This window comes from Sodiomyces alcalophilus (assembly GCF_042370955.1).
Source record: "Sodiomyces alcalophilus JCM 7366 unplaced genomic scaffold ACRALscaffold_6, whole genome shotgun sequence".
NCBI classification, from domain to species: Eukaryota; Fungi; Ascomycota; class Sordariomycetes; order Glomerellales; family Plectosphaerellaceae; genus Sodiomyces; species Sodiomyces alcalophilus.
This window is the reverse complement of record NW_027263537.1, coordinates 3,892,906-3,964,994: the sequence shown is the minus strand read 5'-3', so window position 1 is coordinate 3,964,994 and position 72,089 is coordinate 3,892,906. Positions and strand designations below refer to the sequence as shown.

At 38.0% G+C, this 72,089-nt stretch overlaps 4 protein-coding genes and 1 non-coding gene across 5 annotated transcripts; 1 reads left to right on the top strand and 4 right to left on the bottom strand.

Moving 5' to 3' along the window:
* Nucleotides 1–20,056: 20,056 nt before the first annotated feature.
* On the bottom strand, nt 20,057–22,083 carry ACRALDRAFT_1032924 (uncharacterized protein; the record flags this gene model as incomplete). The annotated part of the gene is made up of 4 exons (XM_071014931.1): nt 20,057–20,482; nt 20,546–20,807; nt 20,864–21,953; nt 22,008–22,083. The coding sequence occupies 4 exons, from the start codon at nt 22,081–22,083 to the stop codon at nt 20,057–20,059; spliced, it is 1,854 nt and encodes a 617-aa protein (XP_070873754.1).
* Nucleotides 22,084–22,621: 538 nt separating this feature from the next.
* Nucleotides 22,622–23,022, bottom strand: ACRALDRAFT_210134 (uncharacterized protein; the record flags this gene model as incomplete). The annotated part of the gene is made up of 3 exons (XM_071023057.1): nt 22,622–22,811; nt 22,845–22,884; nt 23,001–23,022. 3 exons carry the CDS (start codon nt 23,020–23,022, stop codon nt 22,622–22,624), a joined length of 252 nt encoding a protein of 83 aa, XP_070873753.1.
* Nucleotides 23,023–24,685: 1,663 nt separating this feature from the next.
* On the bottom strand, nt 24,686–24,883 carry ACRALDRAFT_2108004 (uncharacterized protein; the record flags this gene model as incomplete). The annotated part of the gene is made up of 1 exon (XM_071023357.1): nt 24,686–24,883. A coding segment is annotated over one exon (198 nt), but the record flags the coding sequence as incomplete, so codon positions are not given.
* A 7,868-nt stretch (nt 24,884–32,751) lies between these two features.
* ACRALDRAFT_2021526 (uncharacterized protein) lies at nt 32,752–40,531 on the bottom strand (the record flags this gene model as incomplete). Its single annotated transcript, XM_071020061.1, has 4 exons — nt 32,752–32,768; nt 40,194–40,238; nt 40,303–40,310; nt 40,383–40,531. The coding sequence occupies 4 exons, from the start codon at nt 40,529–40,531 to the stop codon at nt 32,752–32,754; spliced, it is 219 nt and encodes a 72-aa protein (XP_070873751.1).
* A 17,123-nt stretch (nt 40,532–57,654) lies between these two features.
* Nucleotides 57,655–57,729, top strand: ACRALDRAFT_t218. The gene has a single exon. It is a non-coding gene; the product is annotated as a tRNA-OTHER (tRNA).
* The last annotated feature ends 14,360 nt before the right edge of the window (nt 57,730–72,089 follow it).

The window sequence follows — 72,089 nt, the reverse complement described above, 5'->3', positions numbered from 1 at the left end:
TGAAGATCTATGGGTCCACCTGAAGGTCCGTGGGCCTACCTGAAGGTCCGTGGGCCTACCTGGAGGTCCGTGGGTCTACCTAAAAGTCCGTGGGTCTACCTGGGGTTCCGGGGGACTCGGGAGGACCCTGGAGGACTTAGGAAGTCCCTGGGGACTCGGGAGGACCCTGGAGGACTTAGGAAGTCCCTGGGGGACTCGGGAGGACTTAGTAAGTCCCTGGGGGACTCGGGAGTTCCCTGGGGGACTTAGAAAGTCCCTCACTTATAGGAGGTTTTGTATATCGTATTATACCGTATATAGATATATTTATTTTCTGGGTATAGTACTAACACCCCCCTGTAAGCTGACTCCTATATAATAGGTGCAGCTTAGCTAGTTATTTTATAGTCTGTATATTTTTAAGGCGAGGAAAAGAAAAGAAAAACTCTATCTTTATTATAGTATAGGGAAAAGTTGAAAACCCCTTTTTAGTTCTATTCCAGGAAAACCTGTTTATAGGTAAAAAACCTAGTATTTGAGTTCTTTTATTTCTTTATAAGGTGGTAGGTTATATTCGGGTAGTGTATCGTCTTTATAACCTAGGTTTATATAGCTGTAGAGTGTATTATAAGTCTTTTTTAGTAACCCTTTAGTTATTATATCGGATATATTATATTTAGTGTTTATATATACTACCTTTATATTATTTTCCTGTAGTTATTATCTATAGAAGTGAAACTGTCTATTGATATGCTTTACTCTTTTATGAAATTCCGGGTTTTTAGCGACCTTTTTAGTACTCTCGCTGTCTATAAGAATACTAGGAATCCTTGGTTTATTATTACTGAATTTTATATAAAGGTTATGTGTTAGTTTAGTATATAGATTATATATATAGATTCCTTCTTTTATAGCCTCGGTCAGAGCTATATATTCGGCTTCTATTGTTAATAAAGCAACGACTTTCTGCTTCGATAAGGTCCAGCTAATAGGATTATTTATTCCTATATAGTATATATATCCTAAAGTAGACGTTCTATCTTTAAGAATATCTGAAAAGCTGGTATCTGAGTATCCGTATATATATAGGTTATCTCTTTTATAGTTATATAGAAGACCTATATTAGGATATACGTTTATATAGGCCTAAACTCTATTTAATACTATAAATTATTCCTTCGAGGGATTACTTATTGTTGATATTATACTTATAACAAGTAATAATCATAATAATAATAAGTATAATATCTAAGTCAAAATAAACAGTATATGGTTATAGCTATATAACTAGACATCTACTTTATAACCAGCTTAGCCTATACTATAATACTATACGTATTATACGTGTATATATACTTGGCTTACGATATATATTATATAAATACACTAGGTATCCTAAATACGATATCTTAGTTATTACTTAAGCTAATAACGTGGCGTGATAACCGTCGCGTAGGCTGTTAACGTAATAGTCGCCACCCAATCTTCCAGGGTCTTTTGCTAGCCCCTGATCCAGGAAGAAACCCCAGAAGTCAGTTCTTTACACACGTTTCTACACGTTCGCGCAATAAGCAGTAATCCTACGGATCTACGAATTCAATAGCTATTTGCTTAATTTTCCTCTCTTCCGCGGGTACAGCCTACTACTCGTAGCCCAATTTATCAAAACTTATATATCGGGTATACTTATTAATAGCGTAGGTTATATCGGGCCTAGAGTGAAGAGCTATATATAGTAAAGCTCCTACTTCTTATTGATATTTCTTTATATCTTCTTTTAACGCCTGTTTAGGGTTTGGTATTAGGACCTGTTTATGAATATATAGGGTATCTACCTTTTTAAGAGCTTGTGTATTATACCTTTCTAGTATTTTATTTGTATATGGTACTTAACTTATAGAGAGTGTCTATTTAGTTGTATTTATATTCATTTCGTTGCCTAGAAAGGTATATACTTTACCTAAGTTTTTTAGTGAAATATCTTTAGATATCTCTTTATAAAAGTGATCTATTATAGTATCTAAAGGACTTATAACCACGATATTATCTATATAGCAGAGGAATATAGCTCGGCCTCCTTTATTATAATACATAAAGAGTCCTTTATTAAACTCGGAGCCTATATAGCCTAGTTTAGTTAAGATTTTAACTAGAACGTTATACTAGAGTCTAGGGCTCTGTTTCAGGCCGTATAAAGCTTTATTTAGCGTATAGATAGTTATACTATGTTCTTTTTTTTTTAAAAACCCGTTGGTTAAATGGTGTATATTAGAGTGTCTATATTAGTATGTACGAAGGCGTTCGTTACGTCGAGCTATCTGAATTTCCAGCCTAAGGAAACGCCTAAAAGGAAGGCAAGTCTATATATTTCGGGTCTGCAGGTTATAGAAAAGGTTTCTAGGTAATCGATTCCGAGTACTCAGTTTAAGCCTTGTATAACCTATCTTGTTTTATATTTTATTAGTTCTTCTTTATTATTTAGTTTTATTTTATAGACCTATCGTCCGCCTAGGAAATTGTATTTTTCCTTTATTTTATTAAGGCGCGTATCTTTTATAGTTATTAAATCCCAGGTCTTTCCTTTTTTCTAGTTCTGTTATTTCTGCTACCATAGCGTCTATCCATTATGATTTATCTAAGCTTTATATAGCCTTTTTATAGGTAGCTGGTTCTAATAGAGAGTTTATAGTTAAGAGATAGTAAGGCTCTATTTGAAACTATAGGTTTCCAAGAGTGGTATCTTCTATTAAATATAATAAGCGCTTATTATTTTTATTATTAACTGATATATAGTCTTTAAAAGCTGACTTCGGTTTCGAAGGTATTTTAACTTACATACTAGAGTGGCCGGTGTTTTCAGGTCTATAACGAGTGTTTATATCTGGGTTATCGTAGCCTGATACTGCTTGTAGACTCCTTAGTCTATTTTATGGGTTATTATTAGTTTCTTTTTCAGTTTGGATAGACTTAAAAGGTCGTTTTAAGACCTATTATTATATAGTTTTTTCTAGGAGCTAATAAGGCTCTAGGTTAGAAACCTGTTCTTCTTAGAGAGAGATATTACTAGTATTTAGGTCTAAAGAAGAGTATATAAACTGATTTTTTAAGCATGTAAACGTCTCTAAACCAACCGATTCTTCTTAAGACTGGGTTATATATCTTATAGTTATAATCGTTAAAGCCGATAAGGACACCACGAATAGCTCTACTATCTAGTTTCTTCTAGTTCGGGTCGTTGTTCTTATAGTAGGCTATAAAGCCCTAGACCCGAATATAGTTCATATTCGGTTTCTTCTTTTTAACTATCTCGAAAGGGGTCTTAAAACCTATAGCTGAATTCGGGGTCCTGTTATATATATATACTGCTGAATATAGAGTATCTCCCTAAAGGTATCTAGGTAGTCCTAAGTAGAAAGGCAGGCTATAAACCTTTTCTATTATAGTTCTAATAGCTTATTCGATCGAGCCTTAAGTCTTATAGGTATATAGTGGTTTTATATTATATTTTACGCCTTGAAAGAGGCGCTTAAAGGAGGCGTTTATAAACTCCTTTCCACCGTCCATATCTATTTCTTTTATTTTTATATTGTAGCTATTATTTTTTACTGGTATTTTCCACTCTTTTATAGCTAGAACGACGGTTACTTCTGATTTATTAGGTAGTAATTTTGCCGAGAGGAACCGGGTAGACCGGTCTATAATTAGTAGAATTCAGCGCTTCTTATTATAAGTTGTTAGTTCTATTAGGCCGTAGAGGTCTATATATACCTTTTCGAGGTAGGAGAAGTCTTTATATTTATTCACTAAGTCTTTATTAGCTAGTATAATAGCCTTACTACGGCGGCAGGTACTAGAGCTATTTATATCTGTGATTTCTTATTCTAATACTTTAAAGTCCTTAAAAAGGGAGGTATTATTATATAGGTTTTTTAGGGCTATAGGATTAATATAGCCTATTCTGTTATACTATAGTTATATAGTCTCCTTTATTTTTGCGGTTCTTTTCTTATTATTTTAGTCTCTTTGTTTCTAAAGGTCTAGACTTTTCTGGCTTCTTGGTTTTAAGCTTTTTAGGATTTCCTTTGTTATATTTATTTCTTTATTCCCACTTTTTAGGATAACTAGCCTGGCTATAGCCTAGTAGAGTCCTCTAAAGAGTCTAGCTCTTATATATATATAAAGGGACTTTTTACTATTTCATTTTTAAAAAGACTAAGCTGTTTATTACTAGATAGACCTCTGACTTTGCTATCGAGGTTTAGGAGACTTATTATATTATTTCCTAGTTTAGGAGTATAAAGGCATTCTTTTAGAAACAGTATTTTTCTAGTATCTTTAAACTTTATAATACAGTTTCCTATACCTATTATTTTTATTATATTTGGTTTTCCCTAACTAGCGACTCTAGTAGTAGTTTTATATATAGAGAAAAGAGATTTATTTGTTATTATATAGGATGTAGCTCCGCTATCTATATAAAAATTTAAGTCTAAACTAAACCTATTCTCTGCCTAAATCCTAAAAATCCTTTTAACTATCCTACCTATATTCAGGTTAGTATTCAGAGTATTCTAGGGATTTTAGGTTATTATGTTTACTTCTTTAACGTCTATTATATCCTTAGCTTCCGGGTTTAGGAGGACGTCTTCGAATATAATCGATTTATCTTCTTCTTCTTCTTCGAGTTCTTTAGGTTACTTTTTAAGGATTATATTCACGGAATCCTTATTATTTATAAGCGTCTAAAGCAGGTAGTTCTTTAAGAGAGCCATAATAGCGTCCTCCCTTTGCTTATACTAGGGATTTAGGGACCTGGATCTGCCCCTGGAAGAGGAGGAGGACTTAATGCTCTTAGAGACCCGATTCTACTCCTTTTTTCCGGTATTTTCCTTTACTACCCAGCCCTTAGGAGCCTTATCTAGGTAGAGGAAATAGCAGTTAGAGGAGACGTGGCCGGGTTTCTTATAGTTCTCGTAGAATAGTCCCTTAGTCTTTTTCTAGGGTTTTTTAGACCCTTTAACGAGGAGAATATTATTTACTAGGGAACGCTCTATTTTCCGGGAAGCGTCTATTAATTTAGTAAAGATTTTATCTAGCGTATAGCTCTGGATATCGTGATAAAGGGACTAGGTGATCTGGTTAGGAATAGAGTCGTATCTCTTATCCAGGGCGTTAAGAATCCACGTATAAATCACCTTATAAGGAAAGGAAATCTCCCTTCCTTCTAGAGCTATTAGAGTTTCTTTAACTTTGTATAGGAAGGATTCGAGGGTTTTATAGTCTAAGGGGGAATTATTAAAAATGGTCCCTGGGGTATTAAAATTAGCTTAGAAGCCTTTCCTTTCGTATAGACTCTTTAGCTTTTCCTAGACTTCGTGGGCCGTATCTAGCCCTTAAACCTAGGCAAGACGTCCTTTAGAAAGGGTGGAGTATATTTTACTAGTAGCCTTAAGGGATTCTTCTTTCTGCTTCTAAGAGGGATTCTATAGAGGTTTGGTTATATCGTTTAGGAATTTCCCTTTATAGGCAAAATAAGCGTATATAGATATCCTCTAGTAAGGAAAATCGGCATTGCCTTATAGTTTCTTAACCGTGGGGATAAAACCCTTACTGGTTATCTTCCTAGCTTTAAAACGGTAGTCTTTTTGCTAGTATTAGAAGGGTAGAAGTGGAATTACCTGATTTCTGGTTCTAATTACCCGAGGGGTTAGATATAGAGGTGAAAAGTGGGTCTAAAGCGGGGAAAGGTGGGGCCACGCAATAGTATAGTTCACGGATATTAAAAAAGTCGACCCGTTTCTTATATATTATAAAAGAGAGATTAGCCTTTTTTAGAGACTAGGGTTTATAAGCCACGTAATATTATAGCCTTTATAGGGGTATAGTGGGGCGGTATAGCTAGTAAGCAGGGGGTATAGATACTAAGACTTAACTGTTCGGAACGGGGTCCCGTTATGATATTTTTCTGTTTTTTCGGAAAAAGGACAAGGAAAAAGGGAAAAGGGAGTGGCCTAGAGAGGGCTTTAGAGGTGGCCTAAAAAGGGCTTTAGAGGTGGAACTGGTTGCCGGCGGCCTAGAGAGGATCTTAGAGGTGGATTTTAGGGTAGAGATTACCTGAAAAGGACTTTAAAGGTGGAAGAAAGAGGGGATCTAGAAATTCCTTTATTTTCCCGGGCTTATAACCTTTATAACGGTCACAAAGAGATAGAACGGAAGAGTAAGATCTAAAGGAAAAGAGGCAGTTTGAATTATAGAAGACTATAAAGACTATAAAAGTAAGATATAGAGAGAGAGAAAGGAAAGGAAGAGGGAGGCGGGCAGCCTAGTATATATAACCCTTTCCTATGGTTTATTTAAGCTACTGATTTAGTATCCAGACCCTCGAAGTATAGGTGAGGGTCCGTGGGTTTCTCTAAAGGTCCTAAAGGTCCCTGGGTTACTCCGAAGGTCCTAAAGGTCCGTGAGTCCACCTAAAGGTCTATGGGTCCACCTAAAGGTCCGTGGGCCTACCTAAAGGTCCGTGGGTCTACCTAGGGTTCCGGGGGACTCGGGAGGACCCTGGAGGACTTAGGAAGTCCCTAGGGGACTTGGGAGGTCCCTAGGGGACTTAGGAAGTCCCTGACCTATAGGAGGTTTCGTATATCGTACTATACCCTATATAGATATATTTATTTTATGGGTATAGTACTAAGATCTTTATATCCCTGGATCGGCACCGTTATAATACCGGCGATTATAACGTTATTAGGGCGGGCCGGTCTATAATTCGTAAATCTACTTTTATTATTAAAAGCGTGGGAGGTACTACCCAAGTCTAATATAGCGGACTCCCGTAGAAGATATACGGCCCCTAAGAGGGTAGCCGCCGGGGCCTCTAGCCGGCGTAACTCCGTATCCGTATATATTCACGCCTCCTTTATAACTTTATTATTATTTTTATTATCGGTCCTTGTCTTCTTATTCCGGGACCTAATTTTATCCACGGCGTCTTATAGGTCCCGGTCTATCTTAAATCAGGGACTTCTTTATAAGCCTCTTAATAGAGTTATTAGCTTAAAAACCCGCTAGCGCTAACTCTAAGAATAGTATCTAATAGCCTTATGGATCGTGACCGCGCCAGTAGTATACGGGGCATTTATCCTTATTAAAAAGGGATAATCTACGCTTTAAGCTTCTATGGTTAGTTAACGATTTTCCTCTAGGGCAAGCGTTACGGCCTCGCTAGGCTTTATTACGGTTAGCCGTCCCAGCCCTTAATAGCCTATTATTATCGTTAGCTAAGTCTAAGGCCGGGAAGACTATAGCCCTGTGGCTTCGGGTGGGTAGCGCGTTAATCCATTCCGCCGCCTTTTTCCTTTCTATAATTCGGGTTATCGTCGTCACTGTTTTAAGGTCTAGTACGGCCTCCTTTATATCCACCTAGTTACATAGGGCAGGTCGTATAGCGTTAAAGAAATCGTTAATCTAGATCTCCCGGGGGTTATGATATATCCCGATATTATAATAGTTTCTAAAGCAGGTCCTGCTAGTCGTTTAGCTAGGAGGCCACCTTCCTTAGGTTAGTGGGCGGCTTATTCTTATACAGGTTATAGTTCATTTAGGAGTCCTTTATACGGGTCGCGATATAGGGCGCGGCGTCGGCTTACACTACTATAAATATCTTTTCCGGCGTTATACCCTTTATTAAGGCCTTCCGTCTCTTTACTATAATCGACTCTTTAATCCACTTAAGTATAGCGTTAATACCTTTCTAGTAGGTCTTATAGTCTTCACGGTCTTCTTCGTATTATCGGTATTCTTCGGTATAGGCGGCCTTACCTATAGCCGTTAGCTTAGATATATTAATAGGGTGCCTATTCACGTTAGCGATAAAGGCGTAGGAGGTAAATTCGAGATTGGTAGCTCGCTATAGGCGACGGATAGGATCGTTAGGGCGTAGGGAGTCCCAGACTCTATTACTACTGGCCCTGACTTTATAGAGGCGTCGCTATAGCTCCTAATCTTTATGGCTCGTGTAGATAGTTATATTAGTGGTTATAGTAGTTATAGCTATAGGCAGCTTGGCGTAGATAGGTTTAATAGGTTATTAAGCAAATAAGACTCTTAATTATTATAAATAGCGTATAACTTAATTACGAAAATTAGGCGATCGATCTGTAGATTTAATTAACTCTATGAAAATCCTAATCTAAGTGCTAAAATCCTGCCCTTGTTCCTGCGGCAGATCTAATCCCACTTTCGGGCCCGGAATAACTCGTTCCGGACCTGCTTTAGGCCCGCCTATACGACAGGATAATATACACTAACCGTATATATCTCTGGCCAGCCAGTACTATAGGACCTATAAGAGGATTTAAGTTAGGTAACCTTAGGGTGTAGTAAATAATATATAAATAGGATGGATTATCTAAAGGGGAGGGCGAGGTCCCGGTCGTGTATATTAACGGGGGAACCTCGGACTATCTAAGGCTAGGCGCTATACTAGGTATAATGCCGGGACGGTGCTAGCACCGGTCTAGCGCTATACTAGTTTAGTGCTAGTATAGGCCTAGCACTAATCCAGCGCTATACGGGTTTAGTGCCCGTATAGTGTTAGCACTAATCTAGAACTATATGGTTTTAGGTCCTGGTATAGTGCCGGATAATAGTGCGTAGCATATACCCCGGGAGAGATAAAGCCCTACGTCCCGCGGGCTTCCCCGTCTCTTAAGGTCTACGACGTCCGACTTAGACTCGGCGTGGCCGATTATTATACTAGTAATAAGTGGTAGACGTGGTCACGATCTTTATTCTTAGCCGGAGCCAAACTAATAAAAGGAAAAACTATAGTATATAATAGTGCTTTATAGCGTGACTCCTAAACTGTTAGGTTCCGTTTACGACGCTAGTAATTACGTCCGGCCGCCTATCCCCCCGTTACGTGTTTACTTACCTAGGACTTAATAAAAATAAAATAAATAAAAACAGCTAAAAGAAAACCTAAAGGACGGCGAGTCGTGCCTCCTTAGTCCTATCCTATTATAGGATCTTTACTTTAGGAGCCTCGGGATCTATACTAGGTAATCCCTATTCCTCTATAGGTATCTTAAGGATAACCTTAGTATCCTCTGGCTAGGTCCCCTCCTTACGGCGCTTAAGGTCGTTATTAACTAGGTCGTACGATACTAGTAGTCCTTTACGCTAGTTATTCTTATAATAGTCGTGGACGACTACGGTATAGTGAATAGCGTCTATAATTAAGCTTACGTCGCTGGTCAGCCTATTAGCTATAGCGGTACGCTTACCGTTATCTAAGCTACTATCGCTCTTTAATTTAGCTACCTGGATAAGGGTCTCTATACGCTATATCGCGACCAGGAAGGGTATATCCGCCGCCTACTATACTTTATTATTAGTGATATACTCCTTAATAAAGTCTATTACGAATTTCGCCGTGGGTAATAGCGCTATAATAGCGTGCTAACGCTAGGCTATAACGGCTAGCTTATAGCCCTTATACTCGAAGTACTATCTCGAGGCTTAAGTATTAGGGTCCTTAAGGCGCCTTACGAAGCTCTTAGTGGCCTGTACCTATATCTTGTCTTCGCCTTATATAGTAAAGAGTGGTCGCTTAGTAACCCGGTCAGATCCTATACTATTATAAGCTTATTTTCTGAGCGTGCTAGTGCTAGGCGTGGCGGCCTATATTCCTAATAGGGAAGGCTCTAGACTGGCTTAGGATAGTATCTCTATTACTAAACGAATAGCCGGTATGGGTCGCTCTTTAAGGCTTTATAATTAGGCTTTAATAGCGGTTACGTGGCGCTTGATATAGTCCCGGTGCTCTTTGGTTACCGTGATAAAGTTAGCGAGCTCGACTTCTCTATTACCGAGCTTATCCGCTGCGTTAGCGAGGGCTAGACTAACACTACTAGCTTTATCTACCCGTGTAAGTATATCCGCTATAATATTAGCGTTACGAAATCCGGGGCTCTATTAATTATTTAGCGTGTATACTACGCGTATTAGCGAACCTATCTTAGTCACTATAATTCGGCTAGCTCTACGTGCAGAGCCGTGTAAGAATTAACTGTTAGGTCCGCGAGGTGTATTATAATAAGCTATTACTAAGTATTACTCGAATAACTATTTATACTAGGGCTATTAAGCGATAGCTTGATTATTATCTAATAAGAATTAGGGCTATAGGTATTCTAGCGTGATCTGCTTTACCGTGGCTATAATAACGCACTTATTAGCGAGTTCTTCTAGGGCAAAGATAGTACGGTCTAATCGCTGATTCTAGGGATCGTCGTATCCCCGTTCTATAGCTTACTAACGGTAACGTTTCGCGATGGCCTTATACTTAGTAATCTAAAGCTTAAATACTAGGCCGGCCGTAGTAAGGTGGTAAGCTACTCCGTTCTTATCGCCGAATAGCGTGATAGCCCGGAAATATCCTTTGAACGTTAGGCCTGCGCCGTTATATCCGTTTCTAAACCACCGGTTAAACTTATCTCGTAGTTCTTAGTCCTTTAATCGATAGACGTGAGTTAGGTATATAACGATATAGAATATTACGTTAGGGGGTATAGGTTTACGTAAAAGGCGGCTACTAGTAGTGGACTTATATAATAGGATACGATAGGGGCAGTAGGACTTAATAGCTGGATAGTAATAGGTGATAGGGTTCGTGATGGGTATAATAGGGAATATTAAAGGAGAATTACTAAATAAGCTTATAATAGAGGTGATTATTATAATCGCTTAGCTATAAGTAAAGAATAAAAGGAAATAGTAAAGCTATAGGCGGTTAAGGAAATCTTTTATTTTCCGGCTAGCCGTGCTAATTTACGTGTACGCTAGGGCTATATAGCCGGTAAGGCTTCTATTCTTACTAGTTCGAGATCAGATAGTGTTATTCTTTCTATATCGGTTATGCCTTCTAAAGGAGTATTCGTTATTAAGGGGGGTGGTTCTTTAGTCCTAGCCTGGCTCCGCCACGAGGCTAAATAGGTCCCTTTAGTTCTTTAGAGCTCGCCGGGCTCTGGTCTTTTAACCTTTTTCGTTCCTTTTAATACTAAATAAAGCACTTCTAAAGCTCTTCGGCGTTCCTCGAATTCCTCCACTAAATCCGGAGCTTCTATTATATCTACGGGTATCCAGATATTCTACTAGTCCGGCTAGTCTCTCCACCGAATAAGGTACTCGGTATATAGCTTATCTCTTCCCCTACGGGTAATCCGTTTATCCAGGATGGCTTTAATCTTATAGTGCTTATATAGGTCCCGCTATTACTCTTAGTCCCCGTCTTATATATTAACGGGTCCTCTAGTCTCGGGTATCTCCGCGAATCTAACTATTTAGAGTTAAGTAATACTAATAACGGGGTATACGTTAAGAGTCTTAGGCAGATCTAATCCGTACGCTAGCGGCGCTACTTACTTAAGGACCTTAAAGGGGCCTATCCGTTAAGCGCTAAGCTTAAGGCTAGCCTTACCTAGGAGCGAGTATCCGCGGCTAAGGCGGACATATACGCGGTCGCCGGGCTAGAACCGAATATTACGCCGTTTCTTATCGTATAGGCGTTTTATATATATCTAAGCCATTATAATAATAAGTTTCGCGTCCTCCTAGAATATCTCGTGTATAAACTTAGGATTAATATTACTAATTAGATTAAGTAGGCTATTCGTTTTAGTGCCGTATAGTATCTTATTTAGTATATAGCCGAGCGTCTCCTTAAAGGCGTTATTTAGGTTAAACTAAAGAGGTATAATTACCTTCGGCTATAGGGCGTTTAGGTTATCCGCCAGGTATATACGTATCCTGATCTTAACGGTCTGGTTCTTCCTCTCGGAAATACTATCGGTTTAGGGATACTAGGCTATTAAGAACTTTAGCTTAGTTCCGGCTACCTTCTATAGAGTTATCTAGAAGTCTAATAAGAACTTAGGGTCACGATCCGAGATAATAGCGCGGGGGATACCCTAGTTACCTATCTAAAGGGTTTAAAAGAGCATTAACGCCTAGTCCTCTACGGTATATATGCTATAGCCAGGGATAAGCAGGGAGGCCTTTAAGAACTTATCCGTGACGGTTAGGAGGGTATCAAATAAAGGGAAGCCTTTACGCTGCCAGGGAGTTCCTGCGGAGGGCACTTTAGGTAGCCTAATAATAAAGTCTATGGCGATAGTATAGAAAGGGATTAGTGGCGTTAGGATAGGCTATATCTCGCTAAGGGGAGCCTGCCGATCCGTTTAGTAGGTACGATATATCTTATATTAAGCGATATATAAGTCGACCTCTTTACGGAGTCGTGGGATTATAAAGCGGCTAACTAAATTATACTATATCCGTTTAGCTCCGAAATAATACCGGTCGTTATAGGCGGCCTAGAGGAATTCCTTACGCAGGGAGAAGGGGATATAAAGGCGTTTTCTCCTATTTAAGTCTACCTAGTATAGGAGACTATTATCCACCTTAAAAGGGATCTTAACTAATAAGTTATAGTTAGTGGTTTAGGTAAGGATAGGTGCCTACTTTAAATCGTTAGCGTATCCTTTAATAATTATTTATTATATATCGTCCTTTATTTAGATTTCGCTAATATAGTGTATAGCCTAGTCTTCCTAAATCCGGTCTAATTCGCCTAGACCTTTGGCCGGGGGGCCGTTAGTGGTAGGTAGCTAAGATAAAGCGTTAGCTACTATATTTATCTTACCGGGGATATATCGATAATCTAACTAAAATTAGCTAAGAAACTCGGAGGAGAGGGTAAGCTTTATATTTAGCCTAGTCTTATTAGTGCTAGATAGGACTATCGACTTTATAATACTAATAGTAGCGGCGTGGTCTATAAGGACTATAGTCGGGTTATAATAAGCGGACTAAATAATAGTACGGGTCTTATAAACGGCCTATACCAGGCAGGCGACCTTAAGTTCTATAAGCTAGTACTTTTCTTTAGCGTCGTTAAGCCCCTTACTAATATAAAGTATTAGTTAAATATCGGTTTTCTTAAAGGTTCCTTTAGTAAGCTATTTAGTTTCGTTAACTAACTAAAAGAGTATAGCGGAGAACCTATACTCTTTAGAGGCGTCTAGCTAGATAAAGAGGATCTTAGTAGGGATATAATAGAATAGGTAAGTATCCGAGGTAAGAGCGCCGGTAATATTATAGAATATAGCTAACTCTTTAGTAATAGCCTTAAATATTATATATCTAGTATACGCCTTACGGGCCTATCCTTTATCTTTCCTGATTTAATAAGCCTCGGCAAGAAGGGTCGTTTTCTATTACTAAAAGGGAGCGATTCGATAAGAGAATCGGGGAATAAGATAGCGAAGCTACCCTATTATCCCGATCTAATATTCTAAGGACTAAAGAGAAGTCAGAGGGCGAATCTTTTATAGAGCCTCGGTACGTTCTTTAGTATTCGATAGCCCGAGGGCGTTAACCTTAAATTTTAGTAGTTAAACTAACGGATATCTAATAAAGGACTTATCAGGAAAGATACTAATCCTTTTCTTACTAAATTAGGAGAGTATTATATTTAGGTGCTTAGTATAGTTATCCTCGGTATCCGATATAATAACGATATTATTAATAAAGGCGGAGATAAAGTCTTAGTACGGGTAAAGGAGCTAGTCTATATAGCGTTAGACGTGCGCGGGCGAGTTACGGAAGCCTATTAGGGCGACCTTTAGTTATTCCTATCCTTATTAGGAAATAATAGTAAACCGCTTATAGTACGGTTTATATACTAGGAACTAGTAAAAGAATGCCTAGGCGTTAATAACGGAGATAAACTTCTTCCCTTAGAGTCGCTTAATAACCTTATCCTAAAGCGGTATCGGGTACGGATCTAGGATAGTAACCTTATTTAGGGCACGAAGGTTAACTACTATACGGCCTTTACGTTTACCTTTTACCTCTTACTATATAATAAAAACCGGGGTATTAAAAGGCGTTAGTATTAACGTCTATTCTATACGGTCCTAGTCATAGAGTCTATCCAGGGTCTAGTCTAGAAAGGCTCGGTCTTTACGGCTAAGCGGATATAGCTTCTAGCTAATCCTTTAGGTATACTATCCGTCGATTAGGGGAACGCGTATATAGTCCTTTTTATCTATATCGATAACGTCTTAGTCCGTCTAAACCTTAGGATAGTTACCGATAATCCTAGTAAAGCGCTATATAAAGCGGGGTCCGTGGTCGTAGATAGTTACGCCTTCTAGAATCGCTTTAGTCAGGGTATCTAGGCTCTTAGCGATTCCGAGCTTCCCGCTAATAGGTAAATACCCTTTAAAGATATCGCCTTATCCTTCCGGACTTAGGGACTTCTCGGCGGCCTCTAGTCGTTTTATTAGAATATCGCGGGCTTTATTTTACTTTATATTAAAATATCCGTTAGCGTAGAAAGGATCTATATACCCTAGCTTACTGCCCCGGGAAATAAATAACGGCTAGTCGCTAGCGTTATAGATTAGGATAGATATCCCTTTACTAAGGATATAGTTTAGTAAACCCTTAATATCCGGTTAGAATTCTATAGAGTCTAAGATTACGTTCCGTTCCTTAAATAGGATAAATCTATACTATTACGGCGGAATAATAACCTTCTTAGCAGCTTTTAATCGGCGCCTAACTAATAAACGTTTAGCGAAGATATATACCGGGACGATAAGACCTTCGTAGGACCTAATCTAGATAGCGTCCCGTAAGTTAAGGATATCGACCTTATTCGGATAGTTAAATTCCTGCCTAAGGAGCAGACCGGCTTCTAGCTTAGGAACCACCTAAGCCTTTATATATAGCCGTCCGACTTAGGGCTAGCCGTCCACTATACCTTATACTAATAGGGTAAACGATACCTATTTAATAGTATCCGAAGTACCTACGCCGCGAAGCGTAGATCTCTTAGACTTATCGACTTTTATATCGGGGAGGTAGGGGAGGAGGTGCTAGCTTATAACGTATCGCGAGGCACCTAAATTAATATAAACTTTAAAAGGAGCGCTATTTAGAGTTATATAAACTTAGACCCTTATATATATATAACCGTATAGGCCGGCTACGGGGTCCGTTACTTCCTAAAAAGCGCCTTTAATTAGCGGGGAGTCCTAACCGCCTTATTCTTTTATTAGGAATAAATAAGAATAGGATTTCTTATAACGGAGGGCCTTATTATTAAATCTTATTAGTTATCTATACCTAGTATATTATTATCGTACCTAATAAAGATTACGGTACTTAGGTACGAATCCGGGTTTATCGGCGACCTAGTATAGTTAATCACTACCTTTATCGGTCTTGGCTTTATTATTTATAAGGTCCTCGGAACTATTAGACTCCTTTTCGAAATAGTATAGGTCCTTTAGTTCCTTATCGTTCTTATATCTTTTATCGGAGACCTTATCGTCGACGGTAGTATTTACTAGATCCCTAGATCGTTCCCGGCGAAAGTTCCGGTTACCGCGCGCTGGTTAATCGGACGTATTATTAGCTAAGAGCCGTTAGCCGTGTTTATTCACGTAGCGGTTTAGCGTTCCTAGGGCTAGTAGGGCGCGGTCGTTCTAGCGGAATTATCCTAGTCCTGGTCCTAGCAAGCGACGTTCCGGGAATAGCGGATAACGATCCGGCGCTAGGGGACGCTATTCGGGCTATAGCGAGCAGCATAGAGCCGGGCTACCGTGTTAATCCGGGTACCGGGGAAAAGGCGAATATACCTAGGAAGATTAGTTTAATATCGATATCCGTTTAATTTATAATAGTATTTATCTAATAATAAGTACCTTCTAGGCTTTATTAGTATAATTCCGGTATTATCCTAGTATTATACTAGCTAGGCTATTTATAAAGTCGGTCGCTATAGTTTCCGGTCTAGGACGGGGAATAGTATTTACTAGGTTAGCGTCTAAGCGGTCCTATATAAAAGCTAAATACTTACCTTTAGGTTTATTAGCCGTCTTTACTAATTAGATTACCTTATCTACGAAGATATAGATATTATAGCGAGTAACTATATCGTCTAGGGTATATCGCTCGCGTCTTAGCTTATACTCGGCTTCCTCTCGAGGTAGTCGGAACCTTTCCTAAAAGGCGGTCTTTTATTCCGTAACGATAGCTATTATAATAAGGTACGAATATCGTCCCTTATTAAGGCTTATAAACTATATAAAAGCCTCGCCTAATAGATAGCGGGCTAGTCCGTGGGGGAGGGACTCGCGGTGCTAGGCACTTAGGCCGGTATACTAGTCTATTATATTAGTAAAGCGGAAAATATTTATATAAATTAGTTTAGTTCCTTCGGTTTCGAGATCCTAGTTAGTAGTAAAGTATAAAGGAGGCTTAAAATAGCCTAGGTTATCGGCCTTAAATCGGTATATCCGATTATCGCACTAGCCGAGGATAGTAAGTAAATCCGATTATCGTATATATAGGTATAGCTCCGGGTAGTTAACGTTTAGTGTGTTCCTTAGAGGAGGGCCTATGCTAGGAGGGCCGTGTCCGGGGGGGCTATTACCTAGAGGGGCTGCCCGGTGCTATTAGTGTTCCGGATTCCCACCGTTCCCGGATCCGATATCCTTTATCTTATCGCGAGGGTAGTATATAATATCGGAGGGCGTAGGGCTTATACGCTTATCGCGGTGGCTTATAGTATTAGCTAGATAACTTTCCTAGTCGGAGAATAGTATACGGTTATTAGGCGTTAGGGTATAGTCGGGCGTTCTTTTAGAAGGTTTAGTGTATTTTAGAGAAGGCCTTTCCGCTATATCTTCGGGGAAACTTCCGACCGGCTATTCGACTATACTTATAGCGGGGCGGATTAAAAGCGATTCCGATCCCTTAACCTTAATCTTTGGTTCTACTAGCAGAGAATTATAGCCGGTAGTAAAGGGGGCTAGCTCCTTTCCCTTTACTATGCTACTACGGGGCGTAACTATAGACTTATAAAGGTCGATATACTCGGGTTCCTTCTTTAGCTAATTATAGAATACCTTTATAAAAGAGTCGTGATAGGTAACCTATTTAGCTAGATAGGTTAGCTAAGGAGGCAGGATAGCTTTAAAGACTTTTCCTCTAAAGGTCGTGGTATAGCTAGCTCCACTAATACCAGGGAGGTTCCCTGCTTACTCGGCTATAAAGAGGAGTAACCGATATTCGGGTATAAGAACCTTTTAGGCTATATCCGGATAGGCGTTCGCTATTACGGCGAGGGGGTATACGCCTTTTAGATCCCTTAGCGTAGGGGGAGAGTCTAGGAGAACGGGGTAAGGAGCGTTAGTTATTATTAAGAGGGTTCTATAATAATACTATTTAGTATTTAATAGGTTATTTTAGATACGGGCCTATCGGATATCTAGTACTCGTGGACTCTTATACTTATCGCTTACTCGCCTAGTCCTAATAAAGGGGAGGCGCTTTACTTAGTGGACTATAGGTAACCGGTACCGCTTTAGCTACGTGTCCGCTTAGTACGCTATATACAGCTATTTAACTAAATAGGGGTTTAGTATATAGACCTTTATACTTTACGCTAGAGGGCTAGTAAGCGTAGTAAGGGGCGCGTGAGTAAGCAGTTCCTTATCGGTATTATTAGGCTATAGCTCGATAATCGCTACTCGTCGCCTTATCCTATTTAAGGGGAGGCACTTTATTAATAACGGATAGTTACTTACCCTGGGATTATATAACTAGAATAGTCTCTATAGTCGTTTAATAGGATTAGTACGCGAACCTTAACTAAGATCGAATAGTCTTATTCTAGTTACTACTATTTAATATACACTAACCGTATATATCTCTAGCCAGCTAGTACTATAGGACCTATAAGAGGATTTAAGTTAGGTAACCTTAGGGTATAGTAAATAATATATAAATAGGATAGATTATCTAAAGGGGAGGGCGAGGTTCCGGTCGTGTATATCGACGGGGGAACCTCGGACTATCTAAGGCTAGGCGCTATACTGGGTATAGTGCCGGGACGGTGCTAGCACCGGTCTAGCGCTATACTAGTTTAGTGCCAGTATAGGGCTAGCACTAATCCAGCGCTATACGGGTTTAGTGCCTGTATAGTGCTAGCACTAATCTGGAACTATATGGTTTTAGGTCCTGGTATAGTGCCGGATAATGGTGCGTAGCATAGGATCTAGTTATAGATTCTTTTATTATTAGATGCAATTATAATATATTATATTACTAGCGTGGACTTTATATAGATATTTTATATTATCTAAATAGATAGTAATATTAAAGGTAAGTAGATAAAGAAGAGTCGTAGAGAGTTATGCTTGATTTAAAAATAACTAAGGCCTATATTCACTAACTATAGTGTTTACTATTTACGATTACTAGTATACTATATACGAGGGATTAGATTACTAGGAGTACGCTTAGCCTTAAGTAGAAATAGTGGAGAGTTAGTAGCCTAGATAAGTGGAGTTCGAGCTAGTCTATTATCTATTTTCCGGGCTAAAAGGGGGTATTAAACGGCCTAGTTCGGCAATTAAGCATAGTCACCGGCTCCTGTATAAGGGAGCATTAGAAGAAGGGGCATAATATCGGGAATATATTTATTTAGAGAGTGTTAGAGGCGTCGAGTAATATCTTATATAATTATCTTAGTTAGACTAGTCTTAGTCCCTAGGTAAACTATAGGATTATATAATACCGAGTTGTATTTATTTACTTAGAGCTGGACTAAGATTTATTTCTGGCCCTAAGCAGTCTATAAAAGAGTCCCTAACAGGATAGTTAGTTATTCTTAAGTAGGGCGTTTCCCGTTAAGTCCATAGTTAAAAGGGCTTAACAAAGTCTTATAATTATTCGCACCCTAAGGTTAGCTTCGTGACCTCTTATTATAGTCTCGATGACCCTCTTTACTCCTTATATAAAACCTGTATTAAGTTAATTACCACTATCGTATATAATTATTATGCTTATTACAATAAGCTTTGCTACTTTTAGTATATTTACTTTATTTAAGCTATACTACTCTAAATCAAGCAGCGCGCACCTCTAGGAATCTTATTAAAAAGGTATCCTTATAATATATATTATTTTAGTTATATATATCTTATCGCTATAAGCACTGCGATTATTAAAGTCTTATCTAAGTTTATCCTGCCTTAGCCGTTATATAAAATAATGCCGTTATTCGGTCTTAGTATATATTCTTTTCTATACGAATCACTTTATATTATAAATAATATTCGTATTATAAAATCTATATGCTTTATATATCTTATAGAAATCTCTTATATATCTATAGAAAGTTTATATAGTATTCCTATAGCAGGTTATTAATATCTATTAACTAGATCACGGCCCGGAATATCGCTAGTCCGCTCATGTTATAGCAGCCTGTATACTACGCAATATAAAGAGCTAGTTGAAGCAGGTCGATTTATTCTTCGGGCATTAACTTTCCTATTTTATAATCTCGGCTAGAAAGCCTTGTCGGATCGTGTTAACCACGAGTATGAGTCGATATGCCCTTTACCGACCGTTGGCAACCAAAGCCGGCATTGGTCTTTACGCCGCTTATTTGATACAGTGGGGGGACACTAGGCGGTTCTGCCTAGACACTCGCTACTTAACCACCTTTCCCTCACAGAATCGTCGATCTTGTCGGGCTCTAAGCCCCGAGGTTTTGAAGGATGTATCTCGCGGCTCCATGGCCGGTGAGTGTACAGATTGTCCCAATGCACTGATTGATCAGCTATTGATGACGCAACGTGATCGACCAAAAGGATTTGGTGCGGGGCTTGTAGTATGCCTCTTCTCGCGAGTGATCGTTATTATCACCGGAGCAGCGATATTAGTACTTCATGCGAGTTTATCTTTATTAGTACATCTGTCTGTCAGAAGCATCATCATTCTAACATTATTGCAGACTATTCACAGATGCGGACTGGACATCTCGAGGGTCCTGAATTTGACCCAGTCTCTGAGCAGAGTGTCCTGGTATGACCCTTTCAAGAATCCTGTATTTAGACTTTGCTTTGCTTCTGCCTTTACGCTTGCGGCATTCATGCGTTTGGGGTAACACGAATCCCAAGGGCCCAGGGCCCCCCATATTGCTGTCCTCCCTTTACAATGGTTGAGTCTCCCTGGTCAACCAGGCGAGAGTTAACGGGTCATCTTTGAACTTGTCTTTGAATGTTGCGAACATGTTCTCGTGTTGGACATTGAGCCACTGCTTCTCGAAGTCGGTCAAAAGGTTAGGCTCAATCAGATTGCGGCAATACGGAACCATGGTGAGATGTTCGAATCCCAGGTAAGTTTTGTCACCAAAGGTGTGCCGCGTAGCGACCTCCTTGATCATAACGAGGTTCTCTATGCGAACGCCGAACATACCATCCTCGTAATAACCAGGCTCAATCGACACGACATTGCCAGGTGCTAACGCGACCTCTGAGTATTGTACACGCGTGCCGATGCCGATTGGGCCCTCGTGGACGTTCAGGAACGATCCCACGCCATGGCCTGTCCCGTGTCGGTAGTCTAAACCCTCTCTCTGCACCGACGATGTGTTAGCTGGAATGGTCCAGTAACTTCGTAGTGTAGAACCAGGACATACCCAGAGAAACTGTCGCGCAAGACAATCCAGTGCGAACCCAGTGGTTCCTTTTGGGAAGATTACAGTGTCGAGCGCAATATTACCCTTGAGAACTAAGGTGTATGCGGTTTTCTCCGCTGCTGTAGGCCGTCCAAAATGGATGGTTCGGGTCACATCTGTAGTCCCATCCAAGTACTGACCACCCGAATCGCATAGATAGATGGCTGCGGGGTCAATGATGGAGCAGTTACCCCGTTGAGGCTTGTAGTGGATGATCGCAGCACTAAAACCAATCGTCAGACCAAGGCATGGCAGTGTATGGGCCCACACGCTACTCACTTCGCCCCGCTAGACGAGATAGTGTCAAACGACAACCCGACATAGTACTCTCTCCTCGCACGGAATTCTTCGAGCTTCTCCGCTGCCTGAACTTCATCCAGTGTTACTTTCTTGACAACAAGTTGAGCCTCAAGCCACGCAATGTATTCGATCACCGCGGCCCCATCTCTGATATGACAGGCCCTCATTCCCCCAAGTTCTGTTTCATTCTTCACAGCCTTCGAGTCTTCAATGGGACTGCGGATCTCGGTCACAAACCCCTCTCCACCAAGTGCTCGGTTCAGAGCCCAGGATCCCTTGTTTGAGACCATAGGCCTTTTTCTTTCTGCGCCGGAGCCACCGCTCTCTGCCGTGTAAGTCGCTTGTAAATCTCTTGCCGCGTCGAAAATGTCCTCGTATGGCTTGACCAAAACGCCATTACGATCCAGATGGGCCCTGCATTCAGCGCTAAGCTTAGTACTGTCAATAAACAGGACTGCTGAGTCTAGAGTAATGATGGCGTAGGAAAAGAAAACGGGATTGTAAGGGATATCGCTTCCCCGCAGGTTAAAGAGCCATGCAATCTCGTCAAGCATTGACACGACCAGAGCTGGCGAGCCTCTATTCTTCAATTCCCGACGTAGCTCCGTAAGTTTCGCGACGACGTCCTTGCCTGTAAACCTTTCCGGTAGGTGCATGACAGGGTTCATCGGACGTTCTGGTCTGCCTTGGGCCCAGACTAGATCAACAAGATTTTGCTCTAGTGCTCTAAGGCCTCTTCCGCCTGACATTTCGATTTTCTCCGCCAGCTTCCTGGCCGCAGACCCCGATATCAACTGGGGATCTATAGCGACGACCTTGTTGCCGGCAGACTGCTCTGCCGACCAGTCTTGCCAGGTAGGAACATCCTGGAGGCCTTGCTTCAGAAGCAACCAGTTCTCGTCCAACTGCTGTGAAGCTTGGTTAAAGTAACGGCCGTCCGTCGCAAGAGCCGCTTTGTCCAGTGTGACAATAGCACATCCAGCAGAGCCACTGAACCCCGAAATGAACTCCCGCCGGGCGTCACAGGCCGCGATGTACTCGGAGGCATGGCTGTCCTCAGACGGTATTACTATGAATTGCAACCAAAGTCAGCGATCTCCGCTGTCGGGAACATGGGGCATACCGTAAATATCGATGTCATGGCTTCTCATCAGCTCTCTGAGCTTAGATAAGCGTGTGAAGGTGTCGACTCGCTCCATAATATGTGCCGAAGCCTGACACCGCGATGATGGAGAGACGTTATTTTTGGGGAGATTCAGCAATTTTCGGAGGTCTGTACAATGTGGCCGGTATCGTGCTAGGGGGTACGCTCGATTGCGACTACCGGTATACGTTGACTTGATGCGTGGACGACCGAGCACGCCAAACATATACCAGGAGATTGGACCTGTGAGACAGGAGCTTAGTACGACTGTAGAAAATGATTGCGGGGGCATATTGTTTCTTCCTGCTGGCTATATACCTTAGGCCCCGTTCGACAATCTCCTCTATTCGTTAAAAAATTCCCCACTTTGTATATAAGCGACTTCGTAGCCAAGACAGTAATTTAACGCCGGTCCCTTTCTATAATATATCTCTTTATATAGAAATACAGAAATATATACTCTATATATAGAGACTATGGCTTTTTACTATTATAAAATATTATAGCTACTATATCTACGAGTCCTATACTAGACTCGGAGAATATTATAGGCCGTATATAACTTATAGTATTATTATTAGAGACTAGATAGTCTAGTTATTATTATTATTATTATTATTATTATTATTATTATTATTATTATTATTATTATTATTATTATTATTATTATTATTATTATTATTATTATTATTATTATTATTATTATTATTATTATTATTATTATTATTATTATTATTATTATTATTATTATTATTATTATTAGTATTATTATTATTGGGTGGACTTATTCGGACTGTGGCAAACTCTTAATCGGACTGTGGTCCAATTGATAACAGCTCTTGACAGGCCCCGCCACCTGCCAATTTTTTTTTTTTTTTTTTTTTTTTTTGCCCTCCTAGACACGATTCGATCTACTAAGTAAACCGCTAACTAACTATCACGACCATAACGGACACGTATAATCAAAGAGACCAGACGTCGCCTCTGCCGCCATAGAGGATATCCCGATAGAGTCTTATCCCGATAGCCCTTATTCCACGTATCCGACCGTAAAGTTAAGCGACATAAGCTCTAAGCTCGAATACACCAGGAAGAGGTAGCTGATCGCTTCTTGTATATATAATCAATCAACAAGTCTACGAACTCAATCAAAAACGTCCAAAAAAACGTCTGAAAAACCTCCAAAAAAAACGTCCAAAACGTCAAAGGCGTTAAAGACGTTAAAGACGTTAAAAACATCATAGGCGTAGTTTTTATTATAGCAGGTTATAAATTATGTGGCCAAAAAAAAAAAAAAAAATTAGCAGGTGGCGGAGCCTGTCAAGAGCTGTCATAATTGGACCACATTCCGATTAAGAGTTTATCACAGTCCGAATAAGTCCACCCTTATTATTATGCTATTATCACCTAACTATGTAGGCTAGCCTTTAGACGACAGTTCTTCCTAGATTTATAGTTAGACAGGGTAAGTAATTTAACTCAGTAAATACCTAACTAAAACGGTACCAAATACATAACTTTCTAATACCTTTAAGGCCCGGTATTCCGACTATACCACTTGGTTATTCCGACTGTAGTTTAGATACAGACTGGACCCTCGGGAACTATAGTCGTAAAGCACTCTACCGTATTTTATTAAGTTAGATTAATTTAATCGCTTGGAATAATTAACGGATAGCTTGTTTATTCGTCGAAGTAATAGCAGCAGTACTAACTCTTCTTCTGCTTCCTTTTCCTCTTCGTCTTTATCTTCCTCCTCCGCTTCTATGCCCACGGCTATTTTATTCTGATAATAAGGTAATGGAATGCGCCGCCTCTTAATCGACGATATCAATTGAGATTGACGACGATGCAGCTTAACGATACAGCTTAACGATATAGATTAACGACATACATTAACAATATAGATTAACGATATATAAAGTAGATTAATAGTGATAGTAATAGGAAAGTTATAATATAATTAGAACTATAGACGGAATAACCGTATAATATAGTCGGAATAACACGCCTTATACTTTATATTACCCCCGCTAGCTACTATAACCGGCTAGCACCTATGTAGTATTAACTCTACTAGCTCCCTGAGGAACTAATCAGGAATCGAGTTCTAGGCCTTAAGCACCTGGCTCCTTAATATCACCTGATTTAGCTTCTCGTCAGGCACCTCCTAAATTTATTCTAGATATAAGCTTTTATCTTATTCTAAACTTGCTTAATAGAGTTTAAGTCCAGCGAATATGGTAGCTACTCCATTTAATTATATCTGTTTAATTTAATTAACTCCTTATTTTCTTATCGGAGTAAGCAGGAGCGTTATCTTACTAGAAAATAATACCTTTTACTTTGTTATAGTAGGCAAAAACTAAAGGCAGGATACGCTCCTAAGAGGCTATACCAGTGATCGTGCCCACTCTTTTTCCTAAAGCAGAAAGGGGCCGTTTTCGAAGCCCTGGAAAGAGCCCTAGAATATCTATCGTTATTTCGTTGATTTCGAGTTATAAGACAGGTAGGATTAGGTGACTTATCTAGTTACTATATAATATAAACGTTTTTATAATTACCCCTAGTTACTCAGGTTTTATTACTCTAAAGGACCTTTTTTATTAGTCGAGTATCTAATATATAGATTCTTAGGCCCACTTTAACCGTTTTCCTTAATTCCTATTAGATATAGGTGGCTTTTTTATTATAAGAGCACGCTTAAAACAGTGCCTTCGGAGGGTTAATCCGATCGTATATTCGCTAAATCTTCTATTAAAAAGGGTAATTATAAGCTCGAGGTGGGTAGAGCGTCTACCTTTACGCGAAGAAGTTATATATTCGATAAGGGTTACCACCTCTACGGGAGTTATAGGGGGGGCCTTCCGGAGCGTTTAAGGGTTATACTATAACCTGATTAGATAATTCGATAGACTTAGTGCTTAGTAAGACCCAGTTTTCTAGCGATTTCGGTGCCCCGAAGGTTAGTATAGGCCGAAATAGTCAGGACTAAGGCCCGTTTTTTTTTTCGAAGCGTGTATCTCTATACTAAAGTGGAAGGAAAGGATAAAAAAGACAAAAGTAAGAAAGGAAGTCCCTTTTTATACCTGCCCTATTAGTAGGGGTCTAATAGGCTCTATACTAAGTTACTTATAATAGGTTAGTACTTAATTAGGTGCAAAGTATATACCGGTAACCGTTATAGGAGAGTGGAATACTATCTTAGGGCAAAAGCCCTACTCCACTTATAGTATTAAAGATAGCTTAACTATACTACTTAGCGATTCCGACTATAGTTACTATACGACCTACCTATCTAGCTACTAATTCTTATTTTCTAAACTATATATAAAGTAATCTAACTATCTTAAGCTTATTATTTCTAAACACACTTTTGCTAGTTAGAGGAGGAGGTAGTTCCCGTAGCCTAATTTATCAAAATACGGTATTAAGTTTATAAACGGGGGTGAAAGGTATAGCTAATAAAGTAAATAAAACCTCTTCTACAGCTTTTAAAGACTCTTTTTTTATTTATTAGAAGGGTTAGCTAGAAGTGTAGCTATAACCTCTTCTAAAAGCTTTCCTTCTCGATAAAAAGAAGCTTTAATATTAAGAGTCTACCTTTTATAACCATCTCGACCTCGAAGTTTAGAGATAGAAATCTCTTTAATATCTTCGTTTTTTCCTATTTTCAAATTAATAAAGAGTAGAAAATAGAGTCTTATTTTGTTTATTTATTTATTTATTCATTCTTACTCTGTTATCGCTTAGCTAATACTAGGCTAGCCTTCCTAGGTAACAGTCCCTCTTAGATTTAGAAGGGGTGAAAACCTCTTCGGATAAAACCCCTTCCCCCTTATAATAATAAAATTCGTTCCACGTGCGCGGCCGCCGCGAAGGCGCTATACGGCCGCTATATTAACCCTATATAAAATACAAAGCCACTAATATATAAGCGCCATAAACTCCTTCGTCTTAGTCCCTGTTATTCTTTTATTTTATTAATTACTAAGATAGACCCTTAGTAATTAATTCAATCCCGCGCTAATAACCCTATTTTTAGGATTTAATATATTCTGGGCCCACGTTTAAGCTTTTTACGTTATCTATAGACAGCCTTGTATATAATATAATGTACGGTTCGTAGCTCCTATATTTCGTATAGGTCCCGCTAAGATATTTTTATACGCTTTTCGGAGCGCGGTACTGTCTCTATATACGTAACGGGCGACTAATCTATTACGGCCCTATTAATGGTAGGGGCTGCCTGCCCCAGTTTGGTGATATAGGGCGTATCGGCCTTAGCGGTAGAGCTACCAGTGCCTATTATCGACTAGTTACGAGCCGGGCGGAGTAGGGCTATCGGGCCCCCCCTGTTTAACCCTTATCGTGCGTGCTAAGGCAGATAAGGGCTACCCGCGAATAGGGCCGGGTAGTATAAAAAGAAAAACTTTTTACGCGCGCTCCTAGCTGGATTTAAACTGACCTAACCGCCTCGTGGTTATATACCAGGGCACCACCAGTGCGCTATAGGGGCAGAGTCTTATTTTAAAACACGAATAAATAAAGGAATTAAAACTAACAATAGTATTTAAAACTATTTATTTTTATAGATAATATCTGGTATATAAGACTTCTACTTAACTATAGCTAAGTATAAATACTAGTTAATTATAAGTTACTATATATATAACCATATTTATAACCACGCCGTTATTACCCTTACTAATAGCCTATATAAACTCTCTATAGCAGTTATAGATACGGTGCTACTATTTTAAGGCTATAGCCGGAACCTGCTTTAGTTATTAGAACCCTGTTATTTCCGTCTTAGCACCACTAAGACACTACCACGAGCCTAAGTTATATCCTTATAGGTCCGACGACTATTAGTATACTAATAGCACGCCGTACCTTTTCTAGTGGTATTCGCATATCCCTCTATATCTTCGGGCTTTTCGCCCCCGAGGCGTTTAGTGTATCTAAGATAACTACTTAAAGTTTGAAACGGCTATATAGCGCTACCACTTCGGCACCCTAAGGATACCCCTAGGAATACCCACGGTAATACACGTAAAGCACTAGGCTCGTAGTAACGCGGGTTCTTTTTCTTCTTAGACTAATTATTTTTAAGAGGTATCTTAGAAGTAGTTAGCACCGAGCCCGGACCCGATACGCGCCTCCCGCAGCACCCCTTTACTTATATTAACGGAATAAGGTTATTATTATTTTAATTATTATTTAATTAACTATAACCTATCTTATTAGCCCGCCCTAAAACCACTGCTTGCCCGCTCACGCTACCACTTATAAATAAACCGAGGCGAAAGACCTTATCTAGAAATATAATTACTAGGCGCCTATTATTGGTAACTATAGTATAAAGACGGGAATAGAATCGGGAATAAAGGGGCAGATCGAAGAAAAGCTTATAAAAATATAAAAAGAGGGTTATAAAAGGGAAACCAGGAAGAAGGGCAGAGGGCCCTAAAATCTTTAATTAAACCTAGCTATAGCTATAGAAGGCTACTAAATATAGTAGGCATATATAATAAAGGCAGGAGCCCCTGCTAAAATCTTCGCCTAAAGGAAGGCGTAAATAAAGCTAGCCACCCCGATATAGGGAGGATTCCGGGAATACGGAACCGCCGCGGACCTCTTTCGGCCTCCTAAATAGGGAACCGCCCCCCAGGCTAACCCTAAACCCCTAGCCTGCTACCCTCCTATTAGCTATTAGACTAGAGGTGTGGTCCAGATATATATCGAGTCACTACTAGAGCCGTTATAGCCCCGAAGCGGCACTAGTCCTAACAAGAAGAGTATAGGGGGTTTTCTACCTAAACGGGGTTTTCCCCCCTATAAATAGCTAAGAAGGACCGTATAGCCTAAGCAGAGCTGCTAGAATAGTTAGAATAGCGGATTAAGAGAATGGTAATAATAATAATAATAATAATAATAATAATAATAATAATAATAATAATAATAATAATAATAATAATAATAATAATAATAATAATAATAATAATAATAATAATAATAATAATAATAATAATAATAATAATAATATAATAGTACAGTGGTATAGTAGCAAAGATATAGCCATTTTATATATTTGATTCCTACTCTTATTAATACCTATTTTTATGTTTTTGTTTAATTTTCTCTTTATAATAAGTAACCGAATCGTTTAAAGGTTAGAAATATTAAGAACCTTTATTAGTCGGAAGAGGTAAGTAACTCTATAAAATATAACTATAGAACCGATAGAAGGGAATGTTATAACGTTTATCGTTTAGAAAGGGTAATTAAACTAATAAAATGGGACTATAGAACCAATAGAACAGAACCGTGTAACCTCTATCGGTCGAAAGAGGTAATTAAACCGGTAGACCAGGCCTATATAACAATAGAATACAACTGCGATTAATAGAAAGGAGCCATGGATTAATAAAATAGACCTGCGATCGATGGAAAAGAACTACTAGTAAAAGGATCCAGGAGAATAAAAGCCTGGACCCTTGTTACTTTATGGTGAAAATTAATCTTTGTCTATAAGATCGATAATAACTTTTCATTCGTTTATTCATTCAGAAAATAGAAATAAAGGTAGCGTAGAAGGATAATAAACTTATTAATTCCTTTTATTTTAAATAATGTTTTCTTTTACTTACCTTAATTCGTCGGAAGCAACTACGTAGTCTGTATAGGGGCGTAGGTTCGTATTTAGAATATAATAAGCAGATATAAAACAGGTTTCTTCTTTGTAAATAGCTTATTATTACTTCGTCTCGAAACAAGCTAAGAGATGATCGTTATAAGGGAGTAAGGCGAGATTCTCCTTATAAAGGAAAGGAGGGGATTCCGTGACTATTAGTTAAAGGAGTCTGTTTTTAGTTTAGAAAATACTAAACTCTTCCTAGAAGCTCGATCGGCGAAGCTCTTATATTAAGGGCGTAACGTTTAAGAACTAACAGGAAATAAGCCTCCTCTTTCTTGTTTTAAGAATGGATTTCGAGCTTTAAGTAGTGAATAAAGGGATTTATAAGCCCTAGGGCCTACAGAATTTCAAGCTTACTGGGCTTATAAGCTGTAAGAGTTTAAATAAAATCTATAAGCTTAACTAGAAGCCGTAGGTTAAAGAAAGTAATAGTAAGAGGGGCTAGAGTGATAGAGGGTCTAGTAAACTAAATAAAGTAATATTCTATAGTACTTAGTATTAATAGTATAATATAATAGTTAATAAGAAGAGTGAGACAGAGAGTAAAAGAAGGAGATAAAGTAGATATATATAGATAAACAGGATATAAGAAGACTGGTACTAAAGCAGTAGTAATAAACTTTCTCTATTATACAGTAGACTCTTTATTGCGTAATAGACTTTTTTTGTCCCGGCTTATATCTTATATCTCTGTATTACTAATTACCTGTATTAATAATTATATATTAACATAGGTAAATTACTATAAAGATATATATCTTTACGCTCCTGATTCCACTCCTATGACTATAAAGTAGTTATTAATAGCAGATATTAATAGCCTATATATACTCTACCTTTTAAAGGGCCCGCGAACTATTAGAAAGTATCGCAGAGTCGCGAGGTAAAATCTATCACGTCTTGTATACCAGACTTATATTGTCTAGGACAGTTATAATGGTTATGTATTTGGTTACGTCTTTAGTTACGCCTTTGAATTAAGCAGTTTGATTGGTTTATTCGGTTATTTAGATCGTTTAGGACGGTTAGGTCTTATAGACGCATAGATAATTAACTTGTGACTAGTAGGCAGGTCCTAGAGAGACGCTACGTTACTATAAAGTCTGTTTGTCTACTATACGCCATTATAGACTAACTAGCTAGAGGGTAAACGATTATCGTATATACAATTATGGTATTCGGGCCCAGGAACTAACTAGTTGGTTAATAACCCAGTAGAACTAATAAACTGATTACTAACTTAAAAAATTAGGCCAAGTGAACGAATAGAACTAATTAATTCGAATGACGTACCTAGGCAGACCTTTACAGAGTACCCGAGTAATTCAATTAATCAAACTGATTAAGCTATTTTAAGCGAATAACAGAGTACTCCTTTACAGGGAATATAGGTAGTTATTTTAAACTATTTAAACTATACGACCATAATCTTTTAAGACCTAAGAGGTTGCTTTAAGCTATTCGAATCGCGTAACCGGATACACATTGACGAAGGACGCAGGCGATTAAACGAATCGAGCCTTTTTAAATCATACGACTAGGCAGACTACCTAAAAGGACCCAGGCGATGAAACTGATTAAACCGATTAAATCGAATTAAGGTGATTAAATTAATCGAACTGTTTAAACTGATTAACTAGGTAGACTTTTATAAGGACCTAGGCAGTTATATTTACCAATCAGATAGACTATTCTAAGGGTCAGATTTAATAAACTTAATTAATAGTTTAATAACTCGATTTAATAGATTACTTCTTATTAATTTTGGATTGATTTTAATTTATATTAGATTGATTTTGGCTGCTATTTGAAAGGCAGCTCTTTTCGGTCTTTTGCTCCTAAGGGCAGAAGTATATAAGAGGGAGCCCTATATTATAGGTATAATTATGTATATATCACGGGTTAACCCCTCGAATATACAGTTTCGGTATAAGGCCGGAACCCCTAGTTAGCGCGTAGATCCGATACTCGGACCTCGCGCTACCCTTACCGCGGATTCGTATAAACCTAGTAAATCCTGCACTTCTCTATAGACCTTTTCCTTTCCTTTCCTTAATTCTAGCTAATATAATTATTCGGCCTTACTTAGTGCCATTAACCTATAACTAGCCACTTATATAGCTAGAATTCAGTAAACCCCAGGCGCTGCGTTAGTATAGCCTTAGATACGAACACGCCGTTAGGCGGCGGCGGTTATATAAACCCCGCTAAGCTAGCTAAGTGGACGGACCAAAGGATTACCGAAGCTATTAATATAACGCTAAGGCCTTTATAAGAATAAATAGCCTAGTAATAAGAACTGCTCTAATAACTAATAAACGGCTTTATAAACGCCTAAGCCTTATACCGATCCTCCCCTAACCTCGCGCTACCCTCAGAGGGAGCCCCTATTAATCTACCCGCGGAACCGGCAGCAGGTCCCCTTACCCCGGTAACTGTTATTCCCCCTCGAATCGAAGTCCTATAGCAACCGCGTTTATTAAATCCTAAGCCTTTATTATACCCCGCGAAGTTTAGCGGAAAATAAGCGGAATATATTACCTAGTTATAATAGATACGAGATAAGCTCCTCTTAGACGAATACTTATTTAATAACTAAGTAGAGATATAATACTATATTAATTAGTGCCTAAAGAAGTGTACTTAGTAAATAGTATCGGGTTATTATGCTACTAGAGTACTGAGAGGTACGTATAACCCTGAAAGGTTCTTTACCTACCTAGACTACAGGTATAAGGACTAGAACGAATAGCCCCGCGCGGCCTTCGCGCTATAGTCCCTTAAGCTGCGCGAGGAATAAACATTTATATAGTTCTTACCGAAATTCGAAAAGCAGAGTATATAACTAAGCGGCAGTAAGTAGGCCGACTTAGCGAAAATTATTTTCCTTAAGGGAGCCCCAAGCTAGAAGCTACGTAGCGCCTTAGTTATTACGAAATTACTCTATAACTACCTAAGCTAGGTCACCGAGGTCTAGGGTATTACCTAGAGGGTAAAAGGACTCCGCCTAACTAACCAGAATACTTATATACCGAATCGAACACGGAACTAAGAGGCTCGCGATACTAATAAAGACGTTACGATAAGCGGGATTAAGTAAGTCCGAACCGATATAACTATAGACTAATATTATAATAACTAAGAATACTAGGAATATAGGCAAAAAGGATATATCTGTATAAATTATAAGTCCTAGGCTAAGAGCTTAAAGGCTAAGGGCGCCTGTATAGCGAAGGTATAAGTAGAAGATCACGATATCGCTATAAGCTTAGTTAATTCGGATAATAAAGAGTTAGAAAAAGAATAGCTTTATCGCGAAAGCGGGTGTTAAAGCCAATAGCCGCCCTACAATAGGAATAAAAGGCGTTTAAATACCTAGCTAGCAGCGACTTAGCCCTAATATTAACGCGAGTAAATGGAAGATATATATATACTCTTTTAGATACGGGTTATAACTATTATACTACTATAAATAAATATTTCGCCTAAAGACTCTAGTTACCGTTAATCGATAAAAAGAAATAACTATTAAAAGGATTAATAGATATATCCAAGCCGGCTATTGGCACTAGGATCGTCGTGTTTAAGCTTAAGATTAGACGCTATATATAACGAGTATTCGTTTATATAGTAGAAGGACTAGACTAAGATATATTCCTAGGGAACCTATAGTTAGAATATAATAATATTATATATTACGAGAAGAATTATAGGTTATACCACGGGGTTACCGATATTAATCTATAACTAAAAGGAGAAGACAAGCCGCCTAATATATAAGCTATCCGCGAAGTAAGGTGAGTCTCGGGATCTATATTTACGGCTATAATATAACAGATTTTATTTATTTATTTATTAGTTCTTACTTCGCTATCCTTTTTCCTACTAAAGTAGCTAGGAGCCAGAATTCTAACTATACGGTCCTTCTCTAATGCCTATAGGGGGGAAAACCGTAGTATAAGACTTAGGGAACTAGTATAAGACTTAGATAAAGGGTACGGTTAGTCCGACTAGGGCACTTGGTTATTCCGACTGGGGTCCTATGATGATAGCCGGTGACACCCGCCCGCGTGTTCCGCTTATACCCAGATACTTTTATATACGTTATACTATAAGATATCCGCTTAATTGATCGTAACGACGATACACTTAATTAATTATAGAGGCGATACCGACGATACACTTAATTAATTTGATCGTAACGACGATACGCTTAATCGATCGTAGCGATAGTCCCGACGATATACTTAATTGATCGTAACGACGATACGCTTAATGAATCGTAGCGACGGTCCCGACGATACACTTAATTAATCGTAACGACGATACGTTTAATCGATTATAGCGACGGTCCCGACGATACACTTAATTAATCGTAACGACGATACGCTTAATCGATTATAGAGACGGTCCCGACGATACACTCAATTAATCGTAGCGACGGTCCCAACAATACACTTAATTAATCGTAACGACGATACGCTCAATCGATCATAGCGACGGTCCCGACGATACACTTAATTAATCGTAACGATGATACGCTTAATCGATTATAGCGACGGTCCCGACGATACGAGCACCGGTCTTCCGCCACCCCCTGCTCGGTCTTCCGGGTCTTCTTAAACCCTTCTAGGCTAGAATGATCTACTATATCCCCATAAGCCGAAATTAGCTGTACTTTCAAGGTATTTCGATGTACACAAGCATAAACAGAGCGAAACGCGTATATAAGGAAACAAGGAGGTCCACCTATAATAGTATGGTATATAAAGGAGAGTGTGTTCTATTTCTTTGTATTTATACGAAGTAAGAAATGGGTTATAAGAAGTATGCGAGTCACGTGACTATATAACTAAGATAGTCACGTGACGAGTAAATTATATAATCACTATACTTAACGCGTATTACGAAAATATTAGATCACGTAATAGGTTATATAATATATCACGTAATATAATATTACGTGATATATATTATATTATGGGTCTACTATAAATTCTTTATCCCTCCTCCTCCTCCTCCTCCTCCTCCACCACCACCTTCACCGTTACCTTTAAACGCGTTACTCTATAAGCAGCAGCAGCTCTTACGGCAGCAGCAGCTCTTACGGTAGTAGGTAGCTACGCTAGCCGTAGCAGCTGCCGCGCATATACAATAAACATAATAATATTATGCTTTCGTGCTTTGGGTATGGTGTTTTGGCGTGTTCTTCCTTGTATTCGTACTCTTTCCTTTGTGGATGTTTGTGTACTTCGAAATACCTCTAAAATACACCTAATTTCGGGTTATACAGGGTAGTGAATCATTCTAGCTTGAAAGGGTTTAAGAAGACCCGGAAGACCGAGCAGGGGGTGGCGGAAGACCGGTACTCCGACGCTACACTCAATTAATCGTAACGACGATACGCTCAATCGATCATAGCGACGGTCCCGACGATACACTTAATTAATCGTAGTGCCGATACACTTAATTAATCGTAGTAACGCTTAATTTATCGTAATAACGATACGCTTAATACGTGTCTATAAGTATCTAGGTATAAAAAGAAGTCGTGGCGGCTGGCGTCAGGTGTTGTCAGTACTGCCCTAGTCGGAATAACCAAGTGCCCTAGTCGGACTAACCGTACCCTAGATAAAAACCCCTATTACTGCGCACCACTATCCGGCACCATACCAGGACCCAAAACCATATAGCTCCAGATTAGTACTAGCATTATACGGGCACTAAACCCGTATAGCGCTGGATTAGTGCTAGCCCTATACTAGTACCAAACCAGTATAGCGCTAGACCGGTGCCAGCACCGTCCTAGCACTATACCTAGTATAGCGCCTAGCCTTAAATAGCCCGAGGTTCCCCCGTAGATATATATAGCCGGAACCTCGCCCTCTCCTTTAGAGAATACATCGTATTTATATATTATTTACTATACCCTAAGGTTACCTAACATAAATCCTCTTATAGGTCCTATAGTACTAGCTAGCTAGAGATATATACGGTTAGTGTATATTACCTATACTCCCCTTATTTAAGGCTTAGTGCCGTGTCAGGATCTTAATAACCCTGGTACTAACTTAATATATATCCGAAACTCGCGGCTTTTATTCTAAGAAGCCTATAACGTTTTTTTACCCGTAGCGGCTGTAAAGCCGACTACGTGCTTAATTAACGCCGCGCGGATAATTATCTCTATTTGTTTTTATACGCCTTCTTGTATACCCTAGGGCTAACCCCTACGGGCCCACTACGGGGCGACTTATATATGTATACGCTTCCTAGGGTTTAAAGCTCCTAAGCTTCCCTGTTCTATGGCTATAGGTAGAGCTAACGCGGGTTATATGCCTAGGTAGAATGCTTACGTAATAGCGTAAGAGGCTGCCTCTGTATCGTAGAAGAGACGCCGCGTATTTTACTTACGCACTTAGGGATAGCGCGATACCGTTTTCTCGTTTCCACGGTAAGGCGACTAACTCCCCTATAGCACCTATTAACGACTAGCGAAGCCGGGCGGAAGGTGGGTCTAATAGACCCCCTATTTAACCCTTATCGTATATACTAAGGCAGATAAGGGCCCCCTAGAATAGGATCCGAGTAGCGTAAAAAAGGAAAAGGGGTTCCTCTTTTGCGTGCGCCTCTAGCCGGATGCGAACCGACCCGTTTACCTTAACCGTGTACCAGGTATACTACCACTATACCATAGAGGTAATATAATAAATAAAGATAGGGTTAAAAGGAAAGGATAGGGATAAGTTCGACGCCTTTATCCGCGCCGTTAATATATAGGATATCGATAAGGCTCTTTATAAAAAGGCGCCTATAGACCCTTAAGCCTATATCTACGCGAATATATTATAAGAGTTCAGCGAGCTCTTTATACCCGATAAGGCTAATAGCTTACTCCCTTACTAGCTAGGTATTAACTATAAGATTACCCTTAAGCGAGGTCCTGATACACTTAAGCCCACCTTATTATAGGGGCCCTTTATATATATTAAGGGAAGAGTTATTAGTACTCCGGAAGACACTTAATAATCTAATAGATAAGGGGTTTATATAGGCTAGTAGCTCGGCGGCCGCTACGTTAGTCTTATTCATAAAGAAGCTAGGGGGCGGACTATAATTCTATTTTAATTATAGAGCCCTAAACGCGATTACCTAGTAAGACCGCTACCTCCTCCCCCTAATCACCGAGACCCTATATAACTTAGCTAGCGCTAGTGGTTTACAAAGCTTAATATAATCATAGCCTTTTATAAGATTCGTATAGCTCCTAGATATAAAAGTAACACGGCCTTTAGAACGCGCTTTAGACTCTTTAAGTAGATAGTATACCCCTTTAGACTAAGCGGCGCACCCGTTACCTTCTAGGGCTATATTAGCTAAACGCTATAAAAGTTCATTAATATCTTTATTATAGTATATATCGATTATATCCTAATTTATGTAAATAAATCTTATACGGACCACGAAGCCAAGGTCTAGCTAATACTATATAGAGTCGCGGATATTAGCTTAAACTTAGATCTGGCTAAGTATAAGTTTGGTATAATAATAATAAAGTGTTTAGGATTTATTATTACCGTGAATAAGGGAGTGTCTTATAACCCTAAGAAGTTAAAGCCTATCCGCGATTAGGAGGCTTTTACCTCTATAAAGGGGGTGCGAAGTTTCTTAGGGTTTACGAACTATTATCGAATATTTATCTATGATTTTATAAGTATCATGACGTACTTCTTAGCATTAATAAAAAAGGACCGGCTTTTAAGGTAGGGGGCTAAAGAAGATACCGCCTTTAAGGAGCTAAAACGACTCTTCTAGATGGAACCCGTCGTATAATTATAGAACCCGGACTATAAGACTATATTAGGGACTAACTGCTCGGGTTACGCATTAGGTGGTATTCTATTTTAGGTGGATGAATAAGGATATCGATGTATAGTCGTGTATTACTCGTATAAGCTTAGTCCGGTAAAGTATAACTACCTTATTTATAATAAGGAGATATTAGCGATTATAAGTTATATACTCGCTTAAAGGGTAAAACTAACTAGCTATAAATAATTTATAATATTATTTGACTATAAAGTACTTAAGTACTTTATAACTAAACGGTTCTTTACTAAAAGGTAAAGTTATTAGGCCGGCGAACTAGCGTAGTTTAACATTATATTAAAGTACCGGCGAGCTACTAAGAACTTCGTAGTAGATATATTATCCTGCCGCGAATAGAACGCCCTAAAAGATAACTTTAATAATAGGACTAACTAGAAGGCCTAGACAGTTTGATATTTGGCCTATAATCGTGGTGTAAAAGTGGAGCTATGATAAAGTTACTAAGCTCCCTAAGTACCACACTGTAGAGGGGCAGACCCGTGTTCCGGGTCAGGACAGTGGATATCACGTGACCACTTAGTCCTAGAGATCTGGTCTTGTATACGGCTATTCTTCGGAATAGACCCACTATATCTAGCTAGCTTTTCGTCCGATCTTTCACGATTGTCACCTATTACCCATCATAATCACAATTTGCATTATCCTTCCTTTTTCGGTTATCTAGACGATCCAGAAGAGCCGACCGTAGGCCCGCCTGCCTATCTAGCTATTTATTCCCCTGATCGGACCACTGCCGACCCTTCTAGAGGCCCGGCGACCGTCTCCTCGGGAACCTAGCTCTAGATACGGACCCGTGACGATCCTGACCCTTCCTTTCGGCTAGCCTATTAGTTGGTCGTTTGTTTGGCGCTATGCGGAGCCGTTCTGCATAGTGACGGCTTCGCCTTTCTTTAACACCTATTTTATAGATACTATATCTTAAGTAGGAAAATCCCGTTATCATCACCTATCATATAGGCACCAATTCATTCAATGCATCTGCCTTATTCTTATCGTCTTAACGCTCCTTACTAACGCATTAATTCTGCCCTTAAACTCAGCCAAACAGGCTCGGAGTTATGGTCCTGCGAGTACTGCTTAAGATATATATACGTTACACGTTGTACCTACATATATACATACGCAGGACGTGTGGTACTTAGGGAGCTTGGTGGCTTTATTATGCTCCACTAAAAAGCCACGATTATAGGCCGAATATCAATTCGTCTAGGCCTTCTATTCAGTCCTTTAATAATCAGGAATAAGGATAGGTAATCTAAATAATTACTAACTCCGCGATCTCTATAACTATCCTTAAACCGGCCGTATAAAGGATATCCATTAAGCGCGTATTCGAAATAGATAAAGACCTTTAACGACTCTAGGATAAGACTATAGCGACTAACCCCTAGTACTAAGGGGTCCTTACTACGATTACCGCCAGAGCTTATAGCTTTAACCTATCCCTTAGACTAAGGTTATGGATCGCGGAGTATTCCCTTTACCTAGCAGGATATATAACCTTCTAGGACTGCCTTTAGGTCCCGGGCTCCGAAAAAGACTCGCCGTTAAGAGGATGCTTAGTATATATAATCTATAACTCAACTATTAGCGGTTACCTAGGTAAGGAGAATATAATCACTATAATAGCCCGGCAGTTCTTTTAGCCGGGTATAAATAGGGATATCTGAAAATTTGTTTATAACTATAGCTTATATAATAGGAGTAACTAATAGCGGAATACGAAGCGCGGACGATTAAAGTCGCAATTCATACAAGACCGGATCTATAGCTACCTTATAATAGATTTTATAACAGATCTATTATTTATCGGCGATAATAAGGCTTATTATCTATAAGTAATTATAGACCGGTTAATAAAGTCCGTGACGCTAAAAGCGATAAAGATATTATTTATTTATTTCTTTATTCTTACTCTGTTATCGCTTAGTTAATACTAGGCTAGCCTTCCTAGGCAATAGTCCCTCTTAGATTTAGAAAGGAGGAAAACCTCTTCGGACAAGAACTCCTTCCCCCTTATAATAATGGAATTCGTTCCACGTGCGCGGCCGCCGCGAAGGCGCTATGCGGCCGCTGTATTAACACTATGCGTAATACGAAGCCACTAATATACAAGCGCCACACACTCCTTCGTTTTAGTCCCTGTTATCCTTTTATTTATTCATTACTAAGACAGACCCTTAGTAATTAATTCCATCTTAAACGCCCTCGATAAGAGATATAACTCTATTACTAACCAGATTACCTCGTCCCTTTATTATAATATCCAGAGTTATACGCTAAATAAAATCGTTACTAAATTAATAGACGCCTCCCGGAAAATAAAGCGGTCTTAAGTAAATAACACTCTCCTTATTAAAAGGTCTAAAAAACCCTAGAAAAAGACTAAGGGGCTATTCTATAAGAACTATAAGAAACCCAGCCACGTCTCCTCTACCTACCATTTCCTTTACCTAGATAAGGCTCCTAAAAGCTGGGTTATAGAGAAAAATACTGGAAAAAAGCAGCAGAATGGGGTCTCTAAGAGAACTAAGTCCTCCTCCTCCTCTTCCTCCTCTAAGGGCAGATCCAGGTCCCTAAACCCTTAGCATAAGAAAAGGAAGGACGCTATTATGGGCCTCTTAAAGAACGAACTGCTTCAGACGCTCGTAAAAAATAAGGATTCCGTGAATATAATCCTTAAAAAGCAACTAGAAGAACCTGAAGAAGAAGAAGAAGAAGATAAATCGATTATATTCGAAGATATCCTCCTAAACCCGAAAGCCGAGGATATAATAGACGTTAAAGAAGTAAATATAATAATCTAAAATCCCTAGAATAATCGAAATACTAGCCTAAATATAGGTAAGATAGTTAAAAGGATTCTTAAGACTTAGACAGAGAATAAGGTTGGTTTAGACTTAAACTTTTATATAGATAGCGGAGCTACTTCTTATATAATAGTAAATAAATCTCTCTGCTTTATATACGAAACCACTACTAGGCTCGCTAGCTAAATATAATAAAGATAATAGGCGTAGGAAACTGTATTATAAAGTTTAAAGATACAAGAAAAACACTATTTCTAAAAGAATGCCAATATATTCCCGAACTAGGAACCAATATAATAAGTCTCCTGATCCTCGATAGCAAAGTCAGAGGTCCATCGAGAAACAAACAGGTTATTCTTTTTAAAAACGAAATAGTAAAAGAGTCCCTTTATATATATATATATATCAGAGCTAGACTCTTTAGAGGACTCTACTAGGCTATAGCTAGGCCGGTTATCCTAAGAGGTAGGCATAAAGAAATAAATATAATAAAGGAAATCCTATAAAGCCTAAAATAAAGAAACTAAGAAAATAAAGATCTAGACCTCCAGAAACAAAGAGACTAAAATAAGAGGAAAAGAAGTATAAAAATAAAGGAAACTATATAGCTATAGCATAATTAAATAGGCTATATAAATCCTATAGCCTTAAATACCCTATATAATAATACCTCTCTCTTTAAGGACTTTAAAGTATCAGAATAAGAAACCATAGATATAAATAGCTATAATACCTGCCGCCGTAGTAAGGCTATCATATACTCACTGAGCCTAGACTCGCAAAGGGCGGTTAAGAGGTTTTGTACCTCCACTGTGTGCACGGACTTTTTTAGTAGTTTTTTGCCTGCAAAAGACCTCCACAGTACGTTAGTGACCTGCCGCCCTAACACGTAAGACAATCAATGTCGGGGCGGTACCTCTTTTTGTATAGGAAATTAATTAAAATAGATATCACTTTCGGACGAAACCTGACGACCTGAACGTGTATATCCCTTCCCGCAAACTGTGTCGCACAGGCTGGCCCAAAGCAGGTCCGGAGCGGGTTGTTCCGGACCCGAAAGTGGGAGTGGATCTGCTATAGGAATAAGGGCAGGAATTTAGCATTACGATTAGAGATTTCTATAGAGTTAATTTTGAATTAATAGATCGATCGCTGCTTTTACGTAATTAAGTTATACGCTGTTTATAATAATTAAGAGTCTTATTTTTACTTGATAACCTTTTAAAGCTATTTACGCCGAGCTGCCTATAGCTATAACTATGACCTCTAATACGACTATCTATATAAGCCACGAAGACTAGGAGCTGTGGAACCGCCTCTATAAAGTCAGGGCCCGTAGTAACGGAGTCTGGGACTTCCTACGCCCTGACGATCCAGCGCCTAGGCCGCTACGAGCCACCCGTCCCGAATTTGCTTCCTACGCCTCTATCGCTAACGCTAACGGCTAACCCTCTAATATATCCGAGCTAACGGCTATAGGTAAGGCCGCCTATACCGAAGACTACCGCCGATATAAAGAAGATCGTAAAGACTATAAGACCTATTAGAAGGGTATTAACGGTATACTTAAGTGGGTGGAAGAGTCTATCGCTACGAAGAGACGGAAGGCCCTGATAAAGGGTATTACTCCGGAAGAGATTTATATAGTAGTATAAGCCGACGCCGCACCCTATATCGCGACCCGTATAAAGGATTCCTAAAAGACCTACGATCTATATAAGAGTAAACCGCCTACTAACCCCCGGAAGGTGGGCGTCTAGCTAGACGATTAGCAGGACCGGCTTTAGGACTATCACGATATCGGGATATATAACGAGCCCCGGGAGATTTAGATTAACGATTTCTTTAACGCTATACGACCTGCCCTAGGTAACTGGGTGGATATAAAGGAAGTAATACTAGACCTTAAAACAGTATCGGTGATAGCCCTTATCGCGGAAAGGAAGAAGGCGGCGGAATAACTTAACGTGCCGCCTATTCGAAGCTATAAAACGGTAGCCTTCCCGGCCCTAAACCCAGGTAAAGGCGATAATAATAAAGGGCCGTAACTAACCGGGAGGGCTAACCGGACCAGAGCCTAGCGGGGCCGTAATACCTACCCTAAAGGTAAGTTAACTAACCGTATAAGCTCTAAGCGCCGGTAATTACTTTTCTATAAGGATAAGTGCCCCGCGTACTACCGGCGCGGCTATGATTTATAGGGCTGCTAGATACTATTCCCGGAGTTAGCGCTGGAGGGTTTTTAAGCTAACGACCCTATTAGGAGGCTCGTGGAGAAGTCCCTTAGGATAGACCAGGATCTATAGCACGCTATAAAGAAAATTAGGTCCCGGAATAAGAAGAAGAGGACCGCCGCTACCGCCACTACCGGATATAAAGTGACGGATAATAATAACGAAGGCGGTGGCGGCGGCGGTAACGGCGATAATAATAACAAAGTCTTCGAGGAGGCGTGACTACGTACGGCTATAAAAGCCGCCGGTAATAACAATAAAGTCTTCTTTAAGAGGACCGCGAAGCTAAAAAAGCTTATAAGAGCTGCGTAAGGTAAGGCGCTGAATACCGTCCGTTACGAGCCACGCCGGCTAGAAGCTCCGCCGGCCACCCTCTCGGCAGCTATATATCTATTATATTAGTCCGCTATATTAGACTTAGGTGCTATATCCCACGTTTTCTATAATAGAAGCAGATTTACGGATTATAGACCGGCCCGTCCCGATAATATTATAATCGCCGGTATTATAACGGTGCCGATTTCAGGATACGGAGACGTTATTATTATAATAGAAGGAACGGCCGGCCCGATAAAGTTCCGGTTAAAAGACGTAGCCCACTACGAAGATTTTATCTATAACCTAGTCTCTAATCAGAAGATACGGCAGAACGGTTACTAGTAGGATTAAGAGCCACCGAATAATTATATACGCCGCTATAACCGATTAATCCTTTATAAGCTAAGTGTCCACTACGATTAAACCGTTATAGAGCTATTTCTAGTCATTAACGCCCCCGTTACTACTACTCTTCTAGCCCCGAGTCTACTAATCCGAAAACCGATTAAGAGAGCAGCCAGCTTAGCCGACAGTAATCTATAGCATCTATAGTTAGGGCACGCTGGCCCTAATATAATAAAATAACTAGAAGAGTAGTTATAGGGCGTTAAACTAAAGGGGCCAGGAACGGTAGAGTGTAACGCCTACGCTTAATCGAAGATAAGCCGCTAAATTAGCCGGCGGACCCGTATAGCTCTAAGCTACGCCGGTAAGAGGTGGGTAATTGATTTCACGGATTTCCTACTAACCGCCGACGGATATATGCGGATTATATTCATTACGGATCGATATAGCGGATTCGTGGCCTGCTACGTTATAATGTTAAAGAGGGCCTCCGATATCTATATAGTTATAAACTAATATATACGATAGGTTTAGAGTTAATTTAACCGGTAGGTACGGGTCTTTAAGTATAATAACGAACTAATATAATCGCTCGAAATATAGGGCATAGCTAAGGGTTTTAGTATCTAATTAAAGTCCTTTTTAGTAGAGACCCCCGTATAGAATAGTGGTGCCGAAAGATCTAGGGCTATTATCGTGGAGAAGGTATAAGCTATACGAATATACTCCCGATTACCCGATTTCCTATAGGTTAAAGTCGTTCCTACTACCGCTTACGTATAAAACAGAACGCCTAAATAACGCCTTGGCTAGAAGCCCCCGTTTAAAGTTATCTATTAACGTAATCCGCAGCTAGGGCACCTTCGGGCCTTTAGTTATAAAGCTTTTCCTATAACCAAAGCAGCTCTAATAAGGTCTAGAAAGCTTTAAAACCGGCTAGCGCCGCGGGCCTATATTAGCTACCTCGTGGGCTACGATTTAACTAATATATACCGTATCTAGGTTCCTGGCCTTTGAAGGAACAGGATTATCCGTATATATGACGTTATCTTTAACGAATAAGAGTATTTTAACGGCAGACTTAAAGCCTTAAAGGACGATTTACGTTAATTAATAGAAGAGCAGCTAGCGGATATCGTTAATTAGATCCGCCTACCAGAGTTATATGCAATTAAGTAAGGCGAGCCGTAAACGGCAGCCGATACGTTTATAATAGCATACTTCGAGCCTATTCTTTAGTCGGGTAGCGAGGTTAACGAACCTCTCCTAAGGGCTGCGCCTACCGGCCTCGAGGTTCGGGGGGTAGAACCGTTTATAGAGCCCGAGAGGCCGGAACGACCGTTTATAGAGCCCGAGAGGCCGGAACGACCGTTTATAGCGCCTAAAAGGCCGGAACGGTAGGAGGAGCTTATAGAGCCTGCGAGGCCGGAGCTAGAAAAAGACTCTTCTATGGCTACGATTAATTACTAACGCCCGGATAGTCACCTTCTAACTCCACCAGAAACCCCTCCTTAGGCAGGGCTTATAGCGGCTGCTTTCACGGGCTATATGCCTATAAAGCAGGGGGGAGCTAAATTTCGAAGCTATAGCAGTAACCGAGTCTGGATCTCTGCTTTTAACGCAGGAAGATATACCCTATTAGTCCGTAATTTAAATAGTAAGCCGCTAACGAAGTTAAAAATTAAGAAGGCACTTAAAAGACCCCGTAAGATATACTATAAATAACTACCGGCCCCTCTAAGAAATTAATAAGACCTTAAAAACCACCTATACAAAATCCTATTCCGATAAGCCTAAAGGGATCACTTAAAGAGTTATAAAGAGATAGGCTTATGGATCACGGTGCTAAAAGACAGGGCGAAGGGGTATTAAGTGCTTAGCTGTATATAGGTGATAACCTATAAGTTTAATAAGCACGGCTTTCTATAGAAATATAAGGCTAGATTAGTGGTCCGCGGAGATTAATAGTATCAGGACTCGTTAAAAGATATATATATAGCCACGCTCGCTGGTCGCTCCTTTAGATCGCTAATAGCGATCGCCGCTCGTTTTAACCTATCCTTAATATAGTATAATATCGTTAACGCCTTCGTGCACGCCCCTTTACCCCACGATATATATATATATACGGTTGCCGCCCGGGACCGCGGTGCCGGGTTAATTACTGTTACTAAAGAAGGCGTTATACGGGCTACGGGAGTCTTTATTACTATAGCAAAAGCATATTATAGAAGTGCTAAAAAGAGACGGGTTTAAGATAGTGCCGTAAGAGCCCTGCTGCTTTATACACCGTGGGCTAATCCTGTTCTTCTATATAAATAATATCATAATCGGCCTTAAGGAAGACTTTAGAGAAGAGATAGAATAGGCTGTTAAAAGCTTACGAGAGCACTACGCCCTATAAGGCGGGTAGCCACTATAATGGTTCCTTAGGATCGAGGTTATTCGGGACCGTCCCTTAAGGAGGATATAGTTATTATAACGCGATTATATCGTGAAGGTAGGATATCTATTATTAACGGTATCTAACTATAAACCCATAAGTCCTATAAAGCCGGCAGAGCTACTACCGTACGCTAGAAAGTCTATTACGGTTAAGAGCTATTAACGAAAGATAGGATTAGTTTTATACGCTATAGTGATTATACGCCCCGATATCGCCTTTATAATATCACGACTCTATAGATTTAATATAAATCCGAGCCGTTAGTATCACGAAGCAGCCGATTATTTAATCCGATATCTGCTAGCTATGTAAACCTATGCCCTAGAACTAGGTAGTGGCGACTCTATCGAGGTATTCACCGACGCGTCCTTTATAGATAACTTAATTAATTATAAGAGCAGTTAGGTATTTATAATACGCCTATTTAGAGGCATAATAGCCTGGCGAGCTAATAAGCAAGTAACGGTAATAACGTTAATAACAGAGGCAGAGCTGCTCTTACTAGTATAAGGCGCGAAGGAAGGGATATTCACGAAGAGGCTATTAGAGGCGATAGGTATAATATTTAACGATAATCCACGATTATAGATACGATACGATAATAGCTAAACGATACGCCTACTAATAGCGGAGATCGCTTAATTAAATACACGATTACGGTATATAGATATATATAACTATTAGTTATAAAAGGCGTAGCAGAGTAGAAGGATTAAAGTTAGTTACGTTATAAGCGCCGATATAATCGCTGATGGATTAACGAAGATCCTGTCTAGGGAAAAGTTTATAAGCTTCAGGAAATAGGTAGGAGTAATAGATATACAGGGACGTCTCTATATAAATAAGCTGGAGGAGATCTTACCGGAGCACCTGGAAGAGCTGGAAGAGAAGTTCGATAGGAGCTACCTGGACGCTATAGAAGGGGATATATCGATAAAAGACGCCTATAAATAACGTTAACTAAGCAACTATTATACAGTTATTTAGTTAGGGGGGTATATCGTATAGGCTGGCCTAAAGCAGGTCCGGAGCGGGTTATTCCGGGCCCGAAAGTAGGAGTAGATCTGCTATAGGAATAAGGGCAGGAATTTAGCACTACGATCAGAGATTTCCACAGAGTCAATTTTGAATCAACAGATCGATCGCTTATTTTACGCAATTGAGTTGTACGCGGTTTGCAACAAACTGTGCTCCTGCCAGGTCCACAGGCAATAACAACCGAACATACAACGCGCTCGTAGTACGGTTCGTAGAATAAACTCTTAAGGCCCTCCTAACTATAGAGCCGTATCTATCCTGTAATAGTCTAATAAATAATTATTTAATAATATATATTAGGTAAGTAAATGTTATAAAATGTTTTATATAGTATTTATAGTATATTATTATTAAAGAAGGTATTATGTATATTATAAGATAATATATTATATAATTATAAGAATACTAAGACTTTTTAGAGTATTATAATTAATATAATAATACTTAGAATATATACTAAATACTATAGTTTTAATTACAAGTAGTAAAACATTTATTATTAAGAATATAAGTTATTTAAGCCAGGTATACTATTCGAGTTAGTAATAAGAAGAGATATATATTAATTCTATAATAGTTATTTATTATATTAGGAGCCTATTTAAATTCATTATATAAGGAGTTAGCTTTAGATAGGGGCTATATATAACCTAATAGACTATACTCTAAAAGACTTATAATTATATATCTTTTTATAGGAATATAATAGTACTATTTCTGAAATAATATAGTACTTAAAGGCCCGCGTAGAAGGAAGGTGGGATAGGGAGGGATAGGGAGGGAGGGCGAGGGGAAATATATTACTATTATCTTTAAAATAATATAGTACTTTATAAGCCCCCGGGAAAGGGAGTAAGGGGGAGGGGGTAGAGGGAATATAATACTATTATCTTTTAAATAAAAATATTACTTTAGAAGCCCCTAGGGAAGGGGGTAGGGGGGAAATAATATAATAATCTTTTAAAGAATATATTACTTTAAAAGCCCCGGGGAAGGGAGTGAGTAGAGGGGAGTAGGCTATAAAGAGGGGATAAGATAATATTTATTATATTAGAAGCCTACTTAAATATATCGTATAAGAAGCCAGCTTAAAACGGGGGTCGTGCCCGAAGGGCGAGCTTTAGCTTAGTCTATTATATATTAACAGTAATCTAATTAATCATTAAGAAAATAATAGTTATTCTATTATTAGGAGCTCACTTATAAGCGTATAAAGGAATCCGACTATATATATTTTAAATCGCGAGGAGGGTATAGGGGCTTTTCTACCCGGAGGGGTTTTTTCCTCCTATAACCAGCTAAGAAGGACCGTATAGCCTAAACAGGGCGCCTAGAATAGTTAAGATAGCGGAGTAAGAGAATAATGATAATAATAAAATTTTAAACCAGCTATTCTATAGTAGCAGTAAGTATTAAGACTTTTTAGAGTTATTTAACTAATTCTTATACTTATATAATTACTATAATAGTATAAATTCTTTTACGTTATTCCTAAGCAGTTAATTATTATTAGTTAATATTAAGAATAAAGATAGTTAACTAATATATTACGTTTTATAATCTAAAATAATATAAAGAAAAGACTGTTAATATTATACTTATAATAAGTAATAATTATATAAATATACTAGGTATCGTAAATACGATATCTTGGTTATTACTTAAGCAAATAACGTGGCGTGACAACCGCCGCGTAGGCTGTTAACGTAACAGTCGCCACCCAATCTTTCAGGGTCTTTTGCTAGCCCCGGATCCAGGAAGAAATCCCAGAAGTTAGTTCTTTATATATAACCTACGCGTTTGCGTAATAAGCAGTAATCCTACGGATCTACGAATTTAACAGCTTTTGCTTAATATTCCTCTCTTCCGCGCGTATAGCCTACTACTCGTAGCCTAATTTATTAAAAGGTTATAAGCCCGGGTTAGCAAAGAAGGAAATCTACTCTTTTCTACCCTTTTATTCTACTCGAAATACTAAAAAGACTCCCTGCCTTTTTAGGCCACCTGCCTTTTTAGGCTATCCCTTTATCCTCCCCCGGGCGTAGATCCTTATCTCCGACTATACGAAATTCCTTTATCTCCCGAAGACAGCTAATCGAATCGAACCGTTCGTTCCGATACCACGGTTCAAAGCTCTTTATTCTTCCTAATACGGTCGCCAAGAGTCATACCAAGAGGCCAGCTCTTTATTCCTATTCCGGAAAAACTATACGATCGGAATAAGACTCTTTGTTATAATCGGATATACTATTCCTTTATTTATAAAGGGACTTTTTAAAAAAGAAGGATAACGAATACGTGGATTAAACGCAGCTACTTTTATAGTTATTATAGCTCTATAAATAATAGCTATATTAATTAAGCCACTTAACCTACCGCGCTGCCTATAATAACAGGATATCGTAACGTGGTATATAAGCTTTTAGTAAAAAGTCCGCTTATAGAAATTCTATTATTCGCTTTATATAAGCATCGCTTTTCTTCGCGCTACGAGATCTATAAATAGCTTCACTGTTTAGACCCACTTTTAGACCCACTTTTCGAAGCTAGGCTAATTAGAATCAGACCTTTAGCTTAGTATTCTTTATTTCTATCCTTTATCGATAACGTAATAAAGAAAAAAGGAATAAAGGAAAACGAATAAAAATAATAAAAATAAATCGTTAAATAACTTAGTTAATTTTAACCTAAATAAATAATAAAAAATATCGTTCTGCTACTTAAAACTGGCTTAATAAGAGACTAGTAAAGAAATTTCCGTCCGGAAGCTCTAGGGTAGCATAGACTATCAAAACTGGACTATAGGAATATACGCTCATTTCGCCCGTAAAGGAAATTATATTAAAGACGTTATAAAGCCCCTTCTAGCAAATCCTTCTATAAAATAGAAGGAGGAGTCTCTAAAGGCAGCTAAAGATATACTCTCTGCTCTTTTAGATGGTCCCTTAACCCAGGTTTAAGGAATAAATAAAGCTTTAAAAGTATAGGAAAAGCTAAAGGATTTATATAAAGCAAAGGGATTCCAGGCCGACTATATCGTCCTGACTTCTTTTTTTAACCTCTTGCCTTCGGAATTCCCTAATCTCGAAGCGTATTTATATAAAATATAAAAGAGACTGCTTACCTTAAATTAAAGAGGTATATCCTTTTCTAATAAGGTGATCTTTACCTGGATTCTTAATAGTCTTAATAAGAGGTACGAATCTATAGTAGGGTATATAACTTAAGCTCTCTGTTATAATATTACTAGTTATATACTAGATAAATTAATAGCGGAATTAATAGATACTTTAAGAAAGGTCGATTAGCTATTAAATACCCTCCTTATATAAGGTTCGAAATTATAAAAGAATAATAATAAGAAACCCTGGAAGAAGACTAAGGGTTTATTCTATAAGAACTATAAGAAGCCCGGCTATACGCCGACTAACTACTACTTTCTCTATCCTAAAAAAGCACCTAAGAACTAGGTAATAAAGGATAATTCAGGATTAAGGAAAAATAGCTAGAATAGGGTAAATAAATCCTAGTCCTCTTAAAAGGATAAGGAAAAAAAGGAGGAAAGACGAGTCTCTCTCGAAGAGAGAAATATATAATAAACCTCGTACTAAAGACTAAGGAACAGCACGCCTTAGATACGTCTTTAGAGGAGGAGAACGACGAGTCTACTACGGTTAATATAATTTTAGATTAACAGAATCAGCAGCAGGATTAACCGCAGGAAAAGGAAAAAGAATAGGAAGACGATAATAAAAACGAAAAGGCCGGTGTTATTTTTAAAGACGTCCTCCCTCCTCCGTTTCCTCTTCTAGACCGTCCTAATCCTTTTATATAGGATTTAATAGATATAGATTAGGTATTTATTATCTCTTCCACGAATAAAGATATAAATAATACTAACCTTAATATAAATTAGTTAGTAGAAAAGATTTATAAAATATAAGCAGAAAATAGTATTAAATTAGATCTGAATTTCTATGTTAATAGCGGGGCTACGGCGTATATAATAACAAATAAAAGACTCTTTTCTACTTATAATATAAAAGAAAGAACCGTTCGTTAGGGTCAGGTAAAAGAAATAAAAATATAAGGTAAAGGAGACTATGTGATAAAATTCCGGGATACTAGAAAGCTTTTGCTTTTAAAAGAGTGTCTTTATATACCGGAAATAGGAACGAATATTATTAGTCTCTCTCGTCTTAATAGTGAAGCTCGCGGTCTTACTAGAAACAAGAAGCTCTTATTATTTAATAATAAAGAGCCCCTCTTTCTTTATATAACGGCTCTGCTTTATAACGGGCTATACTAGGCTGCAGCACGGGCACTATCGTATAGGGGGGTTAAGTCTTAGAAAATAAATATAATAAATACTAGAAAAAACATAAGGAAACTATTATAAAAAGGTACTTTACCTAAAGAACAGTCTTAAGACTTAACTAGAATAAAGAGGTTTCAGAGGTTCAAAGAACAGGTTTTAAAGAAACTAAATAAACAAAGAAAAGGGTTAGTTAAACCTCAACCAAGTAATAATATAATAAAGAAACCTCAAGAAGAGCTTTATAAACAAAGAGACCGTAATAACCGTCGAAGGACTACCTCTATAACTGAAAGCACAACGCTATGACATACCAGGATAGGTTATATTAACCCTATTACCTTAAAAAGTCTCTATACTAATACTCTTTAAAAGGAATATAATATAACTAACGAAGAGTTAACTAAAATATAGAGCTATAATGCCTATAAGAGAAGCAAGTCTATTATACTTGCGAATAAAGATTTAGTGAATAAATATAAGGACTTTTCTTATTTAGAAAAGGTTTATATAGACCTTTACGGACCGATCGAACCTCTTTCTTATAATAAAAAGCGTTGGATTTTGTTTATACTAGACCGTTCCATCCGGTTTCTATAGGCATAACTGCTCTTAGATAAGTCTAAAACGACGGTAGTTACAGTTATAAAAGAGTGGAAAGCTCAGGTGGAAAATAACAATAATAATAATAATAATAATAATAATAATAATAAATATCACTTCTTTATAAAAGAAGTGGATATAGACAGTGGAAAAGAATTTAATAACGCCTCTTTTTAACGCCTCTTTGCAGGTATAAAGCATAATATAAAGCCACCGTACACTTATAAAGCTTAAGGCTCTGTTAAACGAGTTATAAGAACTATAATAGAAAAGGTTCGAGCTCTTTTTTTCTACTTAGGGCTGCCTCGATACCTTTAGGGTAAAGCTGTTCTCTTAGCTGTTTATATATATAACAGATCACCTAATTCAGCTCTTAAATATAAGAGTCCCTTTAAGCTTTTATAAGGTTAGAAACCTAATATTAATAATATACGGGTTTAGGGTTCTATTGTTTATTATAAAAACAACGACCCGAATATAAAGAAACTAGATATAAGAGCACTTCGAGGTGCTTTAATAGGTTTTAATGACTATAACTATAAGGTTTATAACCTAGTAACTAGAAAGACTGGTTGGTTTCGAGACGTTTATGTCTTAGAGAATTAGTTTCTTCACTCTTCTTTAGACAACTATAATAATAGCTATACGCCTAAAAATAATAATAACCTCCCTCCTTATATTAATACTCAGGCATATAATCAGGTTTCTAACCGCGGGCCTTATTAACCCGTTAAGTATAATAAAGGAATCACTTTTAGTGAAAATACCGGTTAAGTTTTATAAAATATTCCTTTGCGCGTTTCGAAACGTTCTGTTAAGTCTATTTAACCTGAAGAAGAGAATAATAATAACAGACGTAAGAGTCTTTGTCTACGGGTAGCGGGCTATGAAGTTCTAGCTAATAATAATAATAATATAAACTATAGCCCGGCTAATAATAATAATAGCTAGAGTACTAGGCTAGAAGTCTAAATACCTTTAGAACTATTAAAACCGGACTATAAGGATCTAATATTCTATAATAATAGTGCGCACTTAATATATTATATAAAAGATATAATACTTAGAAACCTATAGTTTTAAGAGAATTCCCTATTTCTTTTAACTATAAATTCGATTAACGAACTAGCTACCTATAAACAGGCTATAAACTGCCTAGATAAAGATAAATAGATAGACGCGATGGTAGTAGAAATATCAGAACTCGAAAAGAGAAAGACCTAGGACTTAATAAGTATAAGAAATACGCCTAATAATTATAATAAAATAAAAGAAGACTACCACGTACTAGGAGGTCGTTGGGTCTTTAGAATCAAATATAATAGCTCTGGCGAAGCTATTTAATATAAGGCTCGGTAGGTTATTCAGGGGTTTAATCAGGTTCTAGGTCTTGATTATCTAGAAACCTTTTTAACTACCTGCCGGCCAGAAAGCTACAAACTAGCTTTAATACTAGGCGTATCACGCGGCTAGAAATTCAGGCAGTTCGACGTTAAAAACGCGTTCATTTATGCTGATATAGATACCCTGATATATACTATATAACCTATAGGCTTCGAGAGAGAAGACAGCTTAGAAAATAATAAAAATAATAATTATATAACACTCTATAAGCTTAATAAAGCTTTATACGGGTTAAAATAAAGTCCTAGACTCTGGTATAATTACCTAGTTAAGATATTAACTAAACTAGGTTACCGGGTCTCTGAATATAATAACGGACTTTTTACTTTTTATAAATATAATAAAATTAAAAGAATAGAAGAACGAGCTATTCTTTTATGCCACGTTAATAATATAGTGGCTTTAAGCCCTTCTAAGGATACTTTAGACTATTTCTTTAAGGAGATGTCTAAAGATATTACACTTAAAGACTTAGGTAAAATAAATACCTTTCTAGGTTATATAATAAATATAAATAAAGATAATAAGACTCTCTCTATAAGTTAGTTGCCTTATACTAATAAGATACTAAAAAGGTATAATAAACGAAGTCTAAAAAGGGTTAACACCCTTTATATACATAAGAAGGTCCTAGTACCAAATCCTGAACAAGCATTAACTAATAATATAAATAAATACTAACAGGAAATCGGGGCTTTATTATATCTAGCCTTATATTTAAGACCAGATATAACTTACGCAGTTAACTAGTGTTCTCGCTATATAAGTAATCCCTCGCAAGATCACTTTACTACGTTAAATCGAATCTAGGCTTATATAAATACATATCCTAATATCGGTCTTTTATATAACTATAATAAAGAAGACCTTAGTATTTATAGTTATTCTAATACCAGCTTTTCAGATATAATCGAGGATAGAACCTTGACTTTAGGATATATTTACTACGTAGGAGTAAATAACCCCGTTAGTTAGACCTTAACTAAACAAAAAGTCGTTACTTTATTAATAACAGAGGCCGAATATATAGCCCTTATAGAAGCTTCTAAAGAAGGAATCTATCTTTATAATCTATATAAAGATATACTATAGAATCTAGGTCTACATTCTAATACAAAAGGCAATAATAATAATAATAATAATAATAATAATAATAATAATAAAACCCTTGAAATTCCTACTATCTTAATAGATAGTGAGAGTGCAAAGAAGCTCGCCGAAAACCCTGAATTTTATAAACAGGTAAAGCATATCGACAGGCAGTATCACTACTATAGGTAATAGCTATAAAATAATAAAATAAAGATCGTATATATAAATACGAAATTTAATATAGCTGATATAATGACTAAAGGTTTAGTAAAAGAGACTTATAATACTCTTTGCGGTTATATAAACCTAGGTTATAAGGACGATACGTTGCCTGAGTATGATTTACCGCCTTATAATAATATTATTAAAGAATTAAAATACTAGGTTTTAATACTTAATATTCTTAGTTCTTTATAAAGGGAATAACTAGGTTTTTTACCTTCGGGTTTTCCTAGATATTAAAGGTTTTTCTAAACTTTCCTTTAAATAATATACTATAATAATAATAAGGGTTTTTGAATTTTCCCTTGAATTAAAAAGAAGAGGTTTTTTTAAATTTTTCCTCTATGTATTCTAGTCTTAGATAGACTAGGATTACTACGCTATAACATAATATAATTATAACTATAATCTAACTAAGCTACACTTATTATATAAGAGTTAGCTTACGGGGGGGTGTTGATATTATACTTATAATAAGTAATAATTATATAAATATACTAGGTATCGTAAATACGATATCTTGGTTATTACTTAAGCAAATAACGTGGCGTGATAACCGCCGCGTAGGCTGTTAACGTAATAGTCGCCACCTAATCTTTTAGGGTCTTTTGCTAGCCCCGGATCCAGGAAGAAATCCCAGAAGTCAGTTCTTTACACATAACCTACGCGTTTGCGTAATAAGCAGTAATCCTACGGATCTACGAATTTAATAGCTTTTGCTTGATATTCCTCTCTTCCGCGCGTACAGCCTACTACTCGTAGCCTAATTTATTAAAAAAGACTATTACTTAGCTTTAATATTAAAGGACAGGCTTAATTATTAATATATAACCTTTATTTTCATACGCTAAAAATACTCTTTATACATTAGAAATAATCTACTTAATTATAGGAATAACTAATTACGGTTATACGGTCGCTTAATAATCTATCGTATTAGGAGCCCACTTAGAATTAAGGTATAGGGAGCTAGCTAAAAATCGTAGCCGCGCCCGAAGGGCGAGATCTTCTCTCCTCCCCCGTAGGGGGAGGGGAGAAATCTTGTTATACTAGCTAATAAAGATTTAGTAAATAAATACAAAGACTTCTCCGACCTCGAAAAGGTATATATAGACCTCTGCAGCCTAATAGAACTAATAATATATGATAAGAAGCGCTGGATCCTGCTGATTATAGACCGTTTCACCCGGTTCCTTTAGGCTAAATTACTGCCTAATAAATCAGAAGTAACCGTCGTTCTAGCTATAAAAGAGTGGAAAATACTAGTGGAAAATAATAACTACGATATAAACATAAACGAAATAGATATAGACGGTAGAAAGGAATTTATAAACGTCTCCTTTAAGCGTCTCTTTTAAGGCGTAAAATATAATTTAAAACCACTATATACCTATAAGACCTAAGGCTTAGTCTAATAAGCTATAAGAACTATAATAGGAAAGGTCTATAACCTACTTTTCTACTCAGGGCTACCTAGATACCTCTAGGGAGACGCTGTATATTCAGCAGTATATATATATAACAGGACCCTAAATTCAGCTATAGATTCTATGACCCTTTTCGAGATGGTTAAAAAGAGAAAACCGAATATAAATTATATCCGGGTCTAGAGCTCTATAGCCTGCGATAAAAACAACGACCCGAATTAGCAGAAACTAGATGGCAGAGCTATTCGTGGCGCCCTTATCGATTTCAACGATTATAACTATACCATATATAACCTAGTCTTAAGAAGAATCGGTTGGTTGAGAGACGTATATATACTTGAAAATCACTCTTCTCCAGACCCTAATACCAGTAATATGTCTCTCTAAGCAGAACAGTCTTCTAACCTAGAGCCTTATTAGCTTCTAGAAAAAACTATATAATAATAACAGGTCTCGAAATAACCTTTTAAGTCTATCTAAACCAAAGAAGAAAATAATATAGAGGGGGCAGACCCGTGTTCCGGGTCTAGACGTTATGGATATCACGTGACTCTGTACGTGGTCCTAGGGATCTAGTCTTATTCCGGCTATTCTTTAGAATAGACCCACTATATCTAGCTAGCTTTTTCGTCTAATCCTTTATAATCGTTACCTATTATATAATATAATCACAATTTGCATTATCCTTCCTTTGTCAGATATCTAGACGATCTAGAAGAGCCGACCGTAGGCCTGCCTGCCTATCTAGCTATTCGTTCCCTGATCAGACTACTACCGACCCTTCTAGAGGCCCGACGACCGTCTCCTCGGGACCCTTAGCTCTAGATACGGACCCGTGACGAGCCTAACCCTTCCTTTCGGCTAGCCTATTAGTTAGTTATTTGTTTTGCCCTACGCGGAGCCGTTCTGTATACTAACGGCTTCGCCTTTCTTTAATTAGTGCTCGGAGGCGGATATATTCGGTATAGGATTCCTATGTATAAGAGTAGTTCCAGTCTGCCCCAACGAACGGCCCGTTAACGCGTTAATACAATACGGTCACGGTTTTGTCTATTCTATTTTAAGCCTTTAAGTCTTCGGTTTTAAGCTTTTAAGTCTTCGAGTCTTTAGCGTCTAGATACGATACGGTTCTGGTTAGTCCTTTAATAACGGGTAAAGGGCTTAGGATAAGGCCTAGAAGAATATCGCGTTACGTAGGCACTAGAATAAGAGGTCTAAAAGAAGACGATTCTGTTTTGAGTTTGAGTTTTAATTCCGGTTACGATATAATAATAAAAAGAATAAAAATACTATATATAAAAACACTAAAAATAATATCCCGGAGCCCGAGTCTCCGGAAGAGCGACCCCGATAATGCTTTGAAAGAGTAGAGGCTGTCTGTTTATTAGTAATAGCTATAGCCTATCCTAATGCAGAGACTGCCTATATATTAATAGTCCTATAGATCCGGTTTAGTAGTCCTAAGTACTACGGATTCGGAATAGTAGAGGCTGCCTGCTTATTAGTAATAGCTATAACTTATTCCGACGCAGAGACTGCCTGTATATTAATAATCGAATATAAAGAGGAAGATATCACGACGATATCGTAGAAGGAGGAGGATAAATACTGGTAGTTAGGGTTAGCGTCGCGCGTAGGATAAGTTCCTATTCCTCTTAATCGGGTTAACCTTTTATTTTAAGGTCGTCGCGAGAGTCACGCTAAAGGTATATAAAGGAGCCTTATAGGAGCTATACGCTTTATAATTGGAAGACCCTTTACTATTTATATTCTGTTCGTCTAATTACACTAACGGTAACGTTATTATATATTAGTAGCCCTTAGTTCCGGGTAGCCGAAGTAGTAGTCGGAAAGGCCGCCGCCGCGGTAGAAGTACGACTCTATAGAAGAGTCCCGCTTAGCAAGAGAGTCCCGCCCGGTATATTCCTATTCGTTTAATTAGGTGCTATTCCTATAGTTAGGATAGCCACCGTTGGCGTATATACCGGAAAGGAAGAGCCCTGTTAGCTTTATAATCCGGAAAAGCTATAATAGCTCCGCGCTTTAGAAGAACTGGCGTATTAGTTCCGTTAATCCTATTATTCCGGCGCCGAGCTCCTATACTAGCTCCCCTGCCTTTACCGAGTTTATAGTACCGGTTCCGAAGAGTCCTCCCGTGGACTCCGTGATAAAGGAACCTACTACTACCACTGCCCCTCCTGCTATTCCTTTAGTTTAAAGTACTCTTATAGACTTTATGGATAAGAAGACCCCTACCATTCCCATAGTAGAAAAGAGTCCTCCCGTGGACTCTATTATTTCCGCCGCGCCTACTATTCCTACCGCTCCTGCTATTCCGCTGTAGAGCTCTCGCGCTAGCTCCTCTGCCTTTACTAGTCCTATAGCACCGGTTCCGAAGAGGCCTCCCGTGGACTCTACTATTCGCGCTAATTAGCCTATCTCTACGCCTACCAGCCTATATTCCCGCCTACCTCCTAGCTAAAAAGAGATAATAGAGGTATATATTAATAAGTATATAAAGGAGGCCGAAGAAGAGGAACGGCGATATACTATAGGACTACCTCCTGCTATAGAAGCTGGTACTGACCCGTTTATTAATCTCTTTACCCGCCTACCTAAATAAACGGCTTTTTTTCTACCCGATAGCTTCGAAAATACTTATTTATAGTAGTATATAAGCTATTATAGTCTATTAAGCCGGCTATATATTAAAGAGATATTTAGTACCTCCCTCGAAGAGGAGGTAAAGAAGGTAGAGATTTAAGCTTTATAATAAGTAATAGCCTCTATAGTATAGTAGTAGTATACCTGGTATATAGTTAAGGTGACTAGGTCGGTTCGAATCTGGCTAGAGGCGTATATAAAAAAGGAACTCCTTTTCCTTTTTTACGCTACTCGGAACCTATTCTTACGGGCCCTTATCTGCCTTAGCACGTAGATAAGGGTTAAATAGGGGGCCCGTTAGACCCACCTTCTACCCGGCTTTGCTAGTCGATAATAGGTGCTATAGGGGAGTTAGTCGCCTTGCCGTGGAAATAAGAAGACCGTATCGCGCTGTCCCTAAGCGCGTAAGTAAAATACGCGGCGTCTCTTCTATGATACGGAGGCAGCCTCTTATACTATTATATAACCGTTAGACGTAGGCACGTAGCCTATATTAGCCCTACCTATAGCTATAAAAAGAGTAAGGGAAGCTTGGGAGCTTTAAACCCTAGGAAGCGTATATATAAGCCGCCTATAGTAGGCCCGTAGGGGCTAGCCCTAGGGTATACGGGGTATATAAAATAAAAAGGGATAGCCACGCGCGCGCCGTTAATCGAGCATATAATCGGCTTTAAAGCCGCTACGGGCAAAATGTTATAGGCTACCTAGTATAGAAGCCGCGAGTTTTGTATTAGTAGATAAGTTAGTATCGGGGCCGCTACGGCACCCGTATAAGGCACTAATCCTTAAAAGAAGAGAGTATAGGGGTTTTTATCTAAATCTTATACTAGTTCCCTAAGTCTTATACTATGGTTTTCCCCCTTATAGGTATTAGAGAAGGACCGTATAGTCAGAATTCTCGCTCCTAGACTACCTAGGTAGAAGAAGGATAGCGGAGTAAGAATAATAAATAAATAAATAAATAATAAGTAATAAAGGTAATAGAAGCTAAAGTATAGCGTAAGCAGAGCCTTTATAATTAGGCGTTAATATAATCGTTTTCCGGGGAAAAGGATATTTATTAAATTATAAGAGCTTTCTTTAGTTCTTAACGGGGGCCGTATTAATAGACTTACCTTAAGGGCTAAGGGATTTTCCTTACTATCTTCCTCCGTTCCTTTTTTCTTTTTGCTACCCTTTTTCCTTTTACCTAATTAGGGTAATAGAATTATTTTTAGAAGCCGAAAACGTGTATAGACTCTATAAGAGCTGCTTTTCTAGTTCCTAACGGGGCCGCGTTCGAGGGTCCGAATCTAGGCCGTCTTCTTTTTACTTACGGTCTAAAGCCGGATTTTCTTTTTCCCGAAGCTTCCCCGTTAGCATAATCAGGATCTATTCTTTCTACTATTTTTATTTTTTATTTTTATTTTTTAGGGTTATTTAGAAAGCTGCCCTTAAGGGGGACCTCTTCGTATAGCTTTAGGGCTGATAGATATAGAGTCTTGCCCTCCCTTAATTTCATACCCTCTTTTCCTTTCTACGCGAATACCCTAATTATAAGCCTGTTCTTCTTTTCTTTTTAGAAAGCTATACGCGTAGGAGCTTCTTCGTATAGCTTTAAGACCGCTAGATAACTCGGCCCAGGGCCTAGCCTATAACTCTATAGGAGCCTATCGATTTTTAGCCTTTTTCTTTTAACTATATCTTTTATAGTTTTTTATTATTTCTTTCGCTTATAACTACGCTAGTCTGATTAGAAGAAGACGAGTCTAATAGCTCCGATTTCGATTAATTTAGCCTATTAGTTATTAAGTTATTAGTTGCTTTAGTAGTACGCGCTGGATATCTTTATTATATTCGAAGTAGACTATATACTATTAATCCTGCCTACTCTTTTTAGATTCTAATCCTGCCTTCCTTTTTTTTACCGGCAGAGTCACTATAAGCTTATCCTGCTTACCCTTTTCCTTATTTTTCCTCTTTTTTCTACTCTTTTTATTACTTTTCTTTTTCCTAATATCTTTATTCCTCTAATCGGCCTAAGCCTGATCCGCCTACCTATAGCTAATCCGATTAAACCTATTAATCTAATCGATCTAGCTACTCTTCTTATTCCTATTCCTTTGAGTCCGGCTATAATATTACCGCCTCGAAGAGTCCTACGGCGAGACCCGATTCTATCCTTCGCTTACTGACTCTATAAAGGAACCGATAAACTAACTTACTTTCCTGTATACTATATTACGCCGCTAAAAAGATCTAACCTATATACTTTACGCCTATAAACCCGAAGTGGACTGCCTGCCTTAATCTAGGTAGTAGAAAGAGATAGATATACTTAGCGTCGCTTAGTTCTATGTTCTACGTTATTAATCCTTTACTAAGGCCGCCGCGTTACCTTATTAGCCTCCGCCTACCCTATATATGTTTCCGGTTATAGTCTTCTTGAAGACTATACTAGGGCCGCCGCCTATTTACCGCCGCCTACTACCCACTACCGCCGCCGCCGTGTTACTTATTCCTTATACGGAACCAGAGAAGCCGCCGCCGCCGCCTAGCTTATACACGAAGGACCTACGAGGTCACTGCTATATCTTCTAGGTTACTATTCTTTAAGCCTGCGTCTATGAGAGACGTCTTTAGGAATACACGCGCGAGGAAAGAAAGACGATACGGAAGCCATTACTATATAGGCTGCTTATAGATACCCTAATCAGGGTAATAAAGATATATTTAGGATAGTTATGCTATTAGTTACTTATTTATATTAAAATTATTAAGACTATAAGGCGTGCCTTAATAATTTAGGGCCGATTATAGAGGGGTAGACCTTTGTTCCGGGCTGGATATTATGGACATCAAGTTACTACGTACGTAGTCCTAGGGATCTGGTCTTATTCTGGCTATTCTTCGGAATAGACCCACTATATCTAGCTAGCTTTTTTATCCGATCTTTCACGATTATCACCTATTATATAATATCAGTATAATTTATATTATCCTTTCTTTTTCAGATATCTAAATAATCCAGAAAAGCCGACCGTATACCCGCCTGCCTATCTAGCTATTTATTCCCCTGATCAGACCACTACTAACCCTTCTAGAGGCCCGGCGACCGTCTCCTCGGGACCCTTAGCTCTAGATACGGACCCGTGACGAGCCTAACCGTTCCTTTCGGCTAGCCTATTAGTTGGTTATTTATTTTGCCCTACGCGGAGCCGTTCTGTATAGTAACGGCTTCGCCTTTCTTTAATAATAATAATAATAACTTATAAAATAGACTAAGGAGTCTATAAGCAGTAATAGGCTACGATAACTTAGATATAAAGACTCGTAATATACCTGAGTATACCGGCCACTCTAGTATATAAGTTAAAATACCTTCGAAACCGAAGTTAGCTTTTAAAGACTATATATTAGTAGATAATAATAATAATAAGCGCTTATTATATTTAATAGAAAATACCATTCTCGGAAACCTATAGTTTTAAATAAAGCCTTACTACCTCTTAACTATAAACTCTCTATTAGAACCAGCTACCTATAAGAAGGGTATAAAAAGCTTAGATAAATTATTATAGATAGACGCTATGGTAGCAGAAATAACGGAACTAGAAAAAAAAAAGACCTGGGACCTAATAACTATAAAGGATACGCCCCTTAATAAAATAAAGGAAAAATATAACGTCCTAGGAGGACGATGGGTCTATAAAATAAAGCTTAATGATAAAGGAGAACTAATAAAATATAAAGCAAGATGGGTTATATAAGGCTTTAACTAAGTACTCGGAATCGATTACTTAGAGACTTTTTCTATAACTTATAGACCCGAGACCTATAGACTTGCCTTCCTATTAGCTATTTCCCTGGGCTGGAAATTCAGGCAGTTCGAGGTTATAAACGCCTTCGTATATACCGATATAGATACTCTTATATATACCGTTTAACTAACTGGTTTTAAAAAGCAGGAAGGAAATAGTATAACTATCTATGAGCTAAATAAAGCTCTATACGGCCCGAAACAGAGCCCTAGACTCTGGTATAATTTCCTAGTTAAAATCCTAACTAAACTAGGCTATATAGTCTCCGAGGTTAATAAATGACTCTTTATATATTATAATAAAGGAGACCGAGCTATATTCCTCTGCCACGTAGATAATATCGTGGTTATCAGTCCTTCAGATAATATAATAGATCAGTTCTATAAAGAGATATCCAAAGATATTTCACTAAAGAACTTAGGTAAAGTATATACCTTTCTAGGCAACGAAATAAATATAAATATAACTAAAAAGCCACACTCTATAAGCCAGCTACTATATCTGAATAAAATACTAGAAAGGTATAATAAACGAGCTCTTAAAAAGGTAAATACCCCGTGTATTTATAAACAGGCCCTAATGCCAAACCCTGAACAGGTGTCAAAAGAAGATATAAAGAAATATTAATAAGAAGTAGGAACTTTACTATATCTAGCTTTTTACTCTAGGCCTAATATACCCTATGGTGTTAATAAGTGTGCCCGATATATAAGTAATCCCTTGAAGGAATACTTTATAGTGTTAAATAGAGTTTAGGCTTATATAAACATATATCTTAATATAGGTCTGCTATATAACTATAAAAGAGGTAACCTATATATATATATATATATATGGTTACTCAGATACCAGCTTTTTAGATATTCTAGAATATAGAACGTCTACCTTAGGATATATATACTGCGTAGGAACAAATAATCCTATTAGCTGGACTCTATTAAAACAGAAAGTCGTTGCTTTATTAATACTAGAAGCCGAATATACAGCTCGAACCGAGGCTATAAAAGAAGGAATCTATATATATAATCTATACACTAAACTTATAGATAACCTTAATATAAAATTCAGTAATAATAAACGAGGATACCTACTATTCTTATAGACAGTAAGAGTGCTAAAAAGGTCGCTAAAAACCCGGAATTTCATAAAAGAGTAAAGTATATCGATAGACAGTTCCACTTCTATAGATAATAACTACAGGAATATAATATAAGGGTAGTGTATATAAATACTAAGTATAATATATCCGATATAATAACCAAAGGGTTACTAAAAGAGACTTATAATATACTCTGCGGCTATAGAAACCTAGATTATAAAGACGATACACTACCTAAATATAACCTACTACTATATAATGAAATAAAAGAACTTAAATACTAGTTGTTTTATGTCTAGGCAGGTTTTCCTAGAATAAAATAAAAAAGGGGTTTTTATTTTTTCCCTTATACTATAAAAAGATATAGGTTTTTCCTTTTTTTTGTTCCTCGTTTTAAGTAAAATATATACTATGAAATAACTAGCTAAGCTATACTTATTATATAAGAGTTAGCTTACGGGGGGGGTGTTAGTACTATATCCAGAGAATAAGCATATACTTATATATATAGTATAGTATAATAGACGTAACCTCCTATAAGCCAGGGACTTCCCGAGCTCCTTAGGGACTTCCTAAGCTCTCCCGGGACTTCCCGAGTCCCCTAGGGACTTCCTGAGTCCTCCTAAGTTCTCCAGGGTCCTCCTGAGTCCCCCGGGACCCTTAGGGGAACCCACGAACGTTTAGGGGAGCTCACGGACCTCTTAAGCTCTCTAGCAGCCCACGGACCCTTGCCTATACTTCCGGGTTCCGGATACCGACTTAGCAGCGTGAATAAGCCGTAGTATAGCCGAAGGAAAGGGTTATATATACTAGGCCGCCCGCCTCCCTTTTCCTTTCCTTTCTCTCTCTCCGTACTCTACTTCTATAGTCTTTATAGTCTTCTATAATTCAAACTACCTCTTTTCCTCTAGATTTTCCTCTTCCGTTCTATCTCTCTATAACCATTATAAATAATATTATTCTCTTTAGTTCATAAGACCCTCTATCACTTCAGGCTCTCTTACTATTACTTTCTTTAATCTACGGCTTTTAGTTAAGCTTATAGATTTCTTTTAAACATTCACATATAATAGGGTAGCGACTAACCGCTTACTTTACGCGGAAGCTTTCTAAGATAGAGTAACGATAAGATATAGGATAGTAGGAGCTCTTAGCTATAATAAAAAGCCCTAGATATTATCGTTATTACCTAAAGGGTATAAAATAGGCGTTTATAGTGCGAATAGATTATTAAACACTTATAGATATATAAGAGTTTAGATAAAATCCATAGGCTTAACTAGAAGCCGTAGATTAAATAATAAGATAGTAAAAGGGGCTTAAGTAATAGAAGGCTAAGTGAATCGAATAGAGTAATATTCTATAGAACTAATAGTAGAATACAGTAATTCAAAAAGAAGAGTAAGAAAAGGAGTAAAAGAAGAAGGAGAGGAAGTAGATATATATAGATAAATAGTATATAGAGGGACTAGTCTTAAAGCAGTAATAATAAGCTTTGCTTATTATATAGTAGACTAGTTACTTATTACGTAGTAGACTCTTTATTATATAATATATTACATAGTAGACTCTTTATTACGTAATAGAGTTTTATCTCTGCTTATATCTTATATCTCTGTATTACTAACTACCTATATTAATAATCAGGTATTAAGATAGGTAAATTAGTATAAAGATATATATCTTTTTGCTCCTGATTCCGCTGCCTATAACTATAAAGTAGTTATTAATAGCAGATATTAACACTCCCTTATAAGCTAGACTATCTAGCTTAGATTAGCTTAATAGCTGCTATAGGAGGTATTAGAGTTATTTTCCTTTTTTCTTAATTTCTTCTTATTAGTTATAATAAGTTTAAAACCAATTTATGCTTATTAAAGGTGATATTTAACTTAGGTAAAAACCCTGATACTAGGGAAAAAATATCCTAAGTATATTTATAATAGGAAAAACCTATATAGATAAAAACCCACTGATTTTATAGGAAAATTCCTCTTTTAGGAATAAAAAACCCATAGTTACTCTTATTTTATTAATCGACTAACTATTAATATTTAAATTCAGTTAATAAGGTAAAATAAAGTTTCTTATATTCTATTAGAAGTTCTTCTATAGTGCCTAAATTTATATAGCCACTAAGAGTTTTATGCTTTAGAGTAGCTAAGCCCTTAGTTAATATATCGGCTATATTATAATCCGGATTAATATACAGGGGTTTAATTTTCCCGTCTAAGTATAATGAACGGCAGTAATAATATTGCCTATCGATATATTTTACTCTTTTATAAAATTCGGGATTTTAGGTTATTTTCTTTACTCCTTTATTATTAAGTAAAACGGTAGGAGTTTACAACGATATATCTAACCCAAGACCTATAATAAGGTCTTAATATAGGTTATAGATATATACGACTTCCTTATAGTATTCAGTTAAAGCTATGTATTCGGCTTCTATAGATAATAAGGCTATAGTTTTTTATTTCTGTGAATTCCAGCTTATAGGATTATTTAACCCTATATAGCAGGTATAACCGCCTGTTAAGGTTCTGTCTTCTGGTATATCAGACCAGCTTAAGTTAGAGTAACCGAATATATTAAGGTCTTTATTATAGTCGTAAATAAGACTAAAATCAGGATAGGTATTTAAATAAGCCTAGATCCTATTTAAAGCTATAAAATAGTCTTTTAAAGGATTGCTTATATAACTTACACACTTATTAACTGTAAAAGCTAGAGCGGGTCTAGTATACAGGGATAAATATAGTAGTGCTCTTATTTCCTGTTGATATCGATTTATATCGGTTTAACAGGCAGTTTCCTGGATAGGAAATAAAGTTATTTTTGTAATAGTAGGAGTATTAGCCGGTTTGAGGCTTTGCTTTTTATACCGCTGTAATATTCTAGCGGTATAGGCAGTTTAACTTATATAAATTACTTTTCTTTTGGAATTAATAGTAATTTAATAGCCTAAAAACGTATTTAAGGTTCCTGAATCTTTAAGGGATATATCCTTAGATAATTCTGTATAGAACTAATTTATAGTCTTTTTATTAGGACTTATTATAATTATATTATTAATATAATATAAAAATAAGGCTTTGTCGTTATCCTTATAATACGTAAACATTCCATTATCTATAGGTGATACGTTTACTCCTAAGTTATTTAGGATTTTAGTAAGGTATTAATACTATAGACGAGGGCTTTGTTTTAAACCGTATGATACCTTATTAAGCCTGTATATTCGACTATTAGCTTTAGTTTGGTTTTTAAAACTAATAGGCTGTATAGTATAGATATTTTTAATATCTATATTAGCGTGTACGAACGCATTTATAATATCTAGTTATTTAAATTTCTAACCGAGACGTACTCTAAGGATAAGGGCTAACGTATAGCCTTCTAGTCTATAGGTAGTACTAAAGGTTTCGAGGTAATCTATACCGAGTACCTGAATAAAACCTTATATAACCCAACGGGCCCTATATCTTATACGTTTTCCCGTATTATCGTATTTAACTTTATAGACCCACCGCCCCCCTAAGGTATATAGGCTGCGTTTTTCCTTTTCTGGAAGTGTATTAACGTTAATAATATTCCAGGTATTTCTCTTATTCATTTCTTAAATCTTAGCTTCTATAGCCTCTATCCAAAAGTCTTTTTTAGGGCTTTTTAAGGCTTGTTTATATATAGCTGGTTTAAGTATAGTGTTTATAGTTAAGAGTATAGACACTATAGTAAGCTGCTAAAAACTTCCTTATAGGGTATCTTCTAATAGATATAGTAAGGCCTTACTTCTTTAATCTATGAATTAATCTAAGGTCTTAGAGATAAAATCCTTATAGCTTCCCTTTTTAGTAAAAGGTGAAAGCACCATTTCTGGATTATCTAAAGGGTTTCTGGAATATTTAATAGGCTTATTATCACCTTTATAAGTGATTAATAATCCTATTTATAGTGGGTCTTTTTTAAGATTTATAGTCCCGCTTAGAGCCCTATTACTATTATAGGAGGTAGCCCGTAAATCGTTTTCCTTTTGGATAGAGGTATTTTCTAGAGGATCGCTTTAAGGGGAAGTTTTAGTCTAATCTGTTAGTATAACTAAATCAGACTCCTCGCGCTATGTTAAAGACTTTAATAATCGATTTTCAATAATATACACATCTCGAACCCAGATTATTCTTTTTAAATCTGGATTATATATTTTATAGTTATAATTATTAAAGCCTATTAAAGGACCACGTAGATTTCGTGGGCCTAATTCGTTAAGGTTAGGGTCCGTATTCCTATAATAAGTTATAGACCCCTATACCTTAATATTGAAAATATCAGGCTTTTTATTATTCTTTAACTTATATAGCGTTTTAAAGCCTATAGCTAGATTAGGGGTTCGGTTATATATACGTAGTTCCTACCGAAATTCGAGAAGTAGATCGTTTAAGTAGGCGGTAGCGAGTAGGTAAACTTAGTAAAGATTATATTCCTCGAGGGAGCCCTAAGCTAAAAGCTATATAGCGCCTTAGCTATTATAAAGTTACCCTATAATTATCTAAGCTAGGTTACTAAGGTCTAGAGTATTATCTAAAGGCTAGAAGGCCTATACCTAATTAATCAGAATACTTATATACCGAATCGAACGTAGAACCAGGAAACCGACGCCGATAAAGATATTATAATAGGCGGGATGAATTAGGTCCGGTCCGACGCGATTATAGACCAACCTTGTTATAACCGAGAGTACTAGGGATATAAGAAAAAGGGATATATCCGTATAAACTATAAGTCCTAGGATAAGAGCTTAAAGGCTAAGGGCGCCCGCGTAGCGAAGATTTAGGCTAGGGATAGCGATATCGCTATAAGCTTAGATAGTTTAGACGATAAAGAGTCGGAAAAAGAATAGCTTTAATATATAAATAGGCGTTAAAGCCGATAACTGCCTTATAATAAGAGTAGGAGGCGTTTAAACACCTAGCTAGCGACGACTCTGCCCTAATATTAGCGCGAGTAAATAGAAGATATATATATACTCTTATAGATACGGGTTATAACTACTATACTACTATAAATAAACGCTTTACCTAAAGACTTTAGTTATTATTAGTCGATAAAAGAAAACGATTACTAAAAGGATTCTTAGATATGTCCGAGCCGGCTATTAGCGCCGGGATCGCCGTGTTTAAGCTTAAGATTAGCGGCTATATATAACGAGTCTTCGCTTATATAATAGAAGGACTAGACTAGGATATATTCCTAGTGAAGCCGTGGCTAGAATATAATAACGTTATGTATTATATAAAGAATTATAGGTTATACTATAGAGTCGCCGATATTAACCTACGACTAGTAGGCGAAGAAAGACTAGCCGATATATAAGCTACCTGCAAGGTAAGGCTAGTCTCGGGATCGGTGTTTACGGCTATAATATAACGGATAAGAAGGGGGTTAAAGGGAAAAGAAAAAGACGAGTTTAATACCTTAATTCGTGCTATTAGTATATATGATATTAATAAGGCCCTTTATAAGAAGGAGCTAGTAGACCCTCGAGACTATATCCCCGTAAGTATATTATAAGAGTTCGGTAACCTCTTTATACCCGATAAGGCTAACGATTTACCCCCTTACCGACTAGGGGTTAATCACGAAATCACCCTAAAATAAGGTTCTAATAGACTCGAGCCGACCTTACTATAGGGGCCCCTCTATAGTATATTAAGGGAGGAGTTACTAGTACTCTAGAAGACGCTTAATAACTTAATAAATAACGGATTTATACGGGCTTATAGCTTAACGGCTACTACGCTAGTCTTAGTCGTAAAGAAGCTAAGGGGCGGGTTACGCTTTTACTATAACTCTAAAGCTCTAAACGCGATTACCTAGTAAGATCGCTACCCCCTCCCTTTAATCACTAATATAGAGGGGTGGATCGGAGACCTAGTGCTATGTTGTTACGATATTACGTGACGTTATAGGACGCGCGTATCTTTTTTATTTATCTTATACATTATATATACGTGGCGACGCTACCTAGACACAGATGATGCTTAGTATCCTATATAATTATTATCCTTTTAACCCTAAGTTTTGCTATATTTATTATATTCACTTTATTTAAGCTATATTACCCTGATTAGAGCAGCGCGTACCTCCAGGAACCTTTTCTAAAGGTCTCCTTATTATATATATTATTTTGGTTATATGCACTTTATGGTCTTAAGCACTCCTGTTATCGAAGACTTATCTGAGATTATACTACCTAAGCCGTTCTGTATAGTAACGGCTTCGCCTTTTTTTAATTAATGCTCGGAGGCGGATCTATTCGGTGCCTAGGAAGTCCTGATTATCTAATCAGGGTAACCGAAAGTACTTAAGGGGAGTTCTAGCCCACCTAAATAAACTATACGTTAATTACGGAAATAGATAAGGAAGTATATAGCCGAGGGGCCGAGATTAAAATAAAGTATTAATATTTAAAATTAGTATTAAGCTTACGATAATAGCCTAGGAAACCTGCCCCCTATATAGCCTTAATAAAACCTAATAACTAGAAAACGGGGATAGATCCTCCTTACTAAAAATAAGATAAAAGCTATAGATAAAGAGATAGGCCCTTACCGCCGATAAGGTAGAGGTAGGCAGAAAAGCGAAAAATAGTTAAGAAAAAGGTATAATAAGTGGAATAAAGAATAGATTTATTATAAGATAGATTCCGGATATAGTATAGATATAAACACGGAGGGCGCGCTCCCTTACCGGAATAGGAAAAGCTATAAATATAGACTATTAGGGGCCGTAAAGCCTAAATATAAAAAAATCTTTTATTATAACCCTTTAAGCAGGAAATAATAAAGGCGTAGGGTTAACCTTATTATAATTAGGGTAATAAAGGCCTATACGAGTAGCGGTAAGTCCTTAGCCCTAAGAATATTAAGAAAATCTAGTTATATAAGGCCCTAATAGGTAGAAGAACCTATTAAGGAGCCCCGAGATACCGCGCCCTTATAGACCTAGCGGTTCGGTAAACCTATTAGTGGATCCCGGATACGACTTAAACTAATCTCTTATAACGGCTAGCGATACCTTATCCTATTCCTTATAGGTATCTCTATTCGTCTAACTATAGTGGGTTCCCTCCTAAGCCTTAGCGGAGAATACTTATATTATATCCTTTAAGGCCCCTAAAAAAGGGCTCCTCTTACCCCTTATCGCTAAGTAGAATTATCCTTAGACTTATAGACTTAATACACGATTACTTTTTATTTCTTAACCCCTTTTTTTTAAAAGACCTTGATTCCCCTAATCTGCCTAAACTAATTACTATAATAGATTAACCCCCCCCCTTTTAATAATATAACGGCCTTATAATAGACCGACTATTACGACCCTCGCCCTACGGTTATAGTCTATAGCGACTCTAAGCCTAATAATAATAGCACGTATATAGCTATCCTGACCCTAGCGACTACGGTTACGCCTAATTAAGGTAACGCCGCTTTTACGGCTAACCCTCCTCTCGCGACCGCCTTACTTAGGTAAGGGGATATAGACCCCGGTATCAGCCCGTTAACGACCGTCTCTTATAGTTAGGGCGCCCCGGCGTTTAGCTACGGAGCCGTATCGGCTTCCCCTTCGCCTAGTTAGGGTAACCCGACCCTTATTAGCGGGCTAGCTCCCCCTATTCCCCCTATTTCCCTTATTCCCCCCGTTTCCCCTATTCCCCCCGTTTCCCCCGGACCGAGTACTCCTTAGCAGGCTCACGCACCTAGTCTAGATATCGCGCCTCCTAATAACGTCCTAAAGAACTTTAAAGCGAGCCTTACTATAGAGACGCTCGCGGCTATCCACTAGTATATTAGCCTATACGACGATAAGAAAACTCGAACTACTATTATATCTCGCGCGCTACTAAACCCCTTCGCCGCGGGAGCCCCTCGCGTTAATAGAAGGGCCCTATCTAACTTCCTTAGGGACTATAAAGACTATACTAAGCTTAACCGCCCTAGCGAGGCCGATAAGACCTCCTATATTAGCCTGTTTATAGAGGCTAGTATCTATCCTACGGTTAATAAGATAATCCGACTAGTCGAAGTATCCGGCGGCCGATAAAAGCACTTAAAGTAGCGGCTTATTAATAAATACTCTTACCTAGACCCTAATTAGTAGCTCGACCTCTCCGACTAAGTGCGCTAGTTATAACTTACTTATAAACACAAAAAGGTTAAGACCGTCTAGTAGGTTAAGTAGCTATTAATAAGCGTCACGGTTTAGAAGTCGAGAGCTAATAAGGTTAGCGGTACCTTTATCGAAGACTATAAGCTTTATAATATCTTCCTTACTATCTTATATAGAGATATTAATATATAGCTCGCTAACCGGATAAAGTATAAGTTTATTAACCTAAAGGACCGGCTACGTAGGTACTACGACCTCTTAGATATATTAAAAGACTAGGTAAAAGACGTCTAGGTAGCCGACGGGCGGCCTGTTAATAAAGTAACGAGTATTATAGATATTCCTACTCCTACGCTAACCACTAAACCGATACTAGCTATGACGCCTTAGCCTAATCAGGCTAACCCGATAATATATACGCCGACTATCTTATAGAGGCCTACTATAGTGCCTAAACCGGCTATATAAATAAGGAGCGATATAGATAAGTTAATAAAGCTTTTAGAGAAGTGCGCTATCTCTATAGTTTATAATAGTGCGGACGTTATTAGGAACGCGGTCCCCTAAATTATGGCCCTCTCGCGTTGAGTAGGAGCCGATAAGGTTAACGCGATCCTCGCTACCGACCCTTACCTAAAGACCCCGTTCCACGCCGCCCTAAAGTAGTCTATTTCGGAGAGGCAGGACGCCGCTCCGGTAGCTTATTATATTACCCCTAATTAGACTAATATCGGTATATATAAGGACGATATATAGTATAGGCGAGGGCTACCGCGGTATAGGAATAGGAATTCCTACCCCTATACCGGCGGCCTATTATAATACTACCCTATTAATAACTAACCCCCCTATTACTTTTATTATAGATAGGAGCGTTACCGCCACGAGTAGTACGCGGTAATATAGCTAGATAAGACCTAGTACCTGGTCCGCTTCCGCTATCCCGATTACCTTGCCTTAGACTAGAATAATAAGTAGTAGCCCTGCTCCTAGGATATATACCTTAAGTAGTAAGACTAGCCGTATCGGCGGTTAGTCCTTTACTGGCTTAGTATACGCCTTTAAGGGAAGTATAAAGACCTGGCTAAAGCCCACTATATTAGTACTGACTCCGGAAGCCTCCCTGTTAAGATAGAAGACGTTATAAGAGTGATGTTAGACTATTATACTAGGCTAAAGGAGGAAGAAGCGAAGGCTAAGGCTCCCGTAGCGAATACTAGCGTTAATTTCGTGTCTATTATATCCGATTATTAGTAGGCGGATATCTATACCGTGTCGAATAATACTCGGAAAGAGTAGCCCCCCTTATAGCCTTTATGTATAACTAGGAGTAGGAGGATCGTTAAACCCACTCCTAAGGTTATCCGTTTCCTTAATCAGGTTATTAAATAGCGCTTATAGAAGTTAAACCCTGGTCCTAGCTACCGGGTCCCGACCCTAATTATAACTAAGGTTATTAATAAAGAAGTAGAGATAAATAAAGCG